Genomic DNA, 54,990 nt, shown 5'->3' on the forward strand with positions numbered 1-54,990 from the left:
CTATTCGATAAAAAATAAATTCGGCTGCCGGGAGTGAACCCGGATTTCAAGAGTGACAAGAGAACCCCTGAGCTCTATTTTGCATGAAACTGCCTTTCTGCTACAGCGGATGTTGTTATAAATAGCAAATATAATTTTATTTATAGATAAACAGTTCTGTTCGATCAAAATTAACTTATATCATATATCTTTCTCTTTGTTGAAACAAATATTGGGGTGAATATACCGACAATTACTCGACAAATAATATATAAAATTGAAATATCAACAATTACTCGACAAATAACATTAAAAATAATGATACGAAAAGGAAAAAAACTAGAATAACCATTTACAAAATAAAGGAAAAAGTGTTACAATTCATAAGGGTTTTGGAATTGGACTGAAAGAGAATTTCCAAGTTAAGGTGTCTATAAATACGAGCAATATGAGATGAATTGGTCATGGTTAAACCAAATATATTAAACTAATCCATAGCTTATTGAAAAAAAAAAATTCCGCTGCCGGCAATCGAACCCGATTTCAAATTGTGAACAAGGGGACCCTGGAAGCCCCTACGCTCTATTTGCTTGAAATTGCCTTTGTGCTACAGCGGAACTTGTATTAGTAGCAAATATAAATTATTTATAATGTGCATAGTTCTGTATTTTTTTCCGTACGCAGTGTTTGATTAAAATTAATTTATATCCTCGTGGAAACAAAATATTGGGGTGACTATAACTACAATTTACTCGACAACTAATAATTACAAAACCGAAAAAACAAAAACTAGAATAACCGTTTACAAAAAAAAGAAAAAACTGTTACACAATTCATTAGGGTTTTGGCATTGGGCTGAAAAGGATTCCTAAGTTACCGTGTCTATAAATATGAGCAAGATGAGATGAATTGAAGACACAAACGAAGGCAATGTAGTAGTACTTGGTCGTTGTCCTGATCAGAAAGAGAAAGCAAAAGTAGAAGGCAGATCGTTTATATATACCATCGATAGAAAGAGCAGCAGCAAGGCCACGAAAAGGACAAATTTGCTTCATCATTTTCCTCAGAAAGAGAAAGCAAAAGATGAAGAGAGAGGTGACTGAGATAATAATTAAACGACGATGAGTTACAAGAGATTATGCTGAGGCTTCCAGTAAAATCTCTAATTTTAGTTTCCAAGCCGTGTCTAAACACTGGAGACGTATGATAACGCATAACTCGTTTAGGGAGAGATACATGCTGCATCACAAAACCCTAGAATCAAAATTTCTGTGTCTCTATGCATATAGAAGCTGCGTAAGGCAAAATTATCTCTAAAAACGATGAGGATGGAGTGGTCTTCGGCTTATCTAGTTGAAGAATACCAGAGTTATACTCGTTTAGGGAGAGATATATGTTTTTTTTTTTCAAATACCAGAGTATTTTAAAAATAAATCTGCGGGATAAAAAAAAACACTTTCATATAAAAAAATTTAGATCCTTTTTCTTATTTTAAATATAAAAATAAATGGTTTAGGCCTAAACCCTGTGCGACTACCACCAGTTCTACCGCCTACGCAGACAAGGTTCAATGGAACCTTACAACAAGAGCAGCACTTTGCGACTCTCCTTGTTGCTCCTCACTCGATGGTTAACCGTGAACCACCCCAAGCAACTCAGGAAATGTGCGTTTCCAGAGCCATTCTGCTTTGAAGACAAAGATGATTCGAAGTCAACATCTCCGGCTTAGTACACTACCAAACAGTAGTCGAAACTGTTTTTAGTCTAGTATTTGCATACTCCAAAGTTCAGTTATAGTTATGCTAATAAAACTTTAGGACAAAACAAAAACTTAATGATGTAAGACGATGATATAAATTTAATCACATGAGATGAGATAATTATTAGAACTATCAAATGGCTATGTCTGTGAGTTGCACCCATCCGTAATCACACCGGTCTCGGATACTCCGAGCTATCGATGCTGCTGACTCAACCGCAGGTTTTATCTTCGTCATTGCTTTCTCTACTTGAATTCTCACACCAACATCCATCTGCTTTTTAAAAAAAAAACAAAATGCCAGAGAGGTTATTAGTGATCTAGAAAACACAAATTGATTGTGATAACACATAAGAAAATTGTGAAAAAACCTTTTCTAGAGAGCATTGTGTGTCTAAGATGTGGCAAAAGTATGACAGCTGCTTGTACAGGTCTGCTTCAGTGTACTGCAATAAGACAAAGCTTGGGGGATCAAAAGTTGTTTCTATGAAGCAACGGAAAGATAAGAGTTCTTCTTATCCGGTGGATGAGGGCACATACCTTTCGTAAGAGGGTTCCATTACAGTTAGGATAGTTTGGGCAAACTGTTCCCCGTTCCCGGTCACCTAGCAGACGAAAGTTGGGGGTGCGAGTGGTGTGCTTACAAGACTCATCGTCACACTGTTGAAAGCAAGATGTAACGACAGGTGTTCAAAATTATATGGATATATATAAAACGAGGCAAGGGAGAAGGTTCTATATTCTTCACCATCATTGTGCCTTTGTAGTACATTGACAGGAACCCATCAATCTGCCTTTTCACCTGAAATTCATGAGATGAGTTAATCCAATCAGAAGGATACAAGAAATTCGAATTTTTTTTAAAGAAAAATGATTGCCTACCTGATTAGCTATCATTGCAGGGGATATTCTTCCCCTGCATTTCGAGCAATGCAGTCTAAGCCAGAATGTAGATTCCTCTGTTTCAGATTTATTACTAATCGACGCGCAAACTGAACTAGTAATAGATGGGCAGTTGAAAGAAGCAGAGCAGCTGGGGCATGTTAGTGTTAACGGCTCACAGGGTTTTATATCTGCGTTTTTTTATTGTACATGTACATTACGTTGTTGCAGATTCCTGGAGGAAATATATTATTACAAAGATAGCATTCATTACCTTTCTTCATGGCTTGTAGCAAACAAGAGGGATGTAGAAGGATCACTGCTCGTAGCATCGTTGCTTCGATACTATAAAAAAAACAATATTTCTAATCATCTATCAGAACTGGAGAGTTGGCTTTAAATGAAAATTGTTTTTTTTACCTTTGATGGGTCAAGTCCTAAACACTCGGCTAACCTCTCAGGACTTGTGCCTTGAATCTCTGCGCACAGACGAGACACCACGGGATGAATCTGCTGTGCCAAGTAGTAATCTATGTCAACCAACAATCTGCTGTCGTCTGACTTCACCTCATCAGGATGCCTAGCGCGTTTGGCAATCCCTGCTGAGCTGACAGAGCTAGCATTACCCTGCACACAAGGAAGGATACAAGATTTTTACTAGGAAGACGATTGGATTTGATTTGGGATAATATTAAGCTGGTGGTCTTCTGGTTTGGGAACCTGTTCATAGCAGATTATATAAGGTACAGTATCCTTGGCATTGAAACCTTCTTTAACACCACGTTGCCTCATTCTGAGTGCGACCTGAGAAGCACACTCAAAGTTTAGTGAAGATGTGAAAAGTCCAGTGAGAAATAATAGCGCTCTCATACTTACTTGAACGTGTGGTTGGCTTTTGGAATCTGGATAAGCTTCTGGTGGTTTAGTCAATGCCTTGGTGATGACATACTTCTCAAGTGAAACTTGCCCATTTCTCATTTCCTCTTTTATCTGTTGCAACATGTAAAAGATGAAAAAGAAGAGCAAACTGATTAACAAACGTTTATAAAGAAAAGATTACCTTCACAAGTTCGTTATGAATTGCTTCAACAACATCCTCACACGACCTGAAAAGATGATTGTATGTTTGCATGAGAGAGTAAAAAGTAAATATTCTAAGAAAAAAAAAGAAAAGGTAGCCAGGATGTGTAAATTAAATATTATACCTCGCAAGTCTGCCCGTCCTTGAACTGCAACTTGACGCCAGCATACTTCTTTTTTCTTAGAATAAGCATTCTCTTATATATGCCATCACAGTCAATTTTCAGACATCTGTACTTCTTATTGACCTATAATATTAAAGTTGAGTTATCCATTGTCTTTCATGCATCAGGAAATCGAACGTTAAATGAATATTGGTTTAATCATACTATATAGCTTTGTTTTAAGGGTAAAAAGCTATTATCCAACCTACCGCTTGGATGACTTTTGTTATAATGGTTTTGACCTCTTCGATATCATCTAGTCCACTGTGAATCATGATTGAATCTGTGTCACCATAAATCACCTGCATACATGTTCAATATTCCCCAACATGTTGACACATTACATTATTTCCTCTACTGAAATGCATTTAGTGCGACTGGGTGATACCTCTAGGTTTAAATGATTCTGTACAAAATCCACGGTTCTTTGCAGAATCTCCCTTCCCTGCAATGTTAGAGAATTAACCGGATCTCATGAGCACAGAAAGAAAAAGAAAACCAGAGAAAAAGCATAACTTTACCTGTAGTGTTATGAGCTCTGCTAAAGGCTTAGCGTAGAATCTTGAATCAGAGAACCCCAGACATCCGTACATACTGCGTTTAAAATGAAACATTACCGTGAAAATGGGCAATTATTGCTAGCAGAAGAAGCTAAAACCATTAAACACAAAACCTATTGGCTGTGAGTTTTAATGCCTGCTGCCGAATGTCAAGCTCCCAGTACTTGAGACCTGTTTCCTTCTTCATCTTTTGTTTCACACGTTTCCTTATACTGACCAAATGTTCCATCAACTAAAAGAGAGACTACAGATTAGAATTGAACTAGAGAATGGAGCAATCACTAATACAATCCTAATACCTTTGGAAGAATTCCAGGTGTCTGGCTCGAAGGTAAACGAGGAGCTCCGTCTTCTGACCGTGGCACAGTCGTGAAACATATATTATATTCCTGAAATGATCATTACCCGTTGTTGTGTAAAATCAAATGGAAACAGCTTGAGAATAGAAAACAGTCTGCTGCTAACCTGTATAATAGACGGGTAAAGACTATTGAAGTCAAGAAGCACCACATATTTGTCATATAAGCCTTTCTTTGGTTCCAACACCAGTCCACCAGCGTAGCCTGGACCCTTCTTAGACGGATCATTCTCCAAAGGCAAGTCAGCATCCAATTCACCATGGCTGATTCTTCTTTTTGATGACTTTAAAATATCCTTCATACGTTGCGAAATCTTGTCTGGGAGGATGTACTTTCTCGAGTGGAATGTATGTAGTAAGTAGTATTCAATTCTTTGCGCCCTGGATCCCTGGTAACGAATAGAAAGAAAAATCAGAATGCACCAGCGCATAACGTGTTTGAGGGATAGAGAGAGGAGCCACTACTTGAAGAGTTTTCCCCCAGAGATTGCCACTTATGTTAGTAAGCTGGAGAGTGAGAGGAAGAACACTTAGATGAAACATGAGCTCCATGGATAACCATGCATCTCTCTCCCCACATTCAATCTGAACCGAACAAAACCAAAAGGTTATAGCAAGCTCAAATGCACAAAACAGACATGATTAGACTAATTAAAGAACTTACAAGTTCCACAAGTGTCTTAGAGGACTGAAACATTTTGGGAATATCATTAGGCGATATCTGTTTCCTGTCCTGGTTCAGCTGTGTCTTTGAAAGGTCTGTTAACGAATAACTGACCTGCTGCAACAACCAGAAGCTTGCTTATAGGTGAGGGACTAGACTTCTCATTGCTTGTAAGAGTTGAACACCAGACATACCTGCTTCAACAAGTCTTGAGAACATAGATCTGTATCACATAATAGTCTTCCAGCAATGCAAGACATGAGCCCTGGTGTAGCTCCGGACTTGTTGTTCCCTTTAAGCTTAGGCATGAACGAGCGTTTGAGACGGCCAATTTTGGACCACATGCTACTCAAAACTTTGCAAGCCTACACATAAGGAGAGACTGAGAAAATGATGTACAATGCATAAAACAAAAATATTCCGTCTTATTAATGCATGTTACTTCTACAGAGAAGACCAGCCCTTATAAAACTAATAGAAAAATTAAAGACACAGCCATCTATTTTTAGATGGTAAAAAGATTAGTTGCTTTGCCTGGGCTCTTTGGAGAAGGACATCCAGATCAAACCTTGATATATTATGTCCCACAAGAACATCACTGTCCAATTTGTTCAACTCCAGAAACAATCGGTTCAGCAAAGCTCTTTCACTGCAGTAAGAATACAAAAAGAAAAGAAATGTTGGATGAAGCACCAGCCTCCTACACAACAAGAGAGCTGCGGAATAATACCTGTTTTCAAAACTTAAAACACTGCAGCCCTTCTTTGAATTTCTGTCAGCCACTTCTTTCTTCCAACCAATTGGGTAGCAAGTTCCTTCAGGATTCCTAACAACAGTGAAATGACTCAGAATACCACATCTCTTTCTCTCTGGACCTGCCATTGGAACGTCAATCTGAAACACCAAAGGACATAAAATGTCAAGCTACTAAGAGAGTGTCATTTGAGCAAGAAAATTAAAACATTTCACAAACCAGCTTAAACACAATACACATCGTACAAATAACTACTTGTGAACGGTAACCATCGAGGTGATGAACCTCATGACATTGGTCAAAAGCATTGGTCAAATGTTGTAGAACAAACCTTGGCGTTGTGAAAACAGAGAAGAGAGGCGGAAACAATTTCGCTGATGTTCTGCTTTTCATTGACTATAGTCTTTAAATTTATAGCTGTGACGACAGCAGGAGGATGAACCACTTTTTCCTCCGGAACTAAAACAGTGATAACCTTGGGAGATTCAACAGTAACCTCAAACTTGCACCAGCTCACCTGCACAAGTGTCAAGTCCTCATTATTGGATATAAACAAACATAAATAGAAATAACTAGCAAGATAATTATGGTAGGCTTTACTCGTTGAGAAGGTAAACTGGTAGAGAAGTTTGAAATTTTCAGCCAAGAAGGTCCCATGATCTTCCTTTTAAGGATGAAAAGCTCCAAAGCACTGCATATTAATTAACTAAGAAGCTTAGAAAAGACCAGTAAATGCAAAATGAACCGATCAACTATCAAAACAGGAAACTCAGCAGTAAGAAACTAAAACCTGGTGTGAGAGCATAGCAAAGCGCAAAAAGAATCCCCTTTAAGGTCTTGTGGAAGTGCAGGATCCTATGATAACAGAGACAGGTGTTTGAGATGTAAAGAGATTTAACAAACAAACAAAAAAACAAAGTAGACAATTTTAGAGCGAGTTAAAGCTAAAATGCACCACCTTAAATGGATAATTAATCTTCAAAACATATTGCTCGCCAGCTGGCACATCAGGCTTCTCAAATGCATAGCTTCTCTGAAAAGGAGAGGAGAGTAGAGAGTCTCATAAGAAAATTTTTGCTGCATGAAAAGTTAGTAAGTAAAATACACAAACCTTGACAAGTGCCATGCTATAATTTGAAACGTTGAGTCGTAGCAATTGCTGAGAAATTTCGTTCTTCAGTTTGGATGCCATTTCCTGAGAATGACAAAGGTCAAAAAACAATAGGATAAGATATTCTTTCGTATTAATTAGCATGTAGTGAAACTCACATGTAACTTCTTCACCCGGAAGGATTCAGGAGAAAGTTTCACCTCTTGCTGGAGCATAAAAAGTTCATGGGAAGGGAATATGGAACCATATGGAATAGCATAAACACATCTCTGGATATTCTTAACTACCACACAGCAACTCTTGTACGTATCTCCCATTTTAACCTGAAAGAGGGTAACCGAATTAATCTCTATACTAACCAGAAGACCAAAAGAAGAGAATAAAATGAGTGAAATTCCAACAGACTCACCTTCCCAAACAGATATACTGTGCCCATACTCGCACCAAAAGCCTCCTCATAAGCGTCAAGAATGTAAAAACGAAGTGACCCATCAGCATCCAAATCAAATTCTGCCCCATTCTCAGAAGTCTGCGGAAGGGTGACTCTCACATCTTCTTCTTTCAGCTCTTTCATCAACTCATTCTCCATGGCAACGTGATCACACTTATCGTCTGAATCACGTATCCTAGCTGGTTGTTTCCTTCTCCTATGTCTTTCTCTATCCATATCGTCTGGATTAACCTTTGCTAAAACCTCTTCAAGAATACCCTCACATTTTACAATTGCGTCGTACTCATCACCATCATCAACTGTCTGTTCCAGTTTAATATCATCGTAGCCACCACCTGAATCCGATAGGTTCCCAAGTCCTCCTTGCCGAATCGCTTTCAGTCGCTCTAGGGAATTCTTCCAACTCGACGCCTCCTCCGCGGCTCTGCCACGTTTTCGTTCAACCTCCGTCGAATTGTCGCCTGACATTTTTTCAGTTTCTTCTGATTTGGGGGCGAACCTGAGTATCCAATTTATAGGTTTAGGTTGATAGAGAGATAGCGGGAAAATCTATTTTATTGGCGCCAGTTGATACTTTTCAAGCCCGATAAGCCTAATATTAATGGGCTTTATTATGTTTTGCATTAGCTTCAATTTATTTTCTCCAAGTTTAAGATTTTTTTAATTTTCTTATACATCCTGCTTTTCTTAACTCGTTAATTTTCAAATTGATTCATACTTTCTTCTTTTTCAGAAAAATTGATTGATTCTTTAATACTTCCATAGATTATTTGACGTAATTCATACTAGCTATGTTACATGGTATCAAAAAAATGGGTATGCGGAATCAGAACCTTTCAAATCAAATTAGAAGGCGGATATATACATATATATATATTATATCTATAATAAGAAAGTTCAGTGCATAAAGATAATTTATAGTATCCTACTATATAAAAGAGACTATTTTAAGAGTTTCTAAAGAATGCCACATGGGCAGAAATATTCTCCACCACTCATTTTACCATGTCATCACGTCCAAACTTAAAACATTTTATTTTCTCTTTAGCCCAATAATAAAATTCAAGACTAAATTCAACGTGACACATCAGTACTCAACTAAAACTCATTCTCCGTATATTATCTTCTCGGACTGGGCCTTTTGTTTTGGAATGGCAAAGCTTAATGTTTACAAAATCCAACTTAACCCAATATTTTCCAAGCTCGCTCAGTCTATTCTCATGCTTCGTTTACCCTATTCTTTTGACATCTCTGTAATCCTCTACAGCTTCAGATTTCTGTAACGCTTTGCCTAGATGACACTACGATGAGTTAAATTACACTACAATGAGTTAAATTACCTACCTCCTTCCCAAGAATTCAGTGAAATCCCTAAAAAAGAAAGAGAAATATATCTCTACAGATCACGCTGCTCCAACAGAAATCTAATTTTTTTTTTGTTCTTACAACTCGATCTTCAACAATGGTGGCTTACCAAACCTTTTTCTCTAATGTTAAACCGGTCGTTGTTACAATACCGCCGTGAGGCGTCTTCTGCGGTATGGGAAGCCCGTAACATCACCAAAGGAGGGGAACTGATGGGCGTGGACATGCTTCTTCTAGATGAAAAGGTTTGTGTCCTGAAAATCTAGATAATTATGATCTTCAGTAGATAAATTTATGGAGCTTAATAGGCGTTTCCATTATTTTATGATATCCTAGACGATGAGATGTGTCTTTACTTCTCACCAGTCACACAAGCTCCAATAATGAAAAATTTCCATATTTGGAATCCGGTCATTGTAGGAGAATGTTTTCACACGTCTGCTTCGTTCCTCTTTCACACATCACAATGGTCACTCACCGTAGGTTGTGTGGCACTGACGTCAGTTGCTCCATATCCAGAAAATAAAACATCTGATGGTGTGAGAGCTTAACACATATGTCCCCAATTCTCCTCCGCAAATCCCTCGCCTAACTAATCCACTTTGTTATATGTACTCCTAATTCTAGGACTTTTGACGTTCCTAACGCCATTGCACTGCATACTGCTGAGTGGTGATCAGGTATGGATACTGCTACCAATTCAATCTCTATGCTATGAACTATGTTTTTATGAGCTGTTGCTGTGACTGAGGTTTCCTCTTGAGATTGTATTGTATCTTCACGTTTTCCAGATTATTTTTGTTCATCGTATTCCAGTAGAGAAGTGTGGTACATGTAAATTAGACATGCTATTAGCTACAATGGTGACAATAAGCTAATGGCGGATGTCAAACCACCTGAAAGAGACAAAAAGCTTGAATATTTTGGTCTGACAATGGATTTGATCGGTGGGTTTGGCAAACGGCATGAGTGTTTCTATGGAAACTTTCTCAAAAAAATCTTGCTTTGAAAGTTTCGAGAACCAAAATCAAACCAAGCATCAAAAGCTTAGCCTCTCTGATGTAAGATTCGTGCTAGGATCAATAACATTAGCTTAACTGGCAGATACCGAGACATCAAAAGCATTTGTTGCTGTAAAGCTGAGTAGTTCAGCTGATCCCAAGACACCAAGTGAATCACATGAAAGCTAAGGAAAATCAATTTTGATCACATGTTTTGATCAACTCTTAGCGTTGATGTTATTAGTAGTTGGTGAATAGACCAAACGTGAGCGTATCAGACAGTCAATAAAAAGAGAAGGAGCCAAAAGGGATGATAATAAAATTAGGGAACAAAGTGTCGTTAAGTGATAGTTCCGGTCTGTGGGATTTTCTCATTTTACGACTCATCTGATTCTCTTTGTTTTTTCCTTTCAAACTAATCTAATTTACAGTAACATGTTTTTATTTTAAGCAAAAGGCTTATGGGTACAATATGTTTTTTTTCTTATATATAGATATGGTGTACATGTGCGTGTTTGTTAAACTACTGAAACAGAGAAAGGAATACTAGCTTCGAGAATCTTATGTGTATTTCATTAATTGAGAGTACATAGTAGTAGTAAGAGTAGCATAGAGAAATCAAAGGAAGAAGGAGGTGGACTCAGTGTCCAGCAACATTTGAGTCAGAGAAAAGCTGCGGTGATGAAGATTCTGTTGAAGAGGAAACATGGATGCTTTAGTCAAACGGTAAGGCTTACAAGCCATGGATTCTTCATCAAATACAAGATCAAATTGATTCAAGTAGCCGTGTATAAAATTGGATTACAGGTTCAATATCAGAGCAGCAGCCACGGCTGAAAAGATAGTTTGTGAATGACGTTATTCCAGATACGTCTACAAGATCTCGAAAACCCATGGAAACTTCTCTTAAAGTTTTATCCTTTGTTGGTTTTATAATAGAGACATTTATTTTTGTATTTGAATGTTATTTTCTCAGCTAATCTGAGTCAGTTTCTGAGGTACTTTTGTCCCTTTGAATATATATTGATCAACTTTGCAAGAGATTAATTTACACTTTCTTAAACTAAAAAACTCTATGGTTAATTATACAACAAAAAAAAAATTTACATACAATTTATTAAACTAAAAATATCAATTAAATATAAATTTACTGTAATTAAACGTGTTATCCGCGCGGAGCGCGGACACCGGCTCTAGTTAGGTTTAATATTTGCATATTTATATTCTCTCTATTTAGTATTATTAAATTTTAGATTTTACATAAAAACATAAAACATTATTTTATATTTTTTCTTTATTTATGATATTGTTTTTCTAAAAAAAATGGAAGTGTGATTCCAAAACAGAATTGTAAGTTTCCAACGTATTTTTAAATATGATATTTTGAAGCGTTTTGGAAGCAAAATTTCGTTAGTCATCTACAAGATTCTGCTTCAAATTTTAAAGTGGGAAATGTATGTCCAATGAAGCTTTCGTGCAACCTAGCATACTATACATTGTAGCTGCAAGAAGAAATACAATTAATTCATATGTATAGTTAAGAAGAAATACAATTAATTCATATGTATAGTTAAGCAAATTTACTAGAAATTTCTTTGTGGAATCAAATATGCATGATATAGTATGTGTTCTAAAAATCGGTTTAGATGGTGCTTAGGTGCATGTTTAGTCAGAAAATTGAGTCTACACAAAACAATTTTTTAAAATCATTTTAAAAAAAAACAATCGTTTAAAATTTTGGTATAAACATTCAAAAAGTCCGTATAAGCAATAGTCTTCTATAAGAAGTTTAACCAATGCCTAACAAATTTTTTTTTCAACATTGATATTTATCAGAGTTTATCTAGTAAAGAATGCTTATAAACATCAATTTTCAGAAACTTAATTGTAAATAAGCCGGTAGAAAAGATAAAGTCAAAAGAAACAATGATGATGAGATGTGTTTGTCCACCATTGGCACCACCTAATACTGTTTTTAACAGCAAAAGCAAAAGAGAAGCAAAGGTTACAATCTCTCCCTACAACTTTTGTGTCATACCTAAAAAATAAAACAATCCAGTTTAATTATTTCTTAACTACATTAAGACCAAGTTTCTCTCAGTCTTCTTGACTCTTGAGAGACCAGAGAGAAAGCTGTGCTCTCACACATGGCGATCACTGTCATGATTCTTCTTCTCATCCCTTTCTCCGTAACCACAGCAACAACGGAGACCTCTATTTACATCATCCACATGGACTTATCCGCCAAACCGGCACCTTTTACCGATCACCAGAGCTGGTTTTCCACGACTCTTACTTCGGTTACCACCGGAAGAAAACCAAAGATTCTCTACGCTTATACGGATTCGGTTCACGGGTTTAGCGCGGTTCTCACCAACTCCGAGCTCAAACGTCTTCAACACAAACCCGGGTATGTCTCTTTCACCAAAGATTTACCGGTTAAGCTCCATACCACTTTCTCTCCACAATTCATCGGTCTTGCTTCAAATTCCGGTACATGGCCGGTCTCGAGTTATGGAGCCGGTACGGTTATTGGTATAGTCGATACCGGAATCTGGCCGGACCACCCCAGCTTTCATGACGATGGGCTTGGTTCGGTCCCCTCTACATGGAAAGGCAAATGTGAATTCAATTACTCTTCCTTGTGCAACAAGAAACTAATCGGAGCTAGGGTTTTCAACAAGGGCTTGTTCGCCAACAACCCTAACTTGAGAGGTACCAAGAAGGATCAATACTCTTCACCTTACGATACAATCGGACACGGCACTCATGTCGCGGCCATTGCGGCTGGGAATCACGTCATAAACGCGTCTTACTTCTCTTACGCGCAAGGAACCGCTTCAGGAATCGCGCCGCACGCACATATAGCGATGTATAAAGCTGCTTGGGAGGAAGGCGTCTACTCATCAGACGTGATCGCAGCGATTGACCAAGCGGTTCGAGATGGAGTCGATGTGATATCTTTATCACTGGGACTAAGCATTGATGGTGATGATGTGGGTCTAGAAAACGATCCAATCGCAGTTGCAGCGTTTGCAGCGATTCAAAAAGGCGTTTTCGTTGCTGCGTCTGGTGGTAACGACGGGCCGTATTACTGGAGTTTGATTAACGGAGCACCGTGGGTTATGACGGTTGGAGCGGGAACAATCGGTCGCGAGTTTCAAGGGATCTTAACGTTGGGAAACGGAGTTAGTTTCAGTTTTCCGTCTCTGTTTCCCGGAGAGTTCCCGTCGGTTCAGTTTCCGGTAACGTACGTCGAGTCTTGCGATGCAGGAAACAAGACTCTGGTGAACAGGATCATTGTCTGTAACGGAAACATTCAACAAGCCAGATCCACTGGAGCTACTGCAGTGGTAATAATAACAGATAGGTTACTTGCGGAACAAGACACAGTCAAGTTCCAGTTTCCGGTAGCATTCATCAGCTCGAAACACCGAGAAGCTATCAAAAGCTACGCATCAGGATACAACAACAACGCCACCGCGAAGCTGGAGTTTCGCAAAACGGTGATCGGGACAAAACCAGCACCTGAGGTAGACAGTTACAGCTCGAGAGGTCCGTTCGCAAGCTTCCCTCAGATCCTTAAACCGGACATTTTAGCTCCTGGGACACTCATACTCTCAGCTTGGCCACCGGCTAAACCAGTGGCGGGTGCTAGAGCGCGACCGTTGTTCAGCGGATTCAATCTCTTAACCGGGACATCAATGGCTTCACCTCATGTAGCTGGAGTCGCTGCGCTTATAAAGCAAGTCCATCAAGACTGGAGTCCCTCGGCTATAAAATCAGCAATTATGACAACGGCTTTGACTTTAAGCAACCCTTTAGCCGTTGGAGCAGGACACGTGCGTGCGGACAGAGTCCTGAGCCCTGGCTTAATCTATGACACATCCCCACAAGATTTTATTAACTTCCTTTGTCACGAGGTTAAACAGTCCGGGAAATTGATTAATATCATCACGAGATCAAATGTATCCGACGCGTGCAGACACCCATCTCCATATCTCAATTACCCTTCGATCATTGCATACTTCACTTCAGATCAAAACGGTCCTAAGATCGTTAGAAGAACGTTGACAAATGTGGGGGAAGCAAAGAGAAGCTATAGCGTGAGAGTGAGAGGGTTGAAAGGTATAAACGTTGTCATAGAGCCAAAGAGAGTAATGTTCAGCAAGAAAAACGAGAAGCAAAGCTACACTGTGAGGTTGGAGAGTCAGAGAGCGTTGCGAGGGGACGTGGTTTATGGAGTTGTGAGTTGGGTTGATGACGAAGACGCTAAGTTTGAAGTAAGCTGTCCTGTGGTGGCCACGAGCCTTGTCCAAGAGTCTTAATATACTTATTTTACAAGTAAATTTTGAAGACTAGGGATAATGAAAACAAATCTGGTATTTCCATATACTGAATATAATCAAAACCATAGCTCAAGAATACAATAACTGGTATCTATATTGACAAACAGTTTACCAATAAATTAATCTTTGAATAGCTGGATGAACATTAAAAAAAAAAAGAAGCTCTAGCCTTTCACTGCAACTCTGTTTTTTAATCACAACCGTTACCATACACGGGTGGGTGACCCAGTTACTGGTGACAGACCAATCAAGGATTAAATCAGTCGCCAGACTCGCAATCCTCTCCTCCGGCGAATCGAAAGGTTGATACTGCGTTCCTGAATCGGAAGAAGCAGAAACCCTATCGTAGAATTCGAATGGGCATCTCGGACACGTCCTCTGTTTTCACCTGAACATCGATTTCTTTACTTACTATCACCAATGTCGTCGTGATCAAGATCGACGGCTACAACGAATGGATGGTTTAGAAGCATCTGAGCGGTCCATCTCTTTTTTATTTTTTTTAATTCAACATCAACTTTTCACTAGGTGACTTTTCCGTGCGCATGCACGGATAAAAATATTTAAAAATAAATATATTATAAATTAATTAATGTTTATGTTTTTATTTTAATTATTTTGTAATTTATATGTATGATTTTTGATTAATATTTTGTCATTTTCATTAAATATATCTAATAGATTTGATTATTATTTGGATATATTATAACGTAATTTGACTATTTTTTTGGTTCTAAATAGATAAAATTTGTTTAATGATTTTGGGTATAAAATTTTGGATTGTTTAAGTTACATACTTTTTAGGTTATATTGAGTTACATATATTTCTTCAAATCTATGTACAACTACTTTTGATTTTAGTTTAACAAAATTTGATAGATTTTATTTATTACAGTATTTCAGTTCTTCATCATAAATATGTAACTATACTTTAATAAAATTTTAAAACCTCATGAACAAATAGATATCTACAAAGTAGTTTTTTCGTAAATTTTAAATAACTGTATACATTAAATGTATAAAAGATAAATTAAAAATTCTTCTACATAATCTTAACCATAAGAGTTCATATTGGTTTATGTATTCTTATTAAATGTATATTAGGTTGTATAAATATATTAAACTTTTCAATGAAAAGGAAAAAAATATTAAGCCTTACAGAAACTTTAGTGGTACATTAGGTTTGATTATAGTTTGTATATTTGTATTTATAATGTGTTTTGGTAAAAAAAAATTGCAAATGAAAAGTAAAAATACACAAAAACAATTATGCAAAAATGAAGAAAAATATCAATTATAGCATTTATTAAATATTTTAGTTCATCAAAGATATCTTAGTTTATGTTATTTAGATTACTTTTTTAATAATCTAGGAAAATTTATTGATAAAATTAAAATAATTTATTATTGGTAAAAGAGATGTTTATTTCACATTAATATCAAGATTGTTTTTTCGTGGACTTTCCTTTTTTTATAAGATCACATTATATATAGTATAAATTTTCCTAAAATATGTTCTTTCTTTTTTTGTAAATATTTTTTTTTTACTTTTTGAATATTTCGTTTTTATTATATATTTCATTTTGAAAATAAATAAAAAATACTAAGATTGAAAAATAAAAAAAATGAGAAAAAGGAAAAATACTTAAAATAAGGAAATTGAGAATATTATAAAAAAATGTCAATAATGACAATTATAATTATAATTAATCAATTCATTAAGGGTATCATTGTAATCAACTACTGTGAGAGTTAATGTGAGCACGACACATAGGAAACTGACTTCTCAAATAATATTATAGAGATTGACCAATTCAATGTCTTACAATTGGTTTATCGGTCTTAGAACATCTCCAAAAAATGTGTTCTTTTCTAAAAGCAAAATTTCAGACTTAATTTCAAAATTATTGTATTTTATAAAATTAACTTTATATTTGTCATAACTAATTTAAATTCATATTTTTTATAAATAACTAGCATATATATAAACATATTACAATAATATTAATAAATAAAATATTCTATAAAAATTTAAATAAAAACAACTTAATTAATATTAAACTTCAAACAAAATATCATATTATCTTATAAAATGATTTTCCTAATGCATATATGATCTATTAGTGCATTTCAAAATAAAAATGACTCTCCTAATTCTTACTTTGTAGATTGCGAGCTAAAAGTAGTTGAAATCAGGTGATATTGATACTTGTAAATACATAAGATCGGAACAAGAAAGTAAAAGAGAAACATAAAATATTACTAAAAGACTAATTTCTTTTTGATGATATTAATACTCATGAATATATTCGATATCTATCTATCTATCTATATAAAAATATGTTCACCTCACTCTTGCTTTGCCACGTCATAAAGTCGGTTCCTGACAGGCTGACACGTGTCCAGGTTGGATATACTCACCGTTTCATTTAATCACAATTATTAATGGGCTTTTCTCTTTTTGTTAATAAATATTTCAGATCAGTGTTTTGGGCTTTAACATAATTGGGTTTTTGGGCTGTAGGATAACACATGAGAGGGTCCCACATGAGACGGCTTATTCTCCAAAAATAATATCGACGAACGAAAGACAGATCTGCTGCGTTTTAACAACTCCGGTTCAAACCTACGGCCAATGAAGATTTGATGCACCGACCACGCTGAATTCTGATCAAGGTCAGTTGGAAGGCGTCGTATTTGGCTGTTTGATTCCACTTCTTCTACCCTTGGTTGAATTTTGGAACCGTTATGGAAGTTGGTTGGATTCATGCAACCTCATTGACTATCACATTAAATCATTCAATGAACCTTCTCATTAAATTTTTTTAACTCAAATATAACTAATCTTAACATAAATAATCCTTCGACATCCTAAAATTCTCAAAACCCATAAACATTATTATATACTTCTCTTAACAAAATTTTACAAAACATACATACAAAGGGAATATACAATTACATCACAAAAAAAAGAATGAATTACTTTAGGAATAACTTCAAGTTTTGAATCATATTCGCAAAAAAAAACCTTAAATAAGTTAGTTTAAAAAAATATTATAAAACATAACATTTGAATTAAAATAAATATTAAAAATATAATGTTATTTATCAGAGAATAGTGAAATTTACTGTCATTATAATTCAAAACAAAAAAAAATAATTATAATGATCTCATAAGTCTTTCATTATTTTTTTTCGTTTATATTATTTTTTAATCTATCATAATTTTAAATTACTTCATAAATTATTATAAAATCACTTTTATTATAACTTCCCGCCCGTATGGCGGGCCGTCCCTAGTGAACAATAAAGAATTGTACGAAAAGACATAAAAAACAACAACAACCATCTTCAGTATAACAAAAAAGTTTGGACAATATTTGAAAATTTTGAAGGTTTCGGATCAAACTTACCTGACTATTAGTGTTGTTGTAATATTTAAATTTGTGTAATAGTTATGTTTTAAATTAGTGTTGTTAAGTTTATTTTGTATATTATTGTTGTCTATATCTAATTTTAAATATTTAAAATCTTATTTTAAAGTTATATTTAATTTTATGTATAAAATTTAAAATCTGTAAACAAAAATTAATATATATATATATGAAATATTATTTTTTTAAAGATTAAAACAATAAATATGAAAATATTTATGAATCATAAAGATAATGTGTGATTGTAGGGACCAAAATGCAAATAAAAATATGAAACTTCAAATTTGAAGTTTTGAGTAGTGAAACTTTAAATATAAAGTTTTACTTTTTAATTTGAAGTTTTGAAGTTACTTTTTGGAGAGCAAAAAACTTCATATTTGAAATTATAGAGTGTCTTTCAGAGATGTTCGTTGGATAGCGGTCCATCTCTTCTTGGGATCTTTAACCAAGCAGTTTGACAAAAAGTCTCTTCCTTGTTCCGGGAGCTCTTCCCCGACACCGATGCGTATCAACAACGACATGAAGTGCGATCATTCCTTAAAACTCCACGCCGTTTTTAAAATATTTCTTAAAATGGTTTAGCTAATTATGGCATCGATTGGTAGAGCATTAGCATTAGCATTATGCTCTACATTATCCAATCAACAATTGTTAGAAAAACATTTACTAAATGCTAATGCACTCCAAATGCTCTCTAATCGATGAGAGCATTTGCATTTATAATTTATAAAATTAAGGAAAATATATAATTAATTCATTTATTTTATTTAATAGTATATAATTAATTTATTTATTTTATTTAATAATATCCTAAATAAGTAATCAGGAGTTAGAAGCAGCCAGCCGTCTTGGTTCACTGAGTCTATAACCACGATCACATTCCCAAACCCATAAATCTGAAGACCATTGTCCGTTCTATTCGGTTTAGGTTTGAAAAGCAAATACTTCCAAGACTTCTTTCAAACTCAGCACCTCATTGCTATCCATCTGAGCCTTAGCCTTAGCTCGAGCTGGCTCAAAGTGTGTCTGCTCTTGTGCCCTTGCCCTTGGCTGAGATACTCAACTCCTTCAATATATTCCACCAACAGTACTAAAACACGTTTCAACTGGTTTTAGGATCCTCTCGTTTGCGGGAATAACACTTTCGAATCATAAAATATATTTACGGAGAATCTCTTCAAACTGAGGTTTGGAACGCAACCAATGGTAACACATCCAGTCAGTTGGGGAAGAAGAACCTCTCCATCAAATCAGCCATTACATGTATTGGTACTGCAGATGGCCACTTCATAACAACACTGAACTGGTCTAAATTATGGTTTGCTGGGTTTATCTGAAGCTTTTTGCAAGGCCAGCAGAAGTTTGGGAACTATGTAACGTCGCATAAGTTGTTCCCAGCCTTGTAGCAAAGAAAACCGTCTTCTATGGAGATATAATAGCGTACGCAAATGGATCATTATTATTCACTAGGATGCCAAGCATCAAGAACATTACTCAATTTCTTGGGACCCACGAAGGGAACTCGTTGGGAAAAGCAGGATTAAGAATGCTTCGATATGTTTGGACCATTCAGCCTAACACGTAAACAAATGTAATTTTGTTCATATTGCACTACTATAGGCATTCCCCGTTTCTATTACTATTTTTATTTTTTAGAATTGACAATTGTGATGATTATTTGTAATACTTTGCTTCCTTTAAGATATTTATCTAATTTCAAGTTTTTTTCTTCTTCTAAGAAAGTAAATATTTTTGTTCGTTCACACAGTAATTACTAATTAGTATAACGTCAAGAATTTTAGGGTATTTTGTTTTCTCGAACCAACTTTTTTTTTTCAACTATACCTTCTCAGCTGTTTTTAAGAAGAGTTGCTATATTCAGTCTGAACCAAACAAAATCACTTTTATAGTTTTATTCTGTACAAACGACATAGATTTGGAGTTTTGGACTATAACACAAAGAACGGAACGTCCCACCTTTTAGAATGTTATAAGTTAAAACTAATCGAATATTGTACATTTACCATCTATTGAGTTTTTGATATACAGGAAACCCTTTACGTTCTCGAACTCCAAAAAATAACTTTTGTGCTACAGGCGATCATAATATTCAAAAGTATGTACATTTTTATATACGTAAACACTACAAGAAAACGTAAGTTTAACGAGGATAATTAACGAGGAAAAATAATCTTCGTAAAAGTACGTTGATTTTGCGAGGAAAGTACGTGGAAAAAAAGAAGCATCGTTATTTCGTCGTAAGGTAACGATAAAACAATTTCGTCGTAAGGTAACGACAAAACAATTTCGTCGTAAAGACGATGTAAATTGACGTGGCTTTTACGAGGAAACACTATTTCCTCGTAAATACCACGTAAACTTCGCGAGTTCTTTACGACGAAATACTTTACGTGTACTTAACGAGGAAATTTTGAATCCACTAACTTGGTAGGTAGCTCACGTTTTCTTTGGCCATCCAATTAATTTTCGTCGTAATTTCACACGAGGCTATACTTTTCACACATATGAGTATGGTAGACAGCGGGCGACCAGTAACTATGGAATATGTGTGAAAGGGGAAATAGATTTCTACGGGATCTTGACGGAGATTATTGAAGTCGAATTTCCAGGGATATTGAAGCTGAAATGCGTCCTCTTCAAATGTGAATGGTTCGATCCCGTCGTCAACAGAGGTGTTCGGTCTAACAAATTCGGTGTAGTTGATGTCAACGGTGGACGAAGGTACAACAAATTCGAGCCTTTCATCTTAGCTTCACAAGCAGACCAAGTTAGCTTCCTTCCATACCCTCGAATGTGAGATTCGGGTATAAATTGGTTAGTTGTGATCAAAGTTACACCTCGAGGACGAATTATCAGTGGAGAAGAACCACCATTGCAAGAAGAACAGATAAATGAAGTCGAGGAACTTGAACAAGAAATTGATGACATCCTTCTCATTGATCCGCATAATCACGAGTACGGAGATCTTACCGACGATGCCACAGACGAAGCTGTTGAAGACGAGTTTAATGAAAATGATGATGTTTCTAGTGATGACGAGAATGTTGATGTATCCGATTGATGTATTTGATTTTATGTAGTTTGTTTTATGAATAAGATAATGTGGGAGTTTGATTTATGAATAAGGTAATGTGAAAGTTTATTTTAATTATGAATAAGGACTTGTGGTTTGGGGTTTGGAATATATTATAAATAAGGTTTGAGGTGAAAGAATAGATTGAGGTTCAAGGGTAGATGGGTTTGGGGTTTGGAATATATGAAGTAGAAGATAAGGAAGATGGGGTTTGGGGTTTCGGATTTTAGGGATTTAAACGTAATACTCGTTAATTCCTCGTAAGCCAAAATCGTCGTAAGGTTGTCGTAAGGCCACGAGGAGTTTACGACGAAATTAAAAAAAATAAAGAAAGCGGGGCACGCTAATTCCACGCAAGCCAAAATCATCGTAAGGTTGTCGTAAGGCCACGAGGAGTTTACGACGAAATTAAAAAAATAAAGAAAGCGGGGCACGCTAATTCCACGTAAGACTCTCTGAGTGAATGAAAATAAGGAATTGTGGTTTGGAATGAAAATAAAGATAGGGTTTGGAATATATGAAGTAGAAGATAAGGAATATGGGGTTTGGGGTTTGGGGTTTCGGATTTTAGGGATTTAAACGGAATACTCGTTAATTCCTCGTATGTTAACGTCGAACTTACGACGAATTCCTCGTAAATACCACGTAGGACAGATTCGTCGTAAATACCACGTAGGAGAGATTCGTCGTAAATACCACGTAAAGTAAATGATGAACGCGGCCCACTTTAATTCCACGTAGGACGGAATCGTCGTAAACACCTCGTAACCAAAATCGTCGTAAACACCTCGTACCGTAAAAACTAGAAAAAAAAAGAAAAAAAAGAAATATACTGGATTTACATGTGGCAAGACTTCCAGCAATTATATTAGTTAAGTCTCACCAACATAAATTCCAATATCTTCTTCTCTTCCTTTTTTCTCAAATTTTTATAATTTGAATAGGATTGGATTTGAGAGTATGAAGTGAGATAGGGTGTGATTTGGGAGTTTGGGTGTGGGTTGAGAGATGTTCGGTGAGATGTTCGGTGAGCCGGGTAGTCACCAACCGATGACTCACATGCCGAGGCGGATGTAACAGCGAGGAGTGATGAATTCTACCGGGCGATTAACAACCCTTAGTTCTTTTTAATTTCGGTTCTTGTATTATGAATTCAAAACTTATTTATATATAAAATATTTTGGTTTTGATTTTTTTAGAATTTTAATTTTATTAATAATTTAAATAATTTAAATTATTTTTTTAATTATAATTTTTTTTTATTTCTGTAAAATAACGAAACGAAGTAAATTCGTAGCTATTTTGCGACTTCTTTACGTGGAAGCTTAACGAGGTTTTTACGAGGACATGTTTACAAGGAAATGACGTGGAAAATTCACGTGGCCTTTACGAGGAAAGCTATCAAGGTATTTACGTTTACTTTACGAGTATTTACTTTCGAGTTATTTACGTGGCTTTAACGAAGAATGGCTTTCGAGGTATTTACGAGGAAATTTAGCGACGTCCTTACGTGGAAGCTTTACGTGGTCTTTACGACGAAATATTCTTCTTCGCTTTTACGACGAAATTATTTCCTCGCTACTTTACGACGAATTAGCGAGGATATATGCGTTACGACAAACGTATAACGACGAAACGGGTTTCCTCGCTAATTCCTCGTAACACTGCTTTTACGACGAAGTCACGAGGAAAACTGCCCTCGTAAAACTTGTGTTTTCTTGTAGTGAAAAGCTCAAATGGGCCCTAAGAAAATAGCATTAGAAAGCTTTTGGATCCAAACGAAAAAGTCGAGAAAGCCCATAGAATACTTGCAGCAAAAATAGGAAAGACAAGTTTTGTTGAACAAGAATTTTGTGTTCACGTGTTTCAACGAGTCGAACGTTTATACGTTTATACATAGCATTAAATGTTTCGACTCTCGATGTCTCTCTGCAGCTTATCCTAAAACGGCCAAAGCTTTGAATACTGCACAAACCCACCTATATGTTAGAATGAAAAACTTTGTTAAAATGGCGAAAGTGTTTGAAGAGAGAAAAAAACTTTGTAAAAACGAATTTTTTTTTTTTAATTTAGAAGAAGATTTCTCATTACTTGGATAATTGTTACAAACTTAAATAGTTTCTTGATGATACAAAATGAGAAGAGAGTGGAACTATAGAGGAAACCCTTTACGTTCTTGAACTCCAAGAAATAACTTTTGTGCTACAGGGGATCATATTATTCAAAAGCATGTATATTTTTATATACCTAAAAGCTCAAATGGGTCTTAAGAAAGTAGCTTTAGAAAGCTTTTGGATCTAAACAAAAAAGTCGAGAAAGCCATAGAATACTCATGGCAAAATAGGAAAGACAAGTTTCGTTGAACAATAATTTTTTGTTCACGTGTTTCAACGAGTCGAACGTTTATACGTGGCATTAAATGTTTTGACTCTTGGTGTCTCTCTGCAGCTTATCCTAAAACGGTCAAAAACATTGAATACTGCAAAAAACCCACCTCTATGTTAGAATGAAAAACTTTGTTAAAATGGCGAAATTATTTAAGTGTTTGAAAAGAAAAAGAAACTTTGTAAAAAAGAAAGCTTTTTATAATTTATAAGAAGATTTCTTATTACTTGGATAATTGTTACAAACTTAAATAGTTTCTTGATGATACAAAATGAGAAGAGAGTGGAACTATAGAGGAAACCCTTTACGTTCTTGAACTCCAAGAAATAACTTTTTGCTACAGGAGATCATGTTATTCAAAAGCATGTATATTTTTATATATGTGAAAGCTCAAATGGGCCTTAAGAAAGTAGTGTTAGAGAGCTTTTAGATCCAAACGAAAAAGTCGAGAAAGCCCAAAGAATACTCACGGCAAAAATATGAAAGACAAGTTTCGTTGAACAAGAATTTTTTATTCACATGTTTCACAAACATTTATACGTTTATACGTGGCATTAAATGTTTTGACTCTCGGTGTCTCTCTGCAGGTTATCCTAAAACGGCCAAAACTTTGAATACTGCAAAAACCCACCTTTCTGTTAGAGTGAAAAACTTTGTTAAAATGGCGAAAGTGTTTAAAGAGAGAAAGAAACTTTGTAAAAATGAAAGCTTTTTATAATTTAGAAGAAGATTTCTTATTACTTGGATAATTGTTACAAACTTAAATAGTTTCTTGATGATACAAAATGAGAAGAGAGTGGAACTATAGAGGAAACCCTTTATGTTCCTCAACTCCAAGAAATAAGTTTTGTGCTACAGGGGATCATGTTATTCAAAAGTATGTATATTTTTATATACGTAAAAGCTCAAATGGGCCTTAAGAAACTAGCTTTAGAAAGCTTTTGGATCCAAACGAAAAAGTCTAAGAAAGCCCATAGAATACTCGCGCCAAAAAATAAGAAAGACAAGTTTCGTTGAACAAGAATTTTTTGTTCACGTGTTTCAATGAATCGAACGTTTACACATGACATTAAATGTTTTTACTCGTGTCTCTCTGCAGCTAACCCTAAACGGCCAAAACTTTGAATACTGCAAAGACCCACCTTTCTGTTGGAAAGAAAAACTTTGTTAAAATGAAAAAAATGTTTAAGTGTTTGAAGAAAGAAAGAAAGAAACTTTGTGAAGAATAAAGCTTTTTATAATTTAGAAGAAATTTTTTTATTATTTGGATAATTGTTACAAACTTAAATAGTTTCTTGATTATACAAAACGAGAAGAGAGTGGAAATATTTATAGTCTCTATAGTCTATCTATACTATTATTTGCGAAGTAAAATTTAGCAACGAAGCACTCACGTTAAAAGTTAGAGCGGTTAATTTCTATACTACTCTTTAATGAATTTATCTATAATTAACTATATAATCAAAAACGAATTTTTATTTATAATATTAATTTTTTTTCAAAAAGATAATTTTTACATTATGTTGTTATCTTAAAACATATTTTTCAGTTATAAATATAATTAAAAACGAATTTTTATTAATAATATTATTTTTTTTATCAAAAATAGAATTTTTACATTGTGTTGTTATCTTAAAACATATTTTTCAGTTAAAAATATAATCTATACTATTATTTGCAAAGTAATAAAAACGAATTTAAAATATATCTAATTAAATAAGTGATTAAAATTAATAATACTAAGAATTATATAAAATATAAATAATTATAAACAAATTTTTATTAATACTATTATATTAGATAATTGACTATAAATAAATATAATTAAAATTTTAAAAATAAAAACATGTTTTAAAACATAAGATAATTCTTAGATATATTCTGTTGTTATCTGAAAATAATATTTTATTATAAAATTTATAGTTAGATATAAAACAATTTATAATTAAATGCTAATCAAACAAATAAATATATTTTCTAAAATATATGTGAATGTTTTTAAAATTTAACTCAAGAATAAGAATATATATTTTTTGATAAAAACTAATGAATATATATTAATAATATTTTATTTATATGTTATATTTGTTAATTGACTATAAGTAAATATAATAAAATTCTCAAAAATAAAAAATATTTTTAAAACATAAGATAATTCTTAAATATGTTGTATTTTTATCTGAAATAATATTTTTTATTATAAAATATAAAGTTTAATGTTTGATTTATCTTTTTAAAAACAAAATTAATAATTTATTATGTTGGTTTTGATTTAAGAGTTATAAACAGATAAATATCTATAAGGATATTTATTATGTGCGGGCAGAACACCTAGTACAAAATATTTCGAATATTTTAATCTTAAATCTAGATAATTATAACATAATATCTAGATTATTTTATTCTAGTTATCTAGATTTTTCTGTAATAATATCTAGATTTTTATCTTAAGAAAGTGGAGTATAATTTTAGAATTTGGATTAAGTTTGGGGTAAACATGATTAGTAAAAGAGTCTCTTAATAAAATACTAACCCAATCATATGACCCAAATTAAGTTTATTTTTCAACTCGCTCTCTCTATCTCTTTCTCTCTCTCTCTCTCTAGTCTCGCCCATGGATCTTCTTCGTCAGAGCTTGGGTTGTCTTTTGATCGTTGTGTTATTGTCTCCTACAGCACTATCAATGCAGTTCGAGCTTCGTTCTGGCCAGATGAAATGCATATCGGAGGATATTCACGAAAAATCCATCAGCGTTGGCAAATACTTCATCGTGAACCCTAACGAAGATCATCCTCTTCCTGATTCTCACAAAATCACCGCCAAGGTAGTACGCTCCTGAAACGTTTCACCTCGATCTCTCTCAATGGTTTATATCATACATAGCCTGATGAAATATTTGCTTTTATCCCCATACTTTTTTAAAAAATTATTATACATATGTCGAATGCTCCTAAATTTTCGGAATTCTTTGTATTGAAATTAAACTTAAAATGTTTATTGTGATTTTCTTAGATGGTGTCGCCAAAATGGAATACGCTGCACGAAGCGGTTAAGGTGGAGGCTGGAGAGTTCTCGTTTACTGCGTTTGAAACCGGTGATTACTTTACGTGCATCTCCGCCGTTGATCATAAGCCGGAGACGACATTGACCATTGATTTTGTTTGGATGTCTGGTGTTCACTCTGCTGCTTCCAAGGATTGGTCTAAAGTGCCAAAGAGGAGCCAAGTCAAAGTATGTACGTTTGTCTTTTAATCTTTCAGTCTTAAGTTAGTCAACAAAAAAAAAAAAATAGGATACACATTCTCTGCTATGACTCTTTTGATCTTGGTTTCAAAATGTATATATGTTAGTTTAGTTATGGATCTTATACGTTATTTCTGGCAGATGATGGAGTTGTCGGTTAAGAGGTTATTCGACACTGTTGAGTCCATCCACGATGAGATGTATTATCTTCGTGATAGGTAAATACACAACGTTATAAACCTTTATACCTTTAGTTTTTTTTGGTGCTTTAGAGATGATGAGATTAATACTTATTATTGTATATTATGGTTTGGTGGCATGATCAGGGAAGCAGAAATGCAAGAGTTGAATAGATCCACAAATTCTAAAATGGCGTGGTTTAGTTTCTTGTCGCTCGGGGTTTGTTTATCGGTAGCTGGTTTACAGTTTTGGCACTTGAAATCTTTCTTCGAGAAAAAGAAACTCATCTAAGTTGTATACACATACTCATACTGTGTTAAGACTAAATATCATTATAAAATCTATATAACTTTAAGGTTTTGAGTATACAGCTGAAAACATTTGATGATAATACTGAAACCAACAGAGACATGGAGAATGCAATTCTCAAGCTTTCTCCTTTTTCCCTAAATGATTTTCTCTTTCATTTGCTTTCTCATCCTAAACAGTTGGAAAACGACAAATGCATATATGGCCAAGAATCATGTTCTACTGGTTTGTGCAAATATTTAAGGTCATTGGTGCAACTTCGTATGAGAAGTATGATTTATGCAGTTATGCTATATCAGAAAGTTTGAATTTTTTTAAAAAATATATTAAAATCCTCTACATTGCTCTTCGACATGTTTCCTTTCAAATCCATGTCACCGTTCAGAATGGTCAACTTGTTTTGGTTAATTGGTTAGTCAAGTGACTTAATTCAAGTCATTTAACAGATTCGAAATATTAGACCTCATAACTCACCGTTTAGATTATGCAACAGCTTCGGCTCAGAAAATCGGCAAACGCTAAGGTACACACACTTATAAATTCTTACTTTTAATAGCTATTTTTGTGCTAAGGATGATGCGATCTATATAACATCAAACTATTTTTTTTTATATATGTGAGAATCTCATTATAGCTTGTATTGTTGGATATGTTTTACTAGCCTGCTTGTGGTTGTTGCTGATCTTGATGTTGTGTTCTGGCAGATGATGTAAGAGCAAACTTTTTTTACCGTAGCTTTCGTTGATCAAATTAAAAGAAAGACATTTGATGACTCTCAAACCTTGTATCTTCTGGTTTGGTGGAACTAGGGAAGAAAAAATGCAAGAACTGAATAGATCCACAAACTCAAAGATGCCTGGCCTGCCATTTTGTCACTTGTAAACTTTCTTCCAGAAAAAATAAACTCATACAAGTAGTAGACACACGCTCAAATTAAAATACCATCACAAATAAGCTTATATCTTTCAGTACACAACTTATTCCAGACAAAAAAGTATGTTTATTGGTTATCTCTGGTTAATACAAAATTGAGATTTCTGTTGCTATGAAGTGAAAAGCGGCATTGATCTGAAGCTAAAGTTTTCTCGATATTCTAGATTCTCTTGAGGGTCTCCAGGAAAGAGAGCTGTTGGTCCATGTCTACGTCCTAACAGTTGATAATAATGCTGAAACAATCATGCATGGAGAATGCAATTCTCAAGCTTTCTCCTTTTTCCTCCAAATTATTTTCTTCTTCTTCCTGTAATTTAATTGCTGCTATAACTCTCTTGACCTCCTTAACAATCTCTTTGACAAAATGGGCTTCAGAGCTACCAAAAAAGTAATTATACAATAGCTTTCACATTTTGAACTTAAATAAATATCACGATTCTCTGGTTTTTATTAAAGTGTTCAAAAGAGCAAGACTAAGAAGAATGAGTGTGAGTGTGAATATGAGTGGTTGTAACTAAAGGTGGTTGTAATTAAAGTGTATAAAAAGCAAGACGAAGAACCTTTTCAAAAAAAAAAAAAAAAAAAAGCAAGACCAGGAATAATGAGTGTAAGCAGGGTCTGTCTTGAAAGTTTGTTTTAACAAAAATATCCTAAAGATTTTGATTTAAAAAAATAATAATGTAGGGAGTATGATTATGCATATCAACTCCAAAAAATGAAGAAGCAAAACTAATGTTGAAATGGAATGTGCTCGGAACCGGTCTTGAGTTTGAGTCGAGTGTGAATGCTAGTGTGAATGCGAGTGAGTATGAGTGTGAGTGGGAAGTACCTCTTGTCTTTCAAGGACAAACCCATCTTGTCGGAGACACATTCCAAAGTACTTCTTGATCTGATCTCCACTAGAAGCTTTGGCGAGCGTCCAGAAATTTTCACCAAACTCACCTGTCTGCTTTCTAACGTCTCTTGCACTCACTTTGTAGAAGATTGGGATGATTTGGAGCTTTCTTTGATCCGAAAGTTTCTTCATATTCACAAGCTCGTCCATGCACCAGCTTGATTCTGCGTACCGGGTAGAGAAGATGGCCAGCGCGATCTTCGACTCTTCGATTCTTGCAAAGAGATCTTTGAGATCTTTGCCTCTCTGCTCGTATTTGTCAACGAAGAAATCGATTCCATGCCTTTCAAAAGCATCAATGAGATGACTAACGAAGCTGTAACGCGGTTCCTCTCCTCGGTAGTTGAAGAACACTTGATGGACATCCGTGGTAGAGAATACTCGCATCGATAGAACAAAGTTGTCTTGCTAAGTACGTAAGTATGAATTTTTGTATAGCAAAGAACAAATGTGATAGACAGATTGAGATTGGTAAGGAAGTCTATTAGACCTCATATATATAGTCTTTTCCTAACAAATGTAATAGAATATTGTCAAAGTATGTGTTTCTTCGAGTAGAAGTTGATATCAGCTATGTTACATGGAAACGGAAGCGGGTACGTGGAAGCGGAAACGTAAGGAAGCGCAGAAGCGAGATTTTTAAAAATATTAGGAAGCGGATACGTGTTGGAAGCGTATATCCATATATATATAGCATTTAAAAAAATATGATTTAAATTTGAAATAAAGCATTTATTCATTTATAATAATTTTGAAATGATTTTATATTAAAACTGTAAAAATACACATAAATTAAGTTTACAAAAAAATATTATATTAATGATTTTTAATACTTCATAAATAATTGACACAATATATTTCAATATGTGCTATATCTTTAATAAAAAAATCTCAATGGATAAAGATAATTATAGTATTGTTTTTAATATTTGTATATTTATAACTCAATATTCATTACTATTATTTTTTTTAATTTTATATAGATTAAAACTATGGTTTTATATTTATTGATATAAATTGCATTTTTTTTTAAAACGGAAGCGTGATTCCAAAACGGAATCGTAAGCTTCCAACGGATTATTAAAGAGAATATTTTAGAAACGTTTTGGAAGCGAGATTCCGCAAGCTTCCACAAGGTTCCGATTCTGATTCCGGTTCCGAAGCGGGAAGCGGACGTCCGATGAAGCTTCCGTGCAACGTAGGATATCAGTTAAGCCGTTTTTTCAAAAAAAAAAAAAAAAGTGAATATCAATTCAATTTCAGCCGACCGGTCCCAGCAAATAAAAGTAACAAATGATGACTTTTTATTTGTAAACCAAAACATTATCAGTTAAACGATTCAGTTATCAATATTTATATACATATGATACATAAACATTTACCACTTAACGGTAGTTATAGCCCCTTTGCTATAAAACCCACAAATGTATCAATATTTGTTAATGTATTAACATAAATTTTAAAAAATTTATCTACATATAAATTTAAAAACAATATTAATAAATATGGAACACAAATAAAACAAATAAATATCATATATTTTATAATTGTAATGACCTTTTATCTAGTCTTTTGTTGATTCGATTAATTAATAGATATTTTATAATTGTAATGACCTTTTATCTAGTCCTACTTAAAACCTAACTCGGCTAAGTGATCGGTTGTAATGACTTGTTCAACCATGAGGTGGGTCAGATTTAAAAAACACTCTGGTCATTACCACAGTTTGGACTCTTTTTAAGTTCTTTCTAACTTCGTGTTCTCCACGCCCTTCAATGGCGACACCATCTCCTCTTCCTCCAACGGTCAACCTCTGGGTGGTCTTAACAGAATCAAAACGGATAATAAACGCCCACTCACGCCACCTCCTAGCTCTCTCCCTCCTCTTCCTCCTCCCCATCTCCTTCTCCATCACCGTCTACCCCTCCATCTCCCGCCTCATCATCAACCAATCCTCCCCTTCTCACACCACCTTCTCCCTCCTCACATCCCATAACGATATCGATCCCAACACCGTCCTCCTCCTTCTGATCGCTTACATCGTCTTCGTCACCGTCTTCAACCTCTTATCCATCGGATCAATCACCTACAGTGTCTTCCAAGGCTTCTACGGAAGGCCCGTGAAACTCATCTCCGCCGTGAAATCAAGCTTCACCTCGTTCCTCCCCCTCCTCGCTACCCTCGTCTCCTCCAACTCCATCGTCTTCGCGATCTTACTCATTCTAGCGCTTGCAGCCTTCTCGTTGACTCGAGTGATCGAGCTCATCGTCCCAGGTCTCGAAGTCAGTTACGCTTCGACTTACTTCGAAGCACTCTCCGCGGTTGTAATACTCATCTTTATTGCGATCGTGATAAAGCTCTATGTGAATTGGATCGTTGCGTGGGTCGTCGTTGTTGTTGAGTCATCTTATGGATTGACGCCGTTGAAGAGAAGTGGAAGCTTGGTCAAAGGCATGGAAAGCGTTTCTCTTTCTATGATCGTCGTCTTCAGCATAGCTCAATCGAGTCTTGTCTGGATCAGCAACGTAACCGCTTCCGACATTGGAAATGGCGGGAAACTGTGGACAAACGCTGTCTTCGTTGCCCAGATCGTGGTCACGTCTGCGTTACTAACGGTTTCGATGATGTACAATTTGGCGGGGACCACTGTGATGTATATATATTGTAAAGCTGTTCAGGGTGAACTTGCTCGGGAGATAGCTGAGGAGTTTGCGAGAGAGTATGTGAGTTTGCCTTTTGGTGATGGTAAAGTTCCTCACGTGGTGTGTGTAGCTTACAACGGATGATGAGGAGTTAATGGTCAGTGTTTGTGTTGAATCTTGTTTTAAGTGTTTGACTGAACTGGACATGTCCAAGCTATTGTAATGTGTGTGGATGATCTAAACGCGTGGTTATTGAAAGTTTTTTGTAAGGATTTAATCATCTTCAATGAAAGATTTTATTTTCTTACAAACATAGTTATTACAAGAAGAAACTTACTACAAAGACAAATTTCTATTTGTAGAAACATGTGGTAATGTAAAGCCAAACAAGTTATGTTAGTGCAAAGATGACACCACAATTGAGTAATGCAGAAGATAAATCAAGAGACAAAATAGATACAAGCAACCAACTATGTTTTATTAGAAATCGCCTAAACAATCTATTACAAGACTTGCTTATCAGCTTTTACACGTCAATGTTAACACCCTAACACACGTTACTGACAGATTCCTAATCTACCCAAACATGTCTCTTTCCCGTCAGTACTTCAGCATCTGCTTCAGCACGACCCAAGAACACCCCTAAGGGATTTTCACCCTTCCTCTATAATAATAGCCAGTGTCTTATGGAATACAGACGACTCCATAGCTCTTTTATAGTGATCTCCACGTTCCTGAAACCCTAGTCTCCAAGGCAACATGAATATGGACAACTTCCATATCAATAAGTACACTTTCCTTTTCTTGAAATGTACTTATTTCTCAAGGCATAAACTTGTTCCCCAAGTTTATCTCTTGCCTTTTATCCACGGTATAAACTTACTCCTCAAGTTTATTCCACGCCAGCTTAGCATCTTGCGTCCACATGGTCTCTACCACTCCGCATGCCTCCTGGTTCACTCTCTGACACACACTGCCTCAGCAACTACTTCAACGACTACGTCAAGACATAAACCCTCAGTTTATCCTTCTCCATCTCAGCATATCTTGCATCCACATGGTAACCCACCACTGCGCATGCCTTATATAGTAACGACTAATGCATCCAGCATCAGTGACTTCATTGTCTAGTTAGTCACGGAAGACCATTGACATCTACAAGCTTCACTTGCATCTTCAAGTTCATTAACCAAAAATAAAACGGCACAAGTATTCTTCTTTTCTCAAGTGATTTACTCTTCTTTAAGCCTTAGACGGGCAACTGTCTGTTGTTGGTTCAAGTTAACCGTTGACAGATTGTTGTTTGGTCTTAACTGATGGCTGCTGGTTCTAGAAGCTGGAACGTGGTTATGTTTCCCTTCATATGTTGTTACAACAGATTTTAGGACATTTGCTGCTCTTTCTACATGTTTTCTCACTCCACATCCAGGTGTTGTACAACTGAATTCAATTTATTCCGGGGTCCAGACAATAATCAAACGGAAAACATACTAAAGTTGTTTTGAGAATCAAATAGAAAAATATACTAAAGTGTTGATCAAAGATGCATGTAGAGTTGAGGAGTGGAGTTTTGGGAATATGATTTTAAATTTTACTTTAGTATACAGTTGCATGTTTATACAACCATACATTTTTGTGTTATGAAGCATTTCATATATTTATTCTATTAAAACATACACTCATGTGAATGCATGTGTTAGTCTCTAGTTTGCCATTAAAATCAGAAAAATCAAAACAACTTTAGAGGTTTTAAATTTTATAATTGGATGTTATATCATATCTCTACAAGGTTAAAGTATTAAAAAAAGAAGAAATTGCAAAATGATGATGAAATAAGGGAAACTAGGTGGTGGCCCGCAATTTTGCGGGTACGAATAGGCCTAGGACGGATTGGGTTTCTGAAGCATTTTACGGATCTAGATCCTTATCCGACGGATCCATGATTTTATTTTTCTTATCCGGATCCAGGGTTCTCGGATATCCGGGTGTAGGATATCCTTCTAAAAATATAATATCCGGTGAATATCCGGATTTGGATCTTTAAATTAAATAAAAAATAATGTTAATATATATAAAACATTAACAATATTTTAGAAATAAAAATGTACATAATGTTTTAATTATTCTATGTATACTATTACAAAATTTCTATTAATTTTATATATACTAATATAAAAATGAAAATATAATAAATAAAATTTGTTTTTATATATAGATATTATCAATAAAAATTTATGGATCCAGGTATCCGGAGAATCAAGATATCGGGATCCAAATCCGATTTTGACGGATCCAACATTTTAGTATCCAGATCCGGATTCGATCCTTCTAGATATTCGGATTTTCGGAGCGGATCCGACTCGGATCTCGGATCGTATCCGGATCTCGGATAATAAGTCTCAGGACGAGGTAGGAATACTTTATAAAAACAAAAATATTATATTTTCATGAAACTAAATATATTTTTATTGTTCAAAATTAAATGTTAATTTTATTTGAAAATATAATGTTAAGTGTAAACATATGAAATTTTAATGTAACAAAAATTCATTTTATTTAGGGTATCCATATTAACATCGTTTTTATTCTGTATATATATGAAATTAATTGATAATCTTATGGATTTTGAATGATAATTATTTTTTGCTTATATATCATTATGTTTGATATTATTTGGATCATTTGGAAAATTATTTAATTGGTTCTAAATTTACCTTTTTTATAATTTAGTTAAAATAATTTAAAAATTATTAATCAATCAAACTATAATAAATTTTAAAGGTTTCGACTATGAGTGATATCTAAACAAAAGTCATTTACATCCAGATATTAGTAGATAAAGCATAAAATATGGAAAAGTGTAAAATATATAGTAATATTTTGATTCATGCATTAAAAATCAATGTTTACAACAATCTTCAAAAAATCAGTGTTTTTTTCACGCATAAAAACAGTGAATGTGATTACCACAAATACAACAATTTAAGATAAAATCACTGCAATTTAAAGGGTAAACAACATGATATTTTGATTTATAACTTGACCAATTAAATCATATATTTACATGACCAATAAAAACCTTAACTTGTATCACAAAGTTTAAAACTTATCGTCTTTACATATATTCCGTATAAATATTGACTTTACATATATTCCGTATAAATATTGACTAAGTGATTTAAGCTCACCGACATTGATCACTTAACCTATTAAATCTGAAAACAATACAATGATACAAACTCTGATAAAGTACTTACTAACCAAATATTTCGTGTTGTATGAAAGTTCAAATATCTCTCCAAAATCTTTAAAATCAAAATAGAGACTACTAAATTGGACATGTATCATATCTATTTATACAAGTACTTACTAACCAAGTATCATATCTATTTATACAAGTAATTACTAATCAAGTATTTTGTCTAGGTGGTTATCTGCGATTTCGGGTATAAACATTGTATGAAAATTATATATTATGTTTATAATTTTGTAATTTTGAAAATTATTCATAACTATTAAATATAACCTTTTAACTATAAATAATTTAGAAATCAAAAGTTTTGGTATTATATAATCTAAGAAGAGTTTTGAAATATAGTGATAATTCTATAAATTTTAATCTAACTTTTCAGATATCTTTTTATGACATATTTTGTGATTAGTGAAAAAACTGAAGATTAATGAACAAAAAAGTATTTTATTTTTCACTTTATTTTGTTTTTATTTTACTTAGTAGCAAAATAGTTACAAAGTTTTTATTACTTTTTCCACTTTCTATACCAGTCTTTCTCACACATTTTTGATTTAGTGTTTAACGTAATTATATAAAATTCATAATTGGTTAACCAAAAAAATAATGAAATGCGTTTTAAAATTGTTTATATAATTATTTCTATAATATATATTATGTATTTATATGCATATTTAGTTTTCTATAATGAAATCTATGACATTTAATTGTTTCTATAAACAAATTCACTACAAGAAAACACAAGTTTTACGAGGGCAGTTTTCCTCGTTACTTCGTCGTAAAAGCAGTGTTACGACGAATTAGCGAGGAAACGCGTTTCGTCGTTATACGTTTGTCGTAACGCATATATCCTCGCTAATTCGTCGTAAGTTAGCGAGGAAATAATTTCGTCGTAAAAGCGAAGGAGGATATTTCGTCGTAAAGACCACGTAAAGATTCCACGTAAGGACGTCGCTAAGTTTCCTCGTAAATACCACGAAAAGCTTTCCTCGTAAAACCCACGTAAATAAATACTCGTAAAATTAACGTAAATACCTTGAGAGCTTTCCACGTAAAGAAAACGTAAAAACCTTGATAGATTTCCACGTTATTTCCATGTAAATGTTTCCTCGTAAAAACCACGTTAAGCTTCCACGTAAAGAAGCCGCAAAATTAGCTACGAATTTACTTCGTTTCATTATTTTATAGAAATATAAAAAATTATAATTATAAATATAATTTAAATATATTTAAATTATTAATAAAATTAAAATTCTAAAAAAATCAAAACCAAAATATTTTATATATAAATAAGTTTTGAATTCATAATACAATAACCGAAATTAAAAAGAACTAAGGGTGGTCGTTAATTAATCGCCTCGTAGAATTCATCACTCCTCGCCTGAACATCCGCCTCGGCATGTGAGTCGTCGGTCGGTGACTGGCCTGGGATAGGATTTTGTTGTCGCATGGTCCTCAACAAAGTCGCCCATTCCGGATTTGTGGCCGCTACAACGTCCAAGAAGCCCTCGAGTCCACCCATACGAGATCGCAGCTGAGTAGACTCTATACGCAGCTGAGTAGACTCTCTACGCAGCTCTTCGGACTCCCTACGCAGCTGAGAGACTTCCTCATCCCGTCGCTGAACATAAGACGATGTCGCTCTCGGAACATCGTTGACGGAACCAATCCCCAACGTCCGTCCCTTTTTTTTAGGGACAACCTTAAAAACAAAAAATAAATTTTGTTAGTAAAAATTTAAAGTTAAATTAAATGAATATTTAAAAAAATTAAAATTTTAGAAAATTTACCTCCTCGTAAAGCTTATCCACTTCAGGTGTGGATAAGGTGACGGGTAATCCATCGGTGGACTGTTGGGTCAGCTGGGTCTGGCGTTCTTCAACCCGAGCAGCCAAATCGTTGTAGATTTGCTCGGACTTGCCATCTATAAATCGGCCCGCCTTGTTCTTGTGGGTCCTCTCGTAAAGTTGCATAAGAGACGGGAATTCTCCCGTCTCTTTGGCCTAAAAAAACATTTAAGAAAGTTGTTAATTAGAATATATATAAAAATATACTAAAAATTTAATATAATTAAATTTTTAATTACCATTTCCAAACGGACACCGGCGTGGGGTTTTTGGCCCGTAGTGTGAAGCATCGGCCCGTTCCCGTGCTCATCGACTGTGTTACGGGAGTTAGAGCAAGACTGGGCGATTCTAATGGAATCAGGAAGACGCCAATATCGGATGAGGCCATCCCAGACATCCGTGGTGAGCTCAGCGGGTTTGCCACGCTCATACCCCTTCACGATCCAGTCACCCTTCCAGTTGGAGACCGTGTCCAACAAGCGAACTTTCGCCTTCGCTTCAAACTTCTTTCTCACCCTCTCAGTGATCCCCAAGGCCCAATTATATTTTTGCTGTTGGAAAAAATAATTTATAATTAGTTTTTCAGAAAAAAATATATATATAAATAATAAAAAAATTTAAAGATATATATTTAATTAATAGAACTTACAGCGTAAATTTTGAACCACGTCTTTCTGACGTAGTGGGGCGTCATTTTCCAGTTCGGATGTGCCATGGAGAAGTAACCTTTTATCGTGTCGGTTACGTCCGATGCAAGACATCCGTCAATCCCCCACCTGAAAAATACAAATTTAAAATATAAATTATTTTTAAAGTTATAAAAGAATTTAAAAAGAATAAAAAAATAATGAAACATACCATAAAGTTCCGTCCGGTCGGTCGGGGTCGATGACTGGTAAACCTTCTCTGCCTGGCAGACGGAGAATGTCCTCTACGGTGTACTGCGAGTAAGGAGCACTCGGAGGCACCATCAAATCGGGATGAATCTCGCCCGCGGGCATCGGAGGTGCCGGCATCGTAGGAGGCACAGGAGGAGGAGGAGGCATCTGGGGAGGCACGTGAAGAACCGATGGTGCACTAGAAGAAGGAGATCCAATGACTCTCTGAGTGTACTGAGTCTCGGGGACAGTCTCCTGACCCGAAGAACCGGGAGCTGAAGAAGACGACGGGTCTAAACGACTACCCGGCTCACCGAACATCTCTCTGTAATGGGCAGTAAGTCTACCTTTTCGAACCTGAGAAAAAAATTTAATTTTTTAAATTTTCGTGAACATATACTTCCCAACATTATCCACCTAATCAACACTAAATAACATAAGATCCGTAAACCTATCTAAATTCCCTATACTAACCACCTAATCTATCCTAAACTAATCAAACTAGAGAGGAATTAGAGAGACTTACCATTGCTACGAATTAGGGAGGAAGTGGAGAGGAAGTGGAGAGGAAAGACGGAGCGAGCTCGCTCGGGATATATATAAGATTACTTGTCCTCGTAATTCCTCGTAAGTTTACGAGGAATTACAGAGGCCCGCGTTTTCAGTTACGACGAAATAGCGACGAAATACAAAGGCCCGCGTTTTCGTTAACGACGTTTTTACGACGAAAAGGGTTACGTGGAATTAACGAGTTAACCAGTTACGAGGAATTAGCGAGCCTTTATTTTCTATAAATACCCACAACTTTCCTTCTCAAACCACACACACAAACTCACAAAACACACCCTATCTCAAATCACACTCCTCACCAAAATACTTTTCAAATTAGAAATATTTGAAAAAAAAAAGAAGAAAAGAAGATATTAGAATTTATGTGGGTGAGACTTAAGTCTCGCCACATATAATTCCAGTATCTTTCTTTTTTTCTTTTTTTCTAGTTTTTATACTATGAGGAAGTAGCAAGTCCCGCTTTTCACCAATTTAGAAAATTTGGAAAAAAAAAGAAGAGAAGAAGATATTTGGAACTCATGTGGTCGAGACTTACGTAAGTCTCGCCAAATGTGATTCAAGCATCTTTCTTCTCTTCTTTTTTTTAGTATTTTTAATATTTTCGTCGTAATATCGTCGTTAGTTTACGACTCTTTTACGACGATTTTGGCTTACGTGGAATTAGCGTGCCCCGCTTTTTTAATTTCGTCGTAAAGTCCTCGTGGCCTTACGAGGTGTTTACGACGAAATCATCCTACGTGGAATTAAAGAGTGCCTTCTTCGTCATTTACTTTACGTGGTATTTACGTCAATTTACCTTACGAGGTGTTTACGACGATTCTTTCCTACGTGGAATAAACGAGTTCCTCCTTCGTCATTTACTTTACGTGGCATTTACGTCAATTTACATTACGAGGTCTTTACGACGATTCTGTCCTACGTGGAATAAACGAGGATTACGTCGTACATTCGACGTCAGGTTACGAGGAATTAACGAGCAGTACGTTTAATTCCCTAAAATCCGAAACCCCAAACCCCAAAACCCATATTCCTTATCTTCTACTTCATATATTCCAAACCCCATCTTTATTTTCATTCCAAACCACAATTCCCACATTTACTTATTTATAAAACAAACTCCCACAATTTCTTATTCATAAAACAAACTCCCACATTACCTTATTCATAAAACAAACTCTCACATTACCTTATTCATAAAACAAACTACACAAAATCAAATACATCAATCGGATACATCGACATTCTCGTCATCACTAGAAATATCATCATTTTCATTAAACTCGTCTTCTACAGCTTCGTCTGTGGCATCATCGGTAAGATCTTCGTATTCGTGATTATGCGGATCAATGAGAAGGATGTCATCAACTTCTTGTTCAGGTTCCTCGACTTCATTTATCTGTTCTTCTTGCAATGGTGGTTCTTCTCCACTGATGATTCGTCCTCGAGGTGTAACTTTGATCACTGCTAACCAATTTATACCCGAATCTCTCATCCGAGGGTATGGAAGGAAGCTAACTTGGTCTGCTTGTGAAGCTAAGATGAAAGGCTCGAATTTGTTGTACCGACGTCCACCGTTGACATCAACTACACCAAATTTGTTAGACCGAACACCTCTGTTGACGACGGGGTCGAACCATTCACATTTGAAGATGACGCATTTCAGCTTCAGTATCCCTGGAAATTCGACTTCAATAATCTCCGTCAAGATCCCGTAGAAATCTGTTTCCCCTTTCACACATATTCCATAGTTACTGGTCGCCCGCTGTCTACCATACTCATATGTGTGAAAAGTGTAGCCTCGTGTGAAATACATCTGTGATGTGGTGACCTTTACAAGTGGAGATTGAATTACTTCGTGTAACCACTTAGGATAATCTGCATCGTCGTCATAATCAACCTGCAAAAATAAAGAGAACATTAAAATACAAATCATGTATGAAAAAATAGTTTGAGTTATAATACCTGATTCCGCAACCACTTAATGAAGTGCTGATCTTTCCTTTTGTCTACGTCACTTGTGGATATACCAGGAAATGTTTCTTCGACTTGAGAAACAAATAGGCTGTAAAATTAATCACATTTCATAGGAATGAATCTCTTGCAATTATATAATTAATTATATGTGTTTTGAAGTGTCCATATATGTTACCTTTCAAAATAACGCATCAATGGATCCTCGCAATTGAGTAGAATATAGGTGTGTGCACTATGAGCGTCTTGTTCACTCGACCACCAAACCTCTTTAGACTTCCCACCGAGTCGTCCAATCTGGCTAAAGATGTCTGGAACACCAGCAACTGCATATGTTGGCGCAACTCCACCATCATCATATCTTCTTGGAGCTCTTCTACGGGTACGTACTTTTGACGCAAAGTAGTACGATGTGAAGTGAGAAACTTCTTCCGTCAAACTTCCAGCAATTATAGAACCTTCAACTTTGGCGAGGTTCTTTGCTTTTCCCTTCAAATATTTCATGGCTCGCTCATACTGATACATCCATCCGTAATGTACAGGTCCACGAAGCAATGCTTCATATGGGAGGTGGACAGCTAGATGCTCCATGACGTCAAAAAATCCAGGAGGAAATATCTTCTCCAAGTTGCACAATAAGATGGGAATGTTCTCCTGAAGCTGTTCTACAACTTCTTCTTTAAGAGTGCGTGTGCTCAGATCCCTGAAAAATGCTCCAATGCCTTTTATATTCCAAAAACAATTAAACACATTGTTAGTCGTATATTATTTTGCAAACTAGACCGTTATAAAATTATTGTGATATAAAACACTACGAACCTGCAAGTGCTTCATGTACGTTTGTTGGAAGTAGCTCCGCAAATGCAAAGGGCAGTAGTCGTTGCATAAAGACATGACAATCATGACTCTTCATCCCAGAGAACTTTTGACCCTTTTCAACACATCTAGAGAGATTTGAAACATACCCATCGGGGAACTTCACTTCTGATGCCACCCAGTTGAACAACACCGACTTTTTTTCTGAAGACAGTCTGAATATCGGAACGGGAACTTGTCCATTGCTTTTAATATGTAACTCGCTTCTTGAGCAAATATCCGGCAAGTCCAACCTCGATTTTATGTTGTCTTTTGTCTTCCCTGGGACATTCAATATTGTATTCATGATGTTCTCAAAGAAATTCTTCTCTATATGCATCACATCGAGGTTGTGGCGCAGAAGAAGATCCTTCCAATATGGCAACTCCCAAAATATACTCTTCTTGTGCCAGTTGTGATGAACACCGTAAGAATCAGGCATATTACGAGGGACATGCCAATTACCACCCCAACGAACTGTTTCGTTAGCTCCGTAGTAGTCGATTTGTGCTTCAATTTGTTCTCCAGTTAGATATGGTGGAGAAGTGTCTCTCACAACCCTTTTGTGCCTAAACAAATTCTTGTTTCTTCGGTAAGGATGGCCAATGGGAAGAAATCGACGATGACAATCAAACCAACTTGTCTTCCTACCATTCTTCAGTTGAAACGCATCTGTCGTTCCATTACAATATGGACAAGCTAATCTCCCATGTGTAGTCCATCCAGACAACATCCCATATGCAGGAAAGTCACTTATGGTCCACAAAAGCATAGCTCGCATCGTAAAATTCGTCTTCGTTGAACAGTCATACGTCCTCACCCCTGTTGACCACAAATCCTTCAACTCTTTTATCAGTGGTTGTAGGAAAACATCCAGGGACCTTTTTGGATGGTTCGGACCAGGTATCAATATCGTCAAGAATAGCAACTCCCGTTGCATGCACATCTCCGGTGGCAGGTTGTATGGCGTAAGAAAGACTGGCCACAATGAATATTGTCTCCCTGACATTCCGAACGGACTAAATCCATCTGTGCATAATCCGAGATACACATTCCGGCTATTGCTAGCAAAATCCGGATGTACTTTGTTGAAATGTTTCCAGGCTCTTGCATCTGATGGATGAGTCATCTCACCATCCGTCTGAGTATGCTCGGCATGCCATCTCATCTTTGCAGCAGTCTGCTCTGATTGATACAATCTTTTCAATCTGTCTGTAATTGGTAGGTACCACATCCTTTGGTACGGTACCCTATTACGTCCCCGTCCTTGCGGCTTGAATCGTGGCTTCTTGCAGAATCGACATACTTCTAGCTTCTCATCATCTCCCCAATAGATCATGCAGTTGTCGATGCAGACATCTATCATCTCCGAAGGCAACCCAAGACTATAAACTAATTTCTGAATCTCATAATAAGAATCAGCAGACACATTGTCTTCCGGCAAATACTCTTTAAACAAGTCCGCCCATTCGTTCATGCAACTTTCAGGTAGATTGTGATCAGTTTTAATATTCATCATTCTAGCAGCCAACGACAATTTAGAGAGACCTTCTCTACAACCACTGTAAAGTGGTTGATTCGCCGCGTTTAACATTCCGTAAAACTTTTTTGCATCTATATTAGGTTCTTCATCTTCATCATGAGCTACGAATGCATCAGCTACCATATCATGAACCCTATCATAATCTACCATCTCCTCCTGATGGTAACTATGTTCATTATGCAAATGATGATTAACCGGTTCTTCCTGAAAATTGCTATTACTACTACTAGCTTCATTCTGATCATAATTATAACCTTCCCCATGTTGAAACCAGATATAGTAATTTGGCGTGAAACCTCTATTTATTAAATGCTTCCAAACATTTTCACGGTTTGCCAATTTCGAATTGTTGCATTTCCGACAAGGACAGAACATCTTACCACTTTCTTGGGCGAGCGGTGTTGAATCTGCTTGGTGCATAAATGTCTCCAGCCCCGCAAGGTATTCTTTCGTCACTCTCCCGTTAGCATCTCTATGCATATACATCCAATTCCGCAACTCGTAAATAGTCCCAGAGCCAGCCATTTTTTTTTCTTTCACGTTTTTTGTTGTTGGTGTGTTTAAAATGATGTTCCAACATCCATATTTATAGAAAATTTCGAATCTGGTAGTTGTAATTTTACTATGAAATTACGACGAAAATTAATTGTATGGCCAAAAAAAAAACGTGAGCCACCTACCAAGTTGGTGGATTCAAAATTTCCTCGTTAAGTACACGTAAAATATTTCGTCGTAAAGCACTCGCGAAATTTACGTGGCTTTTACGAGGAAAAACTATTTCCTCGTAAAAGCCACGTCAATTTACATCGTCTTTACGACGAATATTTTTTGTCGTTAACTTACGACGAAATAACGATGCTTTTCTTTCTCAACGTACTTTCCTCGCAAAATCAACGTTTTTTTACGAGGATTATTTTTCCTCGTTAAACTTCCTCGGTAAAGATACGTTTTCTTGTAGTGATTATGTTAATCCCATTGTAATAAATGCATTCACATTATAATAGACACGTGGCAGCCTCACAATGATTTGATAATAAATATGCTAACGCATTCACACTATAATCATAAATGTGTTCACACTATGTATTTTGTGTGTTTTTTTTAATAAAACTCACATACATAGTTCCAATAAAACTCTGGATTTTTCGGTTCGAATAAAAATAGATAACAAATCAAAAGCCAAACTATATATATTATTTTTATTGTTTACGGATAAAGTTGAGCAAAATATTCATAAATTTTGATTCGATTCGTTATCCGTTTTGATTTAAACCAAAAAAATCTGGTTATTTGAAACTCTACGAAACAAATCAAATACTAAAATACAATATCCAAAAAAGAAGCAAATCACAAATACCAATATTTTTAGAAACATATATCTAATTCGATATGTTATATGCATTTATATACATATATGTAAAGAATTATATATACATGTTATATATATATTATACTTTATATCAGTTTTACAATATTTTTATGAATTAAATTTATTATATTAGGTACTATAATTTAAAAGGTTATATAATGTTTTATTTTTGTAATAAAATGTTATTATTAAATTATTTTTAAAATTTTATTTTATTTACGAATCAAATCATATATTTTTTAAAATTCTAAAACATTTCGGATATCAGAGTCACTGGATATCTAGGTGGCTAAAGATCGAATCGACAAGAATGCTTCCAAATACCCAAATATTTGATATGTGTTCATCCCTATTTACGGATATAATTTTATTTTCTTTATATGAAAAATGACTAATGTCAAGGTCTTTTTTAGTTTAAATTAGTTTTAGTTTTATCTTTTATGTATTATTTTGAACAAAAATGTCATTTAATATTAATTAACAATATCTTTATATATTTTTCAACTATTTTTATATACTTTTTACATAAACATGCATCTGCACCTTGATGTGAGCACCCGCAATGGAAATCCTTAAGGGAGAATCCTTAAAAAAAAAAATTAAATAATCAGTGGAACCCATCAAAAGTTAAGGATTCAATCCTTAAAATCCTTAAATAAGGACTCTTTCTTAGTGAATCCTTGCACTATTTGCGGGTCCCCACGACATGTGGCGATCCGCGATTGGTTGATATTATTTTTTTTTAATCTAAAAAAGAAAAAAAAATAATATTTAAAAATCAAAATACACTTTTTCTATGGATTCCCTTTTGGGTAACACCATTGCGGGTGCTCTAAGTATTTTACATACATGTGCACCTTGATGTGAACATCTTATAAATAAATATTCACCACAACTGAAGTATCTAATTTTTTTGAAAGTTGAAATATTTTTTCTTAATGCGTCTTTCACTACCGACCAAATTGTAGTGAAATGATTTGTCTTAATATTTTTTTTTCTTAAACTATTATATGTTTAAAAACTATAATATGAAATTATTGGTTCGACATGAAGACTATCTAAAATTCATAATATGAAAAAGAAACAAATAATATTAATTTTTGGTTTTTACCGGAAAAAACCAAAAAATCAAACATTTTAACCGAATAAACTAAAATGAATATTAATTTAAAATAATAGTTATATTTTAGGAGATTAAAAATAAAATAAAAACATAAAACCTAACCAATATCCAGATTAAACAGATTTAATGTCTTTTTTATTAAAAATAACGAAACTAATAATCACATTCCGCGCAAGGCGCGGGTTATTACCTAGTTAATATATATTTAAGATGTTTAATTAGATTAGGTAATTCTAGAATTAGTTTCCTTATTAAAAAATTAATTAAATAAATAAAAATTCAGATATCAACAACCAATTAAATTAAAAGAATTAAATCTAAACTTCACATATGAATGACACATAAGCTAAATCCACTTAATTGACTTCTCAATTAATATATAAGAGGATAATGTATGAGGGCCGCAAGAAATAGTTGCAAAACTCCGAACTGCTTTTAAAAAAATGAAGACAAGATTACTAAACTAATGCCACTCATTTAAAAAACGCGTAGAAGAAGAATCATGAGAAGGTCGGGAGTCAAACCCACTTCTGAAACATTGTCATTCAAATTAAATTTATTTGTAAGTAGCTTTATGTATATATATATATATATAAAAAAAAATTAAACACTTAAAACTAATTTCCAACTAATGTTCAACATTTATATCAATTCCTAAGTCCATAAGGGCAACATTATCAATAGGTCCCCAGATGAAAGTCCCCAAATGAATAGTACAAGGATTTACAAGGACTCACCTCATTTGTCCCTTATTTAAGGATTTTTTCTCTTCTTTTTTCCTCGGTCCTGATGTTTTGTGGCCCCTCCCCCTCCTTAGGGACCCTTAACGGACTAACTGATAATGTTGGCCTAATGACCGTCCGACTCAATCCTAGCTTAATTTCAAACATAGCTATTGGATATAAACTAAATAAAATATTACTATAAAATAATAATTAGACTTTAATTATGTGTATAATAGTTTGAATTGGTTCAGTCACTCATTTTATCGGATTAATTTTATTAGTTTCATGAGTTTCACTTTTCACCTTAGATGTGTGAATATATTTTCACCATTTTGTATATTTGATGTTGATTTTAAAATGCGGTTAGGAATAAAATAAAGTGATGATCAGTACGAAACTGAATAAACGACTATAACCAATATAATTTAAAATCTTATGAACAAATATCAATATTTACAAAATTTAAATATTTTGTTATTTCAAAGTACTTTATATTATAGATGTATAGAATACAAATTGGATTAAATAGTATTAAACAAAAAAATCATTACTATAAAATCAAACTAAATAAAATATTATTATAAAATAAGTATTAGACTTTAATTATGTGTATAATAGTTTGAATTGGTTTAGTCACTCATTTTATCGGATTAATTTTATTAATTTCATGAGTTTGACTTTTCACCTTAGATGTATGAATATATTTTCACCTTTTTGTATATTTGATGTTGATTTTAAAATGCGGTTAGAAAAAAAATAAAGTGATGATCAGTACGAAACTGAATAAACGACTATAACCAATATATTTAAAATCTTATGAACAAATATCAATATTTACAAAATTTAAATATTTTGTTATTTCAAAGTACTTTATATTATAGATGTATAGAATACAAATTGGATTAAATAGTACTAAAAAAATAAAAAATCAGATTATGTTTGAGTATTCTTATGAGTATATTAGGTAGTACAAATGAAAAAAAAAAAAAAAAATCAAACAGAAAGTTAAGCAAAAGAAAAAAATTGTGATAATGCTATGGTATAATCTTTATAGTTTAATAATAGTATATTGAGTTATACTATTTATATTGGTAATATTAATTCTAAAACTTCAATTATTTTGGTAATATTAATTCTAAACGTTTTTATTCATTAAATATATTTTGGTTTTTGTTACTTCAATTATTTTAATCATCTAAAAGGGCTTGATATAAAGACAATATTTTTATTACATTCCGAATATATATATATATATGTTATTTAAGATTATGTTTCAAAGGAATAATATTTTACTATAAATATTTGTTTTGTTAAAATTTCTTTTTTATGAAATCATACTATATATATATATATTTTTAAAAAAAATTTATAAATGTTTATTTTATTGTAAATTTTACTTTAAAATCATATTGAAAATTATAAATCTAATTGATCTAAATTATTAAATAAAATAGAAAATTATAAATCTAATTGATCTAAATTATTAAATAAAATAGAAAATTAAAATAATTACAATTATGTATAATATTTTTAATTCATTAAAAGTAATATTGCAATTAATCGTTGTAAGAATTAACGTGAATGTGACACGTATGAAATCAAATAATATTAGTGATGATTAGTTGAACGTTAACTTACTTCTTTAGTTTAATTATTTTTTTAAATCACTAATTCTAACAAATTATGATGCAGCTTTATTTTAAAAGTTAATGCATACAACATTTTTACATCATTTGTTTTCTAATAAGAGTAGATTTCATATTGCAGTATAAAGTGAAACTACAATTTCATCAGATGTACTTTTGAATGTTAGCATGTCACGCGGTGCGCGGACAAGGAAAGGACGAGAACATATACAATAATACAAATGAGTGACTTGACAGTGGACTTTTTTTTTTTTTTTTTTTTTTAAATTACTTATATTAAAATCTTCCGGTAAACCGGACAATCAGTTCAGGTTACAAGTTCGATCAGAACAAAAGCTCCTAAATCAATGTATTACAACCGAGCTTCGCCCGCCCACTAAACCCGGCACATTTCGCTAAGTTGATTTTAAAATCCTTAGGAATCTAAAGCTGTTCTCCCCTTCGACGTTGACCACGGGAACGTGAGGTTCACCTCGTTGCCTCGGATGCCGGGAATTTCCGTGACGTCTACGGGGTAGCTAGCTCTCGATGAACTTTTCGAGATCTTATAACCGTCACCGTCAATACGCACAGACACAGATGAAGAAGGGAGATAGAACACATACCATTGAAAATTGCTCTAAGTCCCTCTATACAATCTTCAAAAGCGCCTCGACCGGCCAATGGCTTAGAGACACGATGACCTCCAAACCAAGATCGGTAAGCAAGAAGTCGGGAACAAGTTGACCGCTGCACGAGAACCTGAACTGCTCGAAGACCTGCAAGAAGCATTAGTGCTACCGACACTACCATGAGCAACCAAGGGGAAGCCACAGCACTGGGATGTGCGCAACACCGGATGGAGCCACCGACGATACCAAGAAGACCCGCAGACCACACGGAGCCTTGAGCATCATCGCCAAACGCCGTCTTAGAAAACCTAAGACCGGTAAGCTTACAATGTCACAGATTGCGACCGGTGACAACGGAGCAATCGAACCAAAAAGCACACGAGCAAAGACCAAAGAAACCGGTCGACAAAGCTTCAAAGATCGGTTCTGAACCACGAGCCGGGAAGAGAACAAGCCGAAAAGGAGGGAGGTCGCAGCGACGTCTTGGAGTGACCATAGACGACCAACACCAACACCACGCCTCTGGACCTACCACGAGCCACCACCTTAAGAAGAGTTACACACCACCGCCTTCGGTTAAGCTCGCAACCGAGCTAGAGGGAGCTCCGATACCCCATTGGCGAAGACAAACAGAGCTCACCTTTACCAGGACACCGAGGAAAGGGTAATCGAACCGCAGCCTTCGCCGCAACATTACAGACCGAAAGACCTCAGATCTAGGAAACCGGAGATCAGATCTGAACAGAGGCCCGGCTCACGCCTCCACGCGCAGCCAAACTCTAGAAGCGGCTTAAGGGACCGCCTCCAAAACCCTAAAACGCCGACTCCTCCGACAGTGCCGCCAGAACCCATCGCGCCGTAGATCCATGACTAAAGGACTCACACCAGACACAGAGCTTCTCTCGAGCGAAGGTGCCTCCAGGAAAGCTTCAAACACAGAGAAACAAGCAAGGCGATAGGGAAGACGAGAGCAGCGGAGGAGCAAAAGGAAAACGAGGAGAAAGAAGAGGAGAGGAGCCTCCGGCGTCGGGGCTAACGTGAGCGCCGGACGAAGGCCGGAGCCCCCGAGCACCGGAGCGGAATCAAGATCTGATGGCGGCGCTAGGGTTAGAGAAGATTGGGGGAGAGACCCTCGAGAGAAAACTTTTTCTCTCTCTCTCTTTGGGATGGCGGCGCTCACCCTAGGTTCCTCGACAGTGGACTTATGCATGCATGAATTTGCATGTGTACACGAAAATCAGTCTTATCTACTCAAACTTTCGATTTCCGGCTATCCACCCACTTCCATCACGTGAGTCAAAAGTTTCCTTCTTTGCAAAAGTTTATCGCTCGTGCGTCTTTCAACATAGACTATAGTCACCACTAATCAATATACTATTAGTCATTCATTTTCATTCCTTTCTGTTTTTACGTTTTACCAATTTAAGAGAAACTAACCGGTAATTTCTAGTTAGCTAATTCACTTGATCTTGTAGCGAGTTAATACCCGGCTGAGAAGATAAAGTTCTAACTCTCCAAGGCGCAACATTACTTCCTTATTTACAAATAATCTCGTATTATAAACGTATCCTATAGATAAAATGTATTGGTTGTTGGTCAATAAGAACTGTTCACTGGAAATTTCTGTGGCCTACGAAATTCTAGGTGATTGAGAAGATATTCGACACCATTACTTCTATCCGCGAAGAGATGTTTTATCTCATGTCTATGATTCAATTAGAGAGCTTACACAGCTAAATTGAACGAATTATTTTGTTATTTGTTCTGTTGAAATGTGATATTGATTAACTAATTAACAAAAGAAAGAAATACTTGCGATGTTTTTAAAAGAAAAACAGATCTGGGCAAAAACAGAGTATGGCTTCTTATACTTGAACATAACAGAGCATGACTTAAAATCAGATCACTTTGCATCCACCTTAGTCATGACCAATGTTACAGAAACTGTTCCATCTGGTGAGGATGTCGTTGTGCTCTGCTTCCTGACAGTGACTGATAGAGAGGATGCAATGATCGGCTTGTCACGGGAATGCTAAACTTAGTAAATCTTTGAAAGCAAGATATTTTAATTCTCAAGAAATTAGGTGTATATAGAAAAAGGGCATAGTTTCAATAAAACTACATATTTTCGACAAAAGGGTATATACTACTCCCTCCATTTCAAATCAAATGTTGTTTTAGAGTTTTTCACACAAATTAAGAAATTAGTTAAATGTTCAGTTTTATCTTTGTTGACTATTAAAATTTTATAACATTTATTGTTTACCTTGACTTAATTAGGGGATAAAGAAACAAATTATTAGAAAAAAACTGTATTAAATTCATAAAATGACATTTATTTTACAACAAAAATTTTATGTTACAAAAACATTTTATTTGAAACTAAAGGAGTATATATCATAGATAAAAAGCTATCTGTCAAAATTGAAATTCCCAGCCTCTCTTTTTATTCCCAGAATGGTTGACATTATGATCTCTTCCTTCCTCGAGTCCCATTGCTGCTACAACTCTCCTAACCTCCGTAACAATTTCCTTGACAAAATCAGCTTCGGAGCTGCCAAAAAAAAAATTATATCTTTACTCACAAAATATCCTCACATTAAAAATTTAACAAAGTAATTTCCCGGTGGTTTTAATTAGGAATATAGGACTGAATTGGTGTTAAAAAAAATAGGACTGAATTATGAGTGGAAAAATACCTCTGGTCTTTCAGCGACAGGCCCATCTTGTCAGAGATACACTCTAAGGCTTCCTTCCATGTCTTGATCTGATCTCCAGTAGAAGCTCTCGCAAGGTTCCAGAATTTCGTACCGAACTTACCTGTCTGTCCTCTCACATCACCTACCTTCAGCTTGTAAAAGATTGGTACAACGTGGAGCTTTTCTTTATCCGCAAGTTCTTTGATCTTCGCCAACTCATTCATGCACCACGACGACTCCGCATACCTATCATCACGACGATGATTAGGATTCTTTAACCAGGATGTTATAGCTAACTAAGTATATTACTATACATTGAATAATTAAGAAGGGGAAAGAATGTAGACCTATTAGAGAAGATGACCAGTGCAATCCTTGACTCGTGGATCCTCGCAAAAAGATTTCTTAGGTCTGTGCCTCTGAGCTCGTTCTTGTCTATGAAGAAGTTGATCTCGTCCCTCTCAAAGGCAGCAACTAGGTGGCTGACGAACCTGTAACGGAGCTCCTCTCCCCGATAATTTATGAAAACTTGAGGGTCCTGACATGGATAGAAGGGCGTCATCTGATGTTGGATTTAAGAGGGATGGAAGAGCTGTTCAATTAATGGAAAGTGATGTAATGCATCTATATATAGGACTCATTTCTCATTGTATTTTGTTTTTTTTTTTTATTTCTGACTTCTTCTTTTATTTTTCTGACAAAAGGACCCGTTAACTTCTCCATGGGCACAAAGTTCACGTTTTTATATAACCATCGACGTCCATTATATAAGTTTTTTTTTTTCTTGTTTTTTGTTTGTTCACAAACTATTTAATTTTTATCGACGTCCTTTTATTTTGGTTTTTTTTCTTACTTTTTATGTGCACACGACATCCATTACGTTTGTTTTTTGGAAAAAAGTTTCGTAGGTACACTGAACACTAATGAATAGTGTATCGAAAACCAGTCAAACTATTATGTTAAAAAAAAAAACCGTTCAAACTATTAAAATATGTCAACAACGACATCAAGTCAACTCCTAAAAATATGTCGAATTCAATCATTTGGGGTGTTATTAGATTACTCAAAATTTGGTGCCCAGTCAAATTTTTAAAAGTTTAACCCACCCAAGCCCGTATCCGAATCCAATTAAGCAAATAGGATAATTAGATGTTTTTCTTACTTCTTTATGTGCACAACGTTTTTAACTTTGCATCGACGTCCATTAAGTTTTTTTTTCTTACTTCTTTATGTGCACAAAGTTTTTAATTTTGCGTCGACCCTCATTAAGTTTGTTTTTCTTGCTTCTTCATGTGTACCAAAGTTTTTATATAACTATGGACGACCATTGAGTTTTTTTACCTGCCAAAGTTTTTATTTAATTATAAGCTAGTATTACAAGCTGTTTAAGAAACTCAGGACATGAGTAAGATACAAAATTTGAAGAGGAGATTGAATAGCAGTCTTTGTGCTAACACGTCTGCACACTGATTGCTTCTCCGACTTCGATAGCAAAATGTAGTTGTTGGGATCAAAAACGGTCACGACGGAATTAAAACCCGAAAATCCTCGGAAATTGTATTTCCGAAAAAGATAGTAAAAAGAAAAATGCAATTTTCGTAAAAACGAAGTTTTTACGAAAAAAGTATCTTGAAAGGCTCAAGGCAAACGAACAAAGCTCGGTCATTGCGTAACTACCGCACATACACGTTGTCCGGTCACTACGAAGCAACCAAGTCCGAGCCGAGCTTGGTCGCTACATAGCGACCGAGCATCCAACCCGCTCGGTCGCTACGCAGCGACCGAGCGCTCGTCCCGCTCGGTCGCTACGTAGCGACCGAGCTCGAGCCAAAGCTCGGTCGCTACGTAGCAACCGAGCACTCGTCCCGCTCGGTCGCTACGTAGCGACCGAGCTCGAGCCAAAGCTTGGTCGCTACGTAGCGACCGAGCTCGAGCCAAAGCTTGGTCGCTACGTAGCGACCGAGCGCTCGTCCCGCTCGGTCGCTACGTAGCGACCGAGGTCAAGCCAAAGCTCGGTCGCTACGTAGCGACCGAGCTCGAGCCAAAGCTCGGTCGTTACGTAGTGACCGAGCTCTTCCGAAACATCGAAACGACACCAGTCCATGCATTCTCGTCAAACCTTCGATGCTATCTCCCGAAGACCGTAGCGAGCTCAGTCTAGTTTTTTCCGCTATTCTAAATCATCGATCAAACTTCGCGGATTAATACCGCGGAAAGTTCGTTCTTTATCGAAATAAATCGTAGTAAACGCTTCGAGTCGTAAGACGGCCCAAAGGAACCTAAAACACGACTCGAGGCCCATCCTACGATTTCTTAACCAAAAGCCCGTAAACCACAACACGGTTTACGCTTGGTCCACAAGGAGGATAAATGTCAAGTTTCCGCGGATAAATACGGAAGTTTTGAAGATAATGTGAAGATCGGGAAAAATGGAATATCTCCATTTTATGCTATGACGGCTTAAGGGCAGGAGAGTAAAAGCGTAAACCGACCTGGAGCTAGTATATAAGGAGTCCTAGGCGAGGAGCATGGAGAGAGGATTCTCAGAGAAAACTTAGCACTTAGAGCGATTTAGGCATTTTTCCGTTTTTGTTATTTCGAGCTGCGACTCAATTAGGTTAGCCGTCTTAGGGTTGCTAGAACTAGGAATCTCGCCGACAGCTCTCGAGCCCAGGTCTATACTTTGTTGTAAACGCTCATACGCAAATTCAGAATAAGATCTTCTTTGCTCTCTTTTCGATTTCTTTTTTTATCGTTGTTATTCTCGTGTTCTGATTGCTTGACGTGTGGTATTAGCAGATATTCGGGTCCTCTGGGAAATTAGGGTTTTCCTAGTTTCCTTATTTAAACGGAAATCGACAGTGCGAATTTCGGTTCCCACAGTAGTATTTGTGAACATCACTTTCCAAGCTTTGATTGTATTCTTGCAAGAGTTTGTTATGGACTTTTTTAATAATTGATCATGACCAAGTATGAATAACCCAAATTTATAATTCATTTTTATTGCATATATTGCATAACATGTCCAGTCCTTATATTCTGAATGATATTTTTTGTTTACAACAAGATTGTTTAGCTTTCATATATTATTTATACTTAAAATAAAAAAAAACTATTATTTTTATATATCTTATTATTTATACTTATTTTGTTTCAATATAAATGATGTTTTAGGTGATTAATGTTGTTTTACAATAGATAATATTTCTCATGTCTAGTTAATTTAAACTTTATCAAAACTGTATAGTCAATTGTATTTTTTATTATTTTATAATCAAATAAAATAGTTTAAAATTATATTTTCAATATTTTTTTAAATAAATTTCTTAATATGTATAAAGAGCCAAAACTCCATCTATTATGAAAAAGAGGGATTATCATGTAATTCAAATTATTTGTATAAACAATTAAAAGAAAATTCTATAGATCTATGTTAACTAAATTTGATATTTCTTTTTTTTATTTATCCAAGTTACTGCATCTAAATATTTTGTCTATTATAATAAATTAACTTTCAAAATTATATCTATTTAGCACTTTCAACTTAAAGAAGCATATATATACTAAGTGATCTGGGTTCGAATCATTCTCATGACACTAAACATATATAGTCACGCGGATATAGAATCATGTTTTAGACCTCATTCCATCCGTAGATTTTACCTCTTTTTTTTGAAAATTTAGTTTGGATCATTTTCATAAATCTCGAAAGCCCCCAGATTAATAAAAGGTATTATTGTTGCTTTGTTAATAATCAAATAAAATTGAAGAGTATTAAACTATATATTTAAATTATTCCATTTGAAAGTTAAAATGGTATTATTGATTAAAGAAATTCTAAGCTATTTATTACTTTGAAATAGCATGGAAGATAAGAATAACGGAGATGGGCACGACAAAAGGAATCGATTTCTGGCTCCACTGTAGTAAAACTATTTTCAACACATCTTTATAATATAACTAGGGTCGGCCCGCCCTTCGGGCGGGATGTAAAATTTAACAAATTTTGGAATGGGTATAGTTTGTGTTATATTAAAGTTTATATATAGTTAGGTTTTTACCGTTTTTAGTAATTTCATAGAAATTTAATAATTATGTTGCCATTAATCCGAGATTTGTATAACTATAAAATAAAAGTTGTGTGTGCATGAAATGTAAAACTGAAAAGAGAGTGCAGAGTATCAAAATAATAGTGATGGTAGTTTTTTGGGAACGATGTTGTTGACGAACAATCAAAGTCGTACGGGTGCCGCTTGCTTTCACTGCAAGTAATAAGAGATTTCAAGTAACGAAATAAGTTTGATATAGTTA

The 54,990-nt window shown here is 35.0% G+C and overlaps 4 protein-coding genes, 1 long non-coding RNA gene and 2 pseudogenes across 5 annotated transcripts; 4 read left to right on the top strand and 3 right to left on the bottom strand.

The window, feature by feature from the left end:
* Positions 1 to 1,810: 1,810 nt before the first annotated feature.
* LOC106358365 lies at positions 1,811 to 8,230 on the bottom strand (annotated as a pseudogene).
* A 912-nt stretch (positions 8,231 to 9,142) lies between these two features.
* Positions 9,143 to 10,578, top strand: LOC125606305. The gene is made up of 4 exons (XR_007337708.1): positions 9,143 to 9,372; positions 9,548 to 9,664; positions 9,755 to 9,807; positions 9,919 to 10,578. It is a non-coding gene; the product is annotated as an uncharacterized LOC125606305 (long non-coding RNA).
* Positions 10,579 to 12,230: 1,652 nt separating this feature from the next.
* Positions 12,231 to 14,558, top strand: LOC125606304 (subtilisin-like protease SBT1.9). Its single transcript, XM_048775351.1, has one exon. The coding sequence runs from the start codon at positions 12,276 to 12,278 to the stop codon at positions 14,454 to 14,456; it is 2,181 nt and encodes a 726-aa protein (XP_048631308.1). The 5' UTR covers positions 12,231 to 12,275; the 3' UTR covers positions 14,457 to 14,558.
* An 11,269-nt stretch (positions 14,559 to 25,827) lies between these two features.
* Positions 25,828 to 27,171, top strand: LOC125606303 (transmembrane emp24 domain-containing protein p24delta8-like). Its single transcript, XM_048775350.1, has 4 exons — positions 25,828 to 26,214; positions 26,403 to 26,621; positions 26,775 to 26,851; positions 26,960 to 27,171. The coding sequence occupies exons 1-4, from the start codon at positions 26,005 to 26,007 to the stop codon at positions 27,102 to 27,104; spliced, it is 651 nt and encodes a 216-aa protein (XP_048631307.1). The 5' UTR covers positions 25,828 to 26,004; the 3' UTR covers positions 27,105 to 27,171.
* Positions 27,172 to 28,269: 1,098 nt separating this feature from the next.
* On the bottom strand, positions 28,270 to 29,337 carry LOC125606302 (annotated as a pseudogene).
* A 1,342-nt stretch (positions 29,338 to 30,679) lies between these two features.
* On the top strand, positions 30,680 to 31,899 carry LOC125606306. Its single transcript, XM_048775353.1, has one exon. It carries the CDS (start codon positions 30,726 to 30,728, stop codon positions 31,734 to 31,736), a length of 1,011 nt encoding a protein of 336 aa, XP_048631310.1. The 5' UTR covers positions 30,680 to 30,725; the 3' UTR covers positions 31,737 to 31,899.
* Positions 31,900 to 47,599: 15,700 nt separating this feature from the next.
* Positions 47,600 to 51,309, bottom strand: LOC125606307 (disease resistance protein RBA1-like). Its single transcript, XM_048775354.1, has 3 exons — positions 51,027 to 51,309; positions 50,680 to 50,925; positions 47,600 to 50,534 (listed from the first exon to the last, which is right to left on the bottom strand). The coding sequence occupies exons 1-3, from the start codon at positions 51,239 to 51,241 to the stop codon at positions 50,399 to 50,401; spliced, it is 597 nt and encodes a 198-aa protein (XP_048631311.1). The 5' UTR covers positions 51,242 to 51,309; the 3' UTR covers positions 47,600 to 50,398.
* Positions 51,310 to 54,990: the final 3,681 nt, after the last annotated feature.

Source organism: Brassica napus, unplaced genomic scaffold, assembly GCF_020379485.1.
Source record: "Brassica napus cultivar Da-Ae unplaced genomic scaffold, Da-Ae ScsIHWf_839;HRSCAF=1194, whole genome shotgun sequence".
Lineage (NCBI taxonomy): Eukaryota > Viridiplantae > Streptophyta > Magnoliopsida > Brassicales > Brassicaceae > Brassica > Brassica napus.

Coding starts and splice junctions, on each gene's coding strand:
- LOC125606304 (XM_048775351.1), top strand. CDS start 12,276: ATGGCGATCACTGTCATGATTCTTCTTCTCATCCCTTTCTCCGTAACC.
- LOC125606303 (XM_048775350.1), top strand. CDS start 26,005: ATGGATCTTCTTCGTCAGAGCTTGGGTTGTCTTTTGATCGTTGTGTTA. Junction 26,215..26,402: donor CTCACAAAATCACCGCCAAG/GTAGTACGCTCC, acceptor TGATTTTCTTAG/ATGGTGTCGCCAAAATGGAA. Junction 26,852..26,959: donor ATGTATTATCTTCGTGATAG/GTAAATACACAA, acceptor TGGCATGATCAG/GGAAGCAGAAATGCAAGAGT.
- LOC125606306 (XM_048775353.1), top strand. CDS start 30,726: ATGGCGACACCATCTCCTCTTCCTCCAACGGTCAACCTCTGGGTGGTC.
- LOC125606307 (XM_048775354.1), bottom strand. CDS start 51,241: ATGACGCCCTTCTATCCATGTCAGGACCCTCAAGTTTTCATAAATTAT. Junction 50,926..51,026: donor CTGGTCATCTTCTCTAATAG/GTCTACATTCTT, acceptor TCGTGATGATAG/GTATGCGGAGTCGTCGTGGT. Junction 50,535..50,679: donor CTGTCGCTGAAAGACCAGAG/GTATTTTTCCAC, acceptor TTTTTTTGGCAG/CTCCGAAGCTGATTTTGTCA.